General features: G+C 34.3%; 5 protein-coding genes across 15 annotated transcripts; 2 read left to right on the top strand and 3 right to left on the bottom strand.

Annotated features, from left to right (window-relative positions):
* Positions 1–11,419: 11,419 nt before the first annotated feature.
* LOC112285427 (endochitinase 4) lies at positions 11,420–12,890 on the bottom strand. Its single transcript, XM_024526249.3, has 2 exons — positions 12,415–12,890; positions 11,420–12,231 (listed from the first exon to the last, which is right to left on the bottom strand). The coding sequence occupies exons 1-2, from the start codon at positions 12,863–12,865 to the stop codon at positions 11,816–11,818; spliced, it is 867 nt and encodes a 288-aa protein (XP_024382017.1). The 5' UTR covers positions 12,866–12,890; the 3' UTR covers positions 11,420–11,815.
* A 4,669-nt stretch (positions 12,891–17,559) lies between these two features.
* On the top strand, positions 17,560–21,277 carry LOC112285328 (protein CONSERVED ONLY IN THE GREEN LINEAGE 160, chloroplastic). 8 transcript variants are annotated; one of them, XR_002970665.3, is made up of 12 exons: positions 17,560–17,675; positions 17,836–18,267; positions 18,560–18,615; positions 18,749–18,854; positions 19,081–19,176; positions 19,297–19,377; positions 19,633–19,724; positions 20,036–20,131; positions 20,291–20,359; positions 20,464–20,657; positions 20,829–20,907; positions 21,117–21,277. XR_002970665.3 is itself a non-coding variant. In XM_024526039.3 (11 exons), exons 2-10 carry the CDS (start codon positions 17,893–17,895, stop codon positions 20,603–20,605), a joined length of 1,113 nt encoding a protein of 370 aa, XP_024381807.1. In that variant the 5' UTR covers positions 17,560–17,675; positions 17,836–17,892; the 3' UTR covers positions 20,606–20,651; positions 20,829–21,277. The 8 variants fall into 8 exon arrangements, 2 of the variants coding, with proteins under 2 accessions (XP_024381807.1, XP_024381808.1); XR_002970664.3 differs by having other exon boundaries at positions 20,464–20,651; XR_016504468.1 differs by having other exon boundaries at positions 17,840–18,267.
* A 1,476-nt stretch (positions 21,278–22,753) lies between these two features.
* On the bottom strand, positions 22,754–28,277 carry LOC112285327 (uncharacterized). Of its 4 annotated transcripts, none has more exons than XM_024526037.3 (10): positions 28,051–28,277; positions 26,679–26,787; positions 26,240–26,441; positions 26,025–26,112; positions 25,528–25,697; positions 25,307–25,394; positions 24,859–25,071; positions 24,498–24,568; positions 24,058–24,248; positions 22,754–23,749 (listed from the first exon to the last, which is right to left on the bottom strand). In XM_024526037.3, the coding sequence occupies exons 2-10, from the start codon at positions 26,707–26,709 to the stop codon at positions 23,355–23,357; spliced, it is 1,449 nt and encodes a 482-aa protein (XP_024381805.1). In that variant the 5' UTR covers positions 26,710–26,787; positions 28,051–28,277; the 3' UTR covers positions 22,754–23,354. The 4 variants fall into 4 exon arrangements, with proteins under 4 accessions (XP_024381805.1, XP_024381802.1, XP_024381804.1 ...); XM_024526034.3 differs by having other exon boundaries at positions 27,471–28,272; XM_024526036.3 differs by lacking the exon at positions 28,051–28,277 and adding an exon at positions 27,771–28,042.
* Positions 28,278–29,817: 1,540 nt separating this feature from the next.
* LOC112285938 (putative metallophosphoesterase At3g03305) lies at positions 29,818–33,965 on the bottom strand. The gene is made up of 6 exons (XM_024527344.3): positions 33,825–33,965; positions 33,117–33,463; positions 32,785–33,023; positions 32,300–32,616; positions 30,730–32,080; positions 29,818–30,237 (listed from the first exon to the last, which is right to left on the bottom strand). The coding sequence occupies exons 2-6, from the start codon at positions 33,436–33,438 to the stop codon at positions 30,094–30,096; spliced, it is 2,373 nt and encodes a 790-aa protein (XP_024383112.1). The 5' UTR covers positions 33,439–33,463; positions 33,825–33,965; the 3' UTR covers positions 29,818–30,093.
* A 2,141-nt stretch (positions 33,966–36,106) lies between these two features.
* On the top strand, positions 36,107–39,736 carry LOC112285475 (L-gulonolactone oxidase 2). The gene is made up of 3 exons (XM_073535624.2): positions 36,107–37,694; positions 37,818–37,925; positions 38,012–39,736. Exons 1-3 carry the CDS (start codon positions 36,518–36,520, stop codon positions 38,638–38,640), a joined length of 1,914 nt encoding a protein of 637 aa, XP_073391725.1. The 5' UTR covers positions 36,107–36,517; the 3' UTR covers positions 38,641–39,736.
* The last annotated feature ends 32,353 nt before the right edge of the window (positions 39,737–72,089 follow it).

The following is a 72,089-nucleotide window of genomic DNA, read 5'->3' on the forward strand; positions in this document are numbered from 1 at the left end:
GTCTTATTTCGAGACTTTCTATTCTTCTTATCTTTGGCAATAGCCATTCTAGTTCAATGTTATATCATCTTAGAGAGATTATCTAGTCTTTTCAAGTGACACAAGAGTATCTTGATCTTTTAGTTCTTTGAAATTTATGTCATTGATAAAAGACTATAAAATTTATTCTTTTAGAAAATATTATATAAAATGAGTCTTAAATTGATAGATTTTGGCATGTATCTAAGTAGGCTCATATCTTTGAAGATAAAAACCTTGAAGATGAAAATGTGCATAAAACATTTGGTGAAAATAAGCCATTCATTGGACAAAGATATAACTGCTCAAGACCATCATTTTAAATTATATATGATATCTTTGATGGATATTTTGTTGTTGTTAGACCAATAGATTTAGATATATCACTATTTTGGATTTTTAGGATTTTTTTAATTTTTTTTATTGATCCAATGAATTATCCAAATTCTATTCAAGTTCAATATTAGAATCTCTTATTGTATATTCCAAAAATCAAAGCATTATATATATGATGGAATTCAAGTAAATTGTTTAAAAAGAAAGAAAAAACCATACAAGATCCTAAATAGTTAAATATCAATTTTTCACTTAATTTGATGGATAGCAAATATCCATGCAAAGATTGTAGATCCAAAAATTAAAATCTTAATAAATCAAATATTAATATTTAGGTAAATATCAGCTAAATTTTATAGATTTCAAATAAAATTTATATTATTTTATAACAAAAAAATTTAATTAATACTAAAATTTAATATATTAGATTTATATATATATATTAGATAATAAGGCATTGAATATAAGAGAAATATTTTAGAAGAAAAAATTATAAGCATAGTTACAAATAGTTGGTATGTGATTTTTATTTGAAAGCAATTGATATTTATAATAGAATTTGGAATAGAACTTATTTTAGATTAGTTTTTTACTAAATAATTTTATATTATCTATAATATTTAAATCAATAGAAGTGTAGTTTTTATGTTCTAATTCATAAAAATAATTATTAAGATATATATTTATTACCTTGACTAATGATATTTTAAAGTGGAATTTAATTAAAATTGAGAAATCAATATTTCTCTTTTATTCTTATTTTATTTTATTTTATTTTATTTGTGTTTCCATAAAGCTTATTCAAATTAAATAAATTAATAGTTAATATACATTATTGTATATTTGATGAAAAATTATAGGATTCAAAAGTATACATTAATTTGAGATATTTTTATTTTAATAGTTATTTAGAATTGTCCAAATACTTATAAGGTGAATATAATTTTACTTTTTTATGAAAAATGAAAGGCTTGTAAGATATTTTGTAGATTAATAAAAATTTCAATTTATATGTCATTTTCTTAGAATATGTAAAAGTATTTATATCATAAATCTTGAATTGAATTAATATATATATATATATATATATATATATATATATATATTCATTATATATATTAGTACCAAAAATTTGTGTCATATTATGATTGGTCTCGTTCTATTATATTATACAACATCTATAGTTTCAATTTTTTAAATTTTCTAATTTAATATGTATAATATCTTGCCTAAATATTATATATATTTAATTTGAGATTGCACAAAGTTCCAATTTAATGAATATTTTCTTATAATGATAAATCCATAATTCTATTTAAGTAAATATTTAATATCTTAAATTTTGATTTCATGTCCAAATTACCTAAATAGAATAGAAATAGCAACCAATGGACATTTAAGAGGATATTATGATACATGCATAGTGCAATGTGCAAATGACCATAATAGTAGACAAATTATTTGGTATTCCAACAAGGTATAAATTATAAACTACTTATGTTCAAATTTCTCCACTTGGAGAGTTGAAACCAAGAAAATTTAGAAAATAAAAGTAAAAAATAAAAGTAAATAGTGTATATAACAACTAGAGAACTTATATCATATGAATAGTATATATCACAGTAATTAGGAATATATATTATTTAAATTTACATACTAATTACAGTTATTGGTATATACAAGATAGAAAGGTGCACAGTAGAAATATTGTTCTTTGTGACGAACTTGCGCATTGAAGAAACATAATAAACAAGACAAAATTAAGTAGAAGACAGTAAGGTTAGAGACAAGAGAAGTATGGAATGAGATGCCTCTCACTTCTAATATCCTTTACTTGTAGGTAGAGGTTACATTCATTTTGGCTAGCGTTCATCTTACTTTCATCCAATTAAATCCTAGATTCCTCTTAACCTAGCCGCCACCTATAACCCTAGCTGCCACCTTGATAACTTTCTTTCATCCTTTTGCTGCCCTTTGACCAATAGCAACTTATCTAGGATAATATCTTTTATCTTCTAACTTATCTTCCATTTACTTTAATACTCCCACTTTCCTATTGGTTAAAGGCTAATAAACCTAATTCCTTTGTCAATTTGTAATGTCTATCTTTTACTAATACTTTTGTGAGTAAATCAGCAAGCATGTCTTTCGTTGCACAATACCTCATGTCAATTACTACCATCTCAATCTTCTCCCGTATAAAGTGATGTTGAATGCCAATGTACTTTGTTCTTAAATAATGCTTTGGATTCTTGGCAAAAGAAAAGCATCCTTGATTATCACACCTCATTGGAATTGCTTCCAATTGCACAAGTTCAATGTCTTTTAAAACTTATCTTAGTCATATTGCCTCCATTGCACCATGATTTGCTACCATGTATTCCACCTCTATTGTAGACCTTGCACTTGTTGGTTGTCTCTTGCAATTCCATGAAATTGTTTCCAATGCAACAAAGAATATATATCCCATTGTTGATTTGCTATCATTTGCATCTCCACTCCAATCTGCATCACAATATCCATGCAATGTAATACTATCACCTCCAAGGCACAATTTGAAGTTCAAAGTACCTTTTAAGTACCTCAAGATCCTTTTAATGGTTGCCCAATGAATTGGTCTAGCTTTTAAAATATGTTGACTCACAACACTCATCGCATATGCAAGATCCACCTTTGTACCAACCATTGTATATGTAAGTGAGCCTACTACTGCTTTGTATGGAACATCTTTCATTTCTTCTTCAACTTTAGTAAATTCCTCATCTGTGAGCTTCATCAACTTCAAGTTTGCCTCCAAAGGTGTTCCAATGGACTTGCATTCTTCTATATTGAAATATTTCAACACTTCTTCAATATACTTCTTTTGGCTCAATGTCATGATCTTTTTAGCTCAATTTCTCACAAATTCCACTTTTAAGCAATAGTGAAGCTCTCTCAAATTACTCATTTCAAATTCTTTTGCTAGATTTGCCTTCAACCAATCCATCTTTCTCAAAGTATTGGTCAAGATGATCAAATCATCAACATAAAGAATAACAATCAGCAAGAAGGCTTTTGATTGCATCACATACATGGAATGATCAGCCTCACTCCTCACAAATCCTTCATTCACAAAGAAGGTGTCAATACATTGGTACCATGCCTTTGATGATTGCTTGAGCCCATATAAAGTTTTCTTCAACTTACACACAAGTTGTTGTTTGCCTTCTTCAACAAATCCTTGAGATTGATCCATGTAGATGTCTTCTTCCAATTCTCCATTCAAGAAAGCCGTCTTTACATCCATTTTGTGCATCTCTAAGTCCATTGTTGCCCCAATTGCCACAATGATTCTAATGGTGGTGAATTTGGCCACTATAGCAAATATCTCATTGAAATCAACACGAGAAACTTGTAAATAGCTTTTGACAATCAATCTTATCTTATACCTCACAACATTATCGATTGCATCTTTTTTTGTTCTAAACACCCACTTACAACCAATTGAAGCTCGATTTAGTGGAAGTTGAGTCAATTCCCATTTTTCATTGTCCATGAGTGATTTGTACTCTTCTTCCATAGTATTCTCCTACTTCATAGCATCTGTGGACTTCATTGTATCACATAAACTCAATAGATCAGGAAGAAGTGCAACATTGACATGTTCTTTATTTGCTTGAGAAAAAATGTGGTCCTTCCACCATTCACCACGTTGTTTTTCATCTTTCAAAGGATATCTCCTTTCATTTGAAGAAGACTCAACTTGTTGCACTCCATGATCACATCCAACCTTCTTTTCTTTTGAAGATAGTCTTTTCTCACTCAAAGATTCATAATCCTCATCGCCATCATCATCAACATCTTCATGCTCTTCATTGTTGGTCTTAGCAATTGTAGAGGCCTTCTTGACCACCTTCTTTGCCTCTTCATCTTCATTTCCACCTTTACAATCATCATTATCTTTGTCTTCTTCTTTCTTTGCTGAATTTGAAGATGTGTCTACAAACACACCATTACTCCTACTTGGACACATCTCCAAGTGCTCACAAGTACTCTTGTACTCCAAAAATTCAATATCATGACTTTTGATGATCTTTTTAGTCTCTAAACACATGAGCCTACAAGCCTTTGTACCTTCACAATATCCAAGAAACACACATTTTGTATCTTTTGCATCAAATTTTGTTCTCATACAATCTGGTATCTTTGCATATGCTATGCATCCAAAGATCTTTATGTGAGAAACACAAGGTTTTCTTCTACTCCAAGCTTCTTCCGGTGTCATTGATGTAAGTGCACTTAAAGGACACCTATTTCTTGTGTACACTCCATTCACCACTGCTTCTATCTAAAACTCATGTCCAAGGTGTTGTGCATGAAGCATACTCCTTGCCATCCCTACAATGGTCTGATTTGCTCTTTCAGTAACTTCATTTTGTTGTGGAGTATAAGGAGTGGAGGTTTGTCTTGCAATACCATACATCTTTAAGAAATCATTGAATTACTTTGGCAAATACTCACCTCCATTGTCCGTATGCAATACCTTGATTTTGCATTCACATTGCTTCTCTACAAGTACCTTTAACTCTTTAAACCTTGTCAAACACTCACTCTTTGCTTTAAGGATGAAAATCCAAACCTTCCTTGAAAAATCATCAATGAATGTGAAAAAATACCTTGCACCTCCTATTGATAGCATCCTCATAGATCCACAAACATCAGAATGGACAATCTCCAACTTGGTTGTACATTGTCATGTTATAATATGACTATATGGTGAAAGATGATAATATGGATCTTATTATAGAAGAGCCAAGTTAAAAGAAAAAGTAAAAAAATATGGATAAAAGATAGGAAGGTATTAAAACTTTTAGTAGTAATGTTATCTTTTTAGAAAAAAAATAGCTTCTATTTACTTTGTAGGGCCAAAAATAAAGAAAAATAAAGTAGATTGAAAAAATAAATGATATAGACATCTTTAAGAGGAAGTTAAAAAAAATTCTAATAAAAAATACTTAAAAAAACTAGATGTTGATACCGAGAGAGGGTCGGTTATGAACCAGGATCGAAATCAGACCCTAAGGCACAAAACTGAGTCTCGACGACGACTATGAGACTCTTTGGAAAATCGGAGAGTGGGATTTGATAGAAGATTAGGTAGGGTTTATATGAGCATTAATTTTGGATGATTTGGATATGTATTGACTTTGTAAGAGCTTTGCAAAGTCAAGGTTTTGTTTTGGATGACTTGGATTTTGTGAAATAAAATAGGGTTTATATTTAGGGTGGTTTCAAGAATTTTGAAATAGATCTATAAGTAAAATTTTGTGGGTTAATGGTTATAGTTTTTTTCAATATGTGTTGTGAATTTGAGCTCGATCTAATGGTTGAATTGAGGATTATTGAGGTATATGTGAGTCAAGGTCTCAAAAAGTAGAATTTTAGATCCAATGAGGGTATTTAAGATTTCTTGCAATGTACTAGTTGGATTCGAGTGAAATTTATGTGAGAAGATATTAGACTTATTTTTTTATGTGTATAATAATTTTGAGATCAATCGAACAGTGAAAAGGAGAGATATTGGCTCTAGAAGATTGGCATGAAGGTTGAAGAAAGAGGCCAGCCAATACCCGAGCACATTTTTGAGGTTATCATCTATTTGATAATTTCGATCCTTTTAAAACTTTTTTACTTATTTTCAACTTAGTTTTTAAGAAGTATTCAAAATTTGAATAAAGATCAATGGTTCATTCAGTAGTTATTGAGCTTTAAATCTGTTGTAGGAATTACTAGGGTTTGATTTAGGATTTGGTTAGGATTTGGTTTAGGATTTGTTTAGGGTTTGGTTTAGGATTTGGTTGGGATTTGGTTTAGGATTTAGGATTTGATTAGGGTTTGGTGCAGGTTTAAACTTTGATTTAGGATTTAAGATTTGGTTAGGATTTGGTTAGGATTTGGTTTAGGATTTAGGATTTTATTAGGGTTTATTTAGGATTTAAGATTTAATTAGTTTTGGCATAAAGTTTGAATAAAGTCCAATAGGATTTTAATTAGGATTAAATTAAGATTGAATTGAGATGTATTTGAGAGATATTTGTGATCATTCTAATATTTCTTTAAGATTTCTTATTATTTCTTTGAAATTTCTTCAAGGTTTCTTTGAATTTGATTAAAGTTTACTTAGCATTATTATGGTCTAATTAAAGCATTTTTAGTAATATATTAGAATTGATATTTTGTCGTTGTAATTTCCATTCTACCTTCCACAGTCAGGTGCTCGGAGCATTCTCAAGCAAGACTTCATGTATTACGACAACGTATTGCAACTCCACTTAGAAATGAGGCCCTTTGTTGTTTGCCTTGAATACAACCTTCACAAGCAAGTATCATAGCATTGTGGCTTATATGACCAAGATTTAAGCCACACACCATGGATTGAAGCTCCTTCATGTTCTTGGCATTCAAATGATGAAGGCATCAATGCCAAATACCACACTTGTCTTGATCTTGAGGAAATTCAGCAAATGCCGCCACTTCAACTCTATTCACCTTCTTACACTTGATGAAGTAGAGGTTGCCATCTCTAAAGCCTTTTGTAATATGATCTCTCTCCAATGTCTTCACAAAACACCCATTCTTATCAAATTGTACTTTATAACCATATGAAACAAGTTTACTCACCAAGAGGAGGTTTTTCTTCATCTTTAGTACATATAAGACGTCCTTCAATCTGATCCTCTTGATTTGGCCTTTCACAATAATCTCTATAACAATGGAGCCCATTCCAATAGCTTGTACTATACTATTGTCTCCCATGAAGATATTTGCTATTGAAATCTCTTCATAAGTGTCAAATGAATACTTATATGGAGTTATGTGCTTGGTGGCACCAGAATCAATGATCCAATTAGACATGGCAGCCATGGAAGTGCCTTCACTTGCCATGAATGCATAATCATCACCTCCATATTCATCACAAGCACTATTTGTACTTTCTTTATCTTCTTTCTTAGCCTTGTAGCAATTTCGAGCAAAGTGACCTAGTTTTTCACAAATGAAGCAAGTTCTCACATTGCCACGTTGGTTAGAATGACTTTCCTTGCCTTTTCTTGAAAAGAAAGCCGAATCCTTACTTCGGGGCTCTTTTTCTTTCCTCTTAGTCACTTCATGGGCAAATCTTGTCGTCACGTAATCCATTGTGAGTTCTTTTATCTTGATGGACTCCAATGCCACAATGAAGTAGTTGTAGGACTCGAGAAGGCTCATAAGTAAGGTCATGACAATATTACTCTCTTCTAAAGGCTTATCGACAATTACAAGTTGATTAGCAATCGCCTTTACCTTATTGACATGAGCCATGAGGTCTTCACCTTCTTCCATCTTGCAAATGAAGAATTTCCTCCTTGTGAAGATGATATTGAACAAGTTCTTGCTCTCATATATGTTGCAAAGAGTCTTCCATGCTTCTGCTCGTTTTTTGCAAGAGATGATGTGAAAAAAGTTGGCTTCATCCAAATTCATGGCAATCATGTCAAAAGCCTTCTTTTCACATCTTATAAAGTCCTTCCTCTCTTTAGCATCAGCATGCATGCTTGGAGGCTCTTCACTTTCATCTACAATATCCCAAAGGTCCAAAGATGCCAACAAAAGCTCCATTTTGACCTTCCAATGGTAGAAATTGTCACCTCTAAACTTCTCAATCACTCTCAAACTTTCATCCTCACTTGAAGCCATGTCTTAGAAGAGGTCTATCAAAAAATATCAAAAAAAGGAGTCTCTATGTGTTTAAAATCACCAAAATAATTTTACACTAGCAAAATCTCAAAATGCCTTCTTGTGAACAAATGAATGTTTCTTCACTCCAAACACTCCCAAATCAACTTTTGAAACTTCTAACAAGTATGTGAACTCCAATCAATCTCACCATTAAGTTCTTCTACTCATAAAACTCACTTTCTCACCACAAATTTAAAAGACACTATCAAGGTCTTTATATAAGCTCTTAATCACTCAATCCTAGGAGTTAAGAACCTTCAAACTGATGTTAGAGATCTATAAGGCCCAAATTAGAACCTCCACAAGTCAAAACACAAGATTATACCATACAATCTCTAACATCAACAAACACCATAAGATCTATTCCACACAAGAAGAATAACCAATAAATGACTTCAACTTACTTGAATAGCACAACAAAGTATGTGTGGGACCATAACCTATTGAAGAAACACAATAAGCAAGACACAAGTAAATAGAAGACATTAAGGTTAGAGACAAGAGAAGTGTAGAATGAGATGCCTCTCACTTCCAACACCCTTTATTTATAGGTAGAGGTTACATCTATTTTGGCTAGCATTCATCTTACTTTCATCCAACTAAACCTTAGATTCATCTTAACTTAGCCGCCACCTATAACCCTAGCCGCCACCTTGATAACTTTCTTTCATCCTTTTGCTGCCCTTTGACCATTAGAAACTTATCTAAGATAATATCTTTTATCTTTTAACTTATCCGCCATTTACTTTAACATTGCAAAGCAAAAAGCATTAATTGTGGGCAAGAGCACTTAGAATAGAAGAATGGATTGCCAAGAAGAAATAAATTCAAAAAGAAAGATTAATATACAAAAAGAGTTCCGGAAAAAGAAGTTAGTCAATGTCGTGTTGTAACACGACTATATGGTAAAAGATGATAATATGGATCTTATTATAGAAGAGCCAAGTTAAAAGAAAAAATAGAAAAATATGGATAAAAGATAGGAAGATAATAAAACTTTTAGTAGTAATGCTGCTTTTTTTAAAAAAATAGCTTCTACTTATTTTGTAGGGCCAAAAATAAGGCAAAATAAAGTAGATTGAAAAAATAAATGATATAGACATCTTTAAGAGGAAGTTAAGAGTAAATTCTAGTAAAAAATACTTAGAAAAACTAGATGTTGATACCGAGAGAGGGCCGGTTATGAACCAGGATCGAAATCAGACCTTGAGGCACAAAACTAAGTCTCGACGACGACTATGAGACTCTTTGGCAAATCGGAGAGTGGGATTCGATAGAAGATTAGGTAGGGTTTCTATGAGCATTAATTTTGGGTGATTTGGATCTATATTGACTTTGTAAGAGCTTTGCAAAGTCAAGGTTTTGTTTTGGATGACTTGGATTTTGTGAAATAAAATAGGGTTTATATTTAGGGTGGTTTCAAGAGTTTTGAAATAGATCTACAAGTGAAATTTTTTGGATCAATGGTTATAGTTGTTTTCAATATGTATTGTGAATTTGAGCTCGATGTAACAATTGAATTGAGGATTATTGAGGTTTAAGTGAGTCAATATCTCAGAAAGTTGAATTTAAGATCTAGTGAGGATTTTTAAGATTTCTTGCAATGTACTAGTTGGATTGGAGTGAAATTTGTGTGAGAGGATATTAGACTTATTTTTCTATATATATGACAATTTTGAGATCAATCAAATGGTGAAAAGGAGAGATATTGGCTTAGGGAGATTGGCATCAAGGTTGGAGGAGGAGGCCAGCCAATACCCGAGTACGTTTTTGAAGTTATCATCTATTCGGTAATTTCGATCCCTTTCAAAAATTGTGTGCTTGTTTTCAACTTAGTTTTTAAGAAGTGTGCAGAATTTGAATTAAGATCAACGGTTCATTCATTAGTTATTGAGGTTTAATTTTGTTATAGAAATTACTAGGGTTTTTTTAGGGTTTGGTTTAGGGCTTAGGATTTGTTTTAGGATTTAGGATTTGATTTAGGATTTAGGGTTTGTTTAGGGTTTGGTTAGGATTTGGTTAGAGTTTGGTTAGGATTTGGTTTAGGATTTAAGATTTGATTTAGGATATAGGGTTTGATTTAGGAATTAAGATTTTATTAGGGTTTGTTTAAGATTTAAGATTTAATTAGTTTTGGCCTAAAGTTTGAATGAAGTCCAATAGGATTTTAACTAAGATTAAATTAAGATTGAATTGAGATGTATTTGAGAGATATTTGTGATCATTCTAATATTTTTTTTAAGATTTCTTATTGTTTCTTTGAAATTTCTTTAAGGTTTCTTTGAATTTGATTAAAGCTTGCTTAGCATTTTTAAGGTCTAATTAAAGCATTTTTAGTATTCTATTAGAATTAGGATTTTGTTGTTGCAATTTCCATTCTACCTTCCACAATCAGGTGCCCGGAGCATTCTCAAGCAAGACTTCACGTATTATGATACGACACCAAAAGTTAAATGCAATGAAAGAAGAGAGGTGTTGTAATACACACCTAATGTGTAATTGATCCCTGCATGTGTGCAAGCAATACCAATATATTCATGTTCTCTAGAGGCCAAGTTTTCGAAACAAAAGGGAGCACTTCTTTGGGAGTCTCAAAAGATATTCCTACAATTATTGCACAACTAGGCATCCAACTTGCAACTTGCACTCTTAACCATAGGGAGCACTTCCTTGGAAGCCTCAAAAGATATTCCTACAATTATTGCACAGCGAGGCATCCAACTTGCACTCTTAACCTTATAACTGCAAAGAATGAAGTTATGTTGCTCGATTTTCTAGTCCCATCTATTGTCGGCTATGAGAAGGTGGAACACTCTTTTGCGATCGAAGAGAACTTCAGGTCAGGGCTGTTATTCAAGATTAAAGCCTCTCTGTCTCATGTTGAAAAAACAAATAAATGCTAGTGGGTGCAGTGTGGCAGAGGGATGAGTGTTGAGGTATGAGACCAGCCAAGTCACAAGGAGCTATTGTGTTCACGTTTGGAGCGCTGTACCAGGAAGATTGGATGTGTTCGCATCCTCTGCAAGTCATTCTCTACGTAGGATTATTTGGGTGCTCTCAGGATCAGAATATGATTTGCTGGCTAGCCAAGAGCTCTTCAGACAGTTTTCAGTACTGACAGAAGATTAGATATATTCACCAATAGCAGGTAGTTGCCATCTTCTAGTGATCATTCCCATTCCATTCTTCTCCAATTTCAGATCACTTTGACTTGTTAACTAGGTGACTGGAATCTCCCATTGATCTGGACCACAACAGGATTTGAGATACTATTTCAGCGTTTTCATTACCATCCAACAATTCCATGAAGAAATTTGAATTCTTTTTTTTATTGCCACATTGTTTTGCACAATCACCACAATGCCTGACAACAGCAGCAATCTGACTCACAACATTCCTCAATCTGAACCCTTCCATTGTTGCTCGCAAACGAAGGTAGTCTTATTCTGACTATGGGGTACCCAAAACGGCAGATCTATCAACGACAAGCCGTGGCACCGAACTCCTCACTCAACACATATCCGTCTTTCTTACTTATTGAAAGCTTTGGAATAGCATCACTATTCGCTCATGTCGCTCACATTTCAAAAACCTCGCAGCACTGTGGGCGGTGCTGAGTTTGCAGCCTGTGATTTTGGGCAAAAATGGTGTTTGACTGAAACCCACCATTTTTGCCCACAACATTTTGCATCCTGCCATTCAGTTATCAGCACCGTAGGTCGGTGCCAGGGTCGACGCCCAATGAATTGCAGAAGTTGGTGTAGTACGTAACTCGATTCGTTACTCTCTCGTCGTTTACAAGGCCGCACTCTTTCGCTCCATTGATTATCCGAATGGTTTTTCCGAAACTGGGAGGAGGACCGATGATTGCTTGGTGGCACTGATTGGCCATCCAAAACCAGAGGGCCGTCTTGAACGCCACATCGGCATCAGTCTCTACCAACTCTGGAGTGGCGAGGAGTGGCAAGTTCAGAGCAGCTCCACATGCACCGTAGTTGTAGTTCCATGACAGCTGAATGGGACCACGCCCATAATAGGACTTACCAGCGGCGCAAGGGTATTGGGTGTTGGTCGTGTCGCAGTATATTTCAGTAGGGTTAGTCTCTCTGACGAATTTCAAGCCTGCACCCAAGTATACTATGATTTAGATGCTAAGTTACGAAGAAAAAAAAAGAGGTGCCCGAAAACCCTGCTGTAGCAAGCGACCACAAAATGTAAGCATTCTCTATATATTCGGTCATTTCTCGAGCTACGTGAGAAAACTACTGTGCTGAGAAAACACCAATAGCCAACAGGATATATCACCTCCAGATTCTTGGTTGACGTTTCCGAAAAAGGCAGCGATCTCTCGCTTCTGGTCATCCACAGATCCTTCGTTACCGAACGTCGGGTAAGCGGACGCTGCAGCCTTGAAACGCTCAAAGGTGTAAAAATCAGCATTGCGGGAAGGGAACCACCCGTCGAAAACTTCTTCGGTGAAGAAGCTCGACCAACCTGAACCTGAGGTTGGAGGTTCAGGCGCAGGAGGTGTACCACCAGCGTTGCAGGGACCATTCTTGCAACCTTCACCACAATAGGCGTCGCCAGTTCCACAATAATTATACTGGCTACAGCACATGGTATTGTCGGGACAGGCTGTGGATTCCGAACACTCCCCTTGAGACGCAACAAATCGGACCAATGCTACCAGAGCTACAACCACAAACGCGGCAACATGGTGCTGGTGCCCCACACTAGTCCCTGTAGTTCTTCCCATTGTTGCAAAAATACCACGCGCTGGAGCTGGAGAGTGTGAACAAGAGTGTTGAAGAGTTATGATTATATAGCGAAAGCCGCCGCGATTTGTGTGCGATAAAGCCTACCCCATGGAATTGGTAAGTTTGAATTTGCAGTTGCTGATGTATGCTGAGGGTTGTCCGTAATGGATGACGTATGGACTGAAAAGTCCGCGCACGTTCTTACAAGTGAATCAGGGACATGTTCCATGTTCCATGGGCGACTGGTTACACCCAGAGAATATCTTGCAGGACAAAAACGGTGATGGCAATTCCAGATGACGAGTCAAATTGCCCAATCGGTTTCATCCGCACCGATTCAGTGTTAACGAAGTGAGGACAGTGGAGCCAGGATCCTTCTGCTTGCATTTTTCTCGAAGTACATTCTCCAGGTGGACTCAGTCGAGATCAGGCTTTCGGTAACGTGAATGAACATCTGCTGAGGTTCAAAAGTTTGAAGTGGAACTGCAACCCTGTATTTTTCGGGTGGTACAGAATGGAATTTGAAGAGCATTCAATTAGATCGATGGAAAGCAGTCCAGCTAGTTGTCCAGATAATTGCATATTGCTTAAATTTCTAAACTGTCATCTTAAACCCTCAACGCCTAAACCTCAAATTCTAACCCTTAAAAATTCAACTCCTTCATCTAAACTCCTGCCCTTAAACCTTAATCACAAATACAATATGTAAAATAAAAATAAAATAAAAAATGTGTATTTATTTTTTCCTGGACAGTAGACAGTAATTAATAGTCTGTCGAAAACAGATGAAAGTCCAGGAGACGTCAATCCCTTGGTATGTCCAACTGGTACTTTTTCAGGAAGAGTGGCATGTGATCTTTTCAGGAATACTACGCTCCTCCCTAAGTGCAGCCTGTTTCAATCCAGTTGCCTCGTCATCAGAGTGTGCAATTAACTTTCTTTTATGTATGTAGCAGGTGGAGCCTATGATCACAACAACAAGTAGTTCTTGGTGTTGAGATCATTAAATGTAGCTGGCGCTCTCCATAAATTTACTGTAGCTACAGTATTTAGAGTCTAGTGGAGTACTGTTTATCCTCTCCCCTTTTCTCTTCTTGTATAAGAGACACAACCAGATCAATAGATTTTTATGTGTGAATCCTCTCTCTCCTTAGAAACCCTTCCGCTTTTCTCTTCTTGTATACCAGACACAATCAGATCAATAGATTTTTATGTGTGATTCTCTCTCCTTAGAAACCCTTTTGTGTGTATGACTTACTACTACTCTTGTGTGTGTGTATTACTTACTATTACTCTTACTCTTGTGTCTTTCTAAACATTCTCAACACTTGGGAAGGCAATCTGATGTATCCAGTTATGGACAAGAAAAAATCTCGACAGCCTCATCTATTTTCTGCTTTTTCCCTCTATCATTTAATTTTTTCAAAAATAACAGATGAAGACTTGTGTCGAATTCGTTCCTTGATGTGTGGGTCAGAGCTGACCTATTGACCGCCACAAAATTGACTACATACACAGTGTTTATCTATATATATATGTCCTCATAAATACTACGACATGGGCAGCCAGTACGCTTACGAATTGATGGTTTAGAGGAGGCCTTCTCTCATTAAACCATCGCAGCTCTTCGTTAAATATCACGACACAGTCAGCTGAACATTCCGATGCAGTTCGTGAGGTGAAAGAAACATCTGCACCCATAGAAGTCTTTTATCGACAGACCCACGTTTACCGACTAAGGAGTCTAGGCGCCAATCGTCCTCCCTATTATTGAACCTTACGTAAAGCTGTCCAAGATATCCAACAAACACTCATTACTTTGGGGTTGCGCGTGTGTCTAGACAGAGACCACCACACACGAGACAACAATCTTACCATATTACCCAGTTGTGGATTTGGCGAAATAAATCTGGTACTGATTTGCAGACTCTCTGGTAGCCTGAGGACCCATCTTCGAATAGCATATTCCAGGCATAAACTGAGCTTACTGGCATGTATATAAAGAATGAAGCATGCAATTTTAAATTTAAAAAACAAAACAATAAGAAATAATTAATTAACACATACGAAGTAAACTCATTGTATTGATAAGGGGAACGAGAAGCAACCGTCATAAAAACAGTACCCAACTTACTGGGCAAGCATAAGATGCAGAAATTTGAAGGATATTAGTACAAGTTATCCATCTTGACAAGTTGCCTTTGGCACATAGTCAACACTATTTTGCATAACATCATAGTTTTATCTTTTATTTTTATTTTTATTCTTTTTTTATTTAGAATGTTGTTAGTTATTTACAATTTATTATATTAATTAAAAAATCTTGGTTTCTAGTCAAGTTTTTTTATTTCTTTTTTCTTTTTTCTTTTCTTTTCTTCACATAATGTTCTTATATTAAATTAATTATTTTCAAAAGAATCTTTATGATTTTTTTATCAAAACATATTTAAGCTTTAAAGTTCTTAGTATCCTATTCAATTTTTATGTTTTATAAACATTTATCTCTAAATAATGTCCATGTAACTTTAAGTTGTTTAAACCTTGATGGAAGGTTTATTGGAAAAACAATTTGTTTCTAGAGTAATATATCATATGATCTCATACTTTTTGGATTAAAAAAAAATATTGCATATAAGTAAGGTTGCTTAGTATTATAAATTTTTAACTCAGAAATACTTCCAAAACTAATTTAAGATGGAATTTTTTATATTTTGTATAATAAAGTTAGAACCAATTTAATAAACTTCTATCAATTGTAGATTTTTATGCATTTATTTTTATACTCTTATGCCAAATGAGCCACATCAATATGTCTTTTTTTTTGTGCCTTGAACTTAAACCATATATCTTTCTAAGCAAATTTAAAGTCTTGATTTAAAATCTCATTCTATTTCAAGATAGATAGATTCTATACAATTTTTGATGATTTTAAGAGATTTTTACAAAAAGAATTCTATAAGTTATTATTTTGTTATTAAAATTTATTCATTCAAAGTTAGAATATTCTTTCAAAGTAAAAAATTAGTCCTAGTTGAGATTTCCTTTATTTTGATTTTTTAATGATTATTTTTTGCTAATTACTATTTAAAATTAAGTATCTATCTAAAAAATATTTATTTTATTTTTAACCAATTCTTATAATCTAGCATATTAAATAGACCAATCTAATTTTTTTATAAGGAGATGAAATTTCTTAATATAAAACAGTTATCTAATTGGTCAAATAAAAAAGATAAGTAGTTTTAGAACCTCATGTAATTAGAAAGTATGAAAACTATTTCACCATTTATCTATCTTATTTAAGTTCTTTAATTTAAAAAACCATTTCTGTTATAGTAACAAAGCCTAGGTCACGTTATAACTCTTTCTATGTCTATAATTTCTACATCTTTATTTTTTTTCTTTGTAATTAATTTTTTAAGCCATCTTGGTTTATAGTAAATTATATAAATCTTTGTATTAGAAATTGAAAATTTAGGACTTAATTTTTATAATAATTTTTTTGATATTAATTAAATAGCAATTTAAAAATACAATGTAATAATAATATTTGTATAAATTTTTTTCTTCCTTGCAACATCCAGATTTATACAAAATTTGTATACATATATATATATATATATATATGAAATAAAAGGTATTTATTATTTATTTTTAATAAAATTTTAAATAAAATATTATTTGATAGACCATTATATCTATAGCTGTTTTTCTAATGTAGCCTATATTTTATACTTTTTTATAAAAGAGCCAAAAACATAGTCTATATGATTTTTAATTTAATATCTATTTTTTTTAATAATATTATTAATATTAGAAACATATTCTTTTTGTCCTTATATTTTAAGATTTAAAGATAATCTCATCACTTGAAGTAAATATCATATATTATTTGATTTTTTTACAATCTTTTTATTTATAATTCTAAATATTTTCTTTATATATATATAATTTTATTATATTTTAAACATATTCCATATTTTCTCTTTATTTTAGCTAATATGTTGCCAAAAAATAAAGATTTATCCATTGGATACTTTGTCATATTTTAATTGCAACCAAACATCTATCGAAATTTATCTTAAAAATATACTATATTAATGTATAGTATGCTCTACTTGTAATAGCTATTATAAGTCAATATATGGTATGACGAATCTTAACCTACTTTTCAATAACATTGTTCTCCATTGAAGATTAAGTGAAAAAGTAATCACAACTACTCAAAAAGATATATTATGATCTCAGAAAAGAACTCAAAGTATGATAACAAACAAACAATCGATAAAACATCGAGTCTATACACACACCACGTAACTATGTTCCACCGAACAATACTACTACATAAAAACGTATTTTCACTACTCAAAACACACAACTTCACAAATAGGAATACTACACACGCTTGTCTTCGCCAAGAGAGATATTGATTCAACAAAAACGAAGATCATCATACCATACCCTAAGATTTTTAAAAAACAAAAAAATCATCGACTTTCGTCCGAGATATTTTTTTCGCAAAAAGAGAAGGAAGACCGCGTCGAAAAAAAGCGACGATGGGGGCTTCGGAGCCCCAGACGAGGCGCAGTCGACGCCCACAACACGGAAGAGCAATGGCCACTCAAATGGTGATGCTCGACGATTTGTGGATAAAGCCTCCGTCACCGCCATCGCCACACCGGGGGGGGGGGGGGGGACGATTGCCCCAGGACGTCGACGACCCCCCCTTCCTGCCTTCCTGGGTTCACCTCCACTGCATTCGTTGCCGCTTCTGCATTTGCTCCCAATTCCAGCGGCGATTCTCTCAAGGTTCGAGAACGATCGCTGTGTTTATGCTTTGTGTTTGGATTCACGGATTTGTGTGTGAATTGTGTGAGAATTGAGGTTGCTCTGATTGTTCAGGGTGAGTACATTGTTGGATTTTGTTCCAAAGCTGGGTTTTCAGCTTGTGGTGGGTTGTGGTTTGAAGGCAGTGAGCAGGTTTGCGATAGAGGCGCAGGGTTCTTAGGGGGGATTCGGGGGAGAAATGTATCTCACTGTGGGCCCGAGGTTTAAGCCAGGATGTAGCTGCACGGGTTTATCACCCCAGGGGAGGTCCTCGCCCTTGTTGGTGCGCAATTCTACCATTTCGGAAGAAGGGGTGGGCGAGCCTAGCGGTGCGGGGAACGAGCAGCTGCAGACAGCGCGGTTGATTCCCAAGGTGAAGCCGAGGGAGAAGTGGATGAGAGGTGATGGACCAGGGGAGTACGGCGGCCCGCCCATCAACTGGAGAATGCCACCAGCTGGGGGCGTGAAACCCAAAAAAGATCCCTTGACGTCCACAGACGACTACATATGGAAGCAGGCTTGGCAGCCCTATGTAGAGGCTGCTCCAGGGGATATCAAGCCCCCTTCACCTCCGGTGAGCACTTCTCACCTCTTTCGTTTCTCATTACATTTTGCAAATACGAAGGCAGATTATTGCTCTTAAAAGTTTGAGTCGAGGCAGTCGTGGTTGGTACTACATTATTTGTTGATTTAGATTCTACTTTTCTTGGTTTGTGAAGGTTTCTTGTCGCTTAGTATCATGATTTTTTAGGTTTTTTAATTAATCCATATTCAACTTCAAAATTATGTGTATGGGGGTGCGGAACTGGTGATTAAGTAGAGCCACACCACAATGTGCTTTTGATTTGCAAATTTGGCTTCCGCAGGAAGCTGAGCCAGAATCCGGTTTTCTTAGTCTGAATCGCGCAATCGCCCTGGACAGGTAAATTATCGGCATCGTAGTTTTGGTGAGCGGACATTAAGATCAAAAAGTTCCAAACTATCTTGGAATCGCTACGTGTGTGTGTCTCTTGCATGGAATTATGACGGAAATCATGAGTAATTTTTATTTGCAGCTTGGATGTAGACCTGAGTAAGGAGCTTATGCAACCATCGAAGGCCACACTAGAACGTCAAGTTGCAGCCGCTCGCCGGGCTTCTTTATTGGAATCTGAAGCTAAGGTACCGGATGTTTTGTAGTTTTGAATTTTACGATCGTCTCTTTTTGCTGGAGATACTCTTGATCAGCTTATTTTCGAAGAAAGTTGATGTGAAATTGGTAGCCATGTTTTTTTATAGCTCAGATATTTGCCTGAAGTTTTACATTATGATGGAGTCCTTCAGGACTAATATTACTCCTTGGTTTTAAAATTTGCCATTTACTGAATGTTGCTCAATATTTTTGTAGAGGAAAGAGGAGAGCAAAATTAAGTGGCGGTTTGCCCCAACTAAGCGTGAAGAGGAGCAATGGGCTCGTGCCACTAAGGCCGTGTCTGGTGGCTCGGTAAGTTTGACCGAGAAATTTTCTTCCTAGCTGTTTTCTATTTCAAAACGAAGTAAATGACTGCGGCGTGAGGTGATTTCGTTTGCTGTCTCATGTTACTGTCACATTGTTGGTTTGCAGGAAAAACTGATGAGAGACTCAGAGAAAAAGGTAGTAGACCCTGTTAAATCTGCAGCTATAGCAAGAAAAAAGTATCAAAAGGTGTGTATTCCTCAGTTATCTCTATCACTGAGGCTCGTGCTGTGTGGTTAGCTGGTTATGCAAGTAATAGATTGAATTGAATTACAGGCATGTAGTTATTGTCCATGGTTTCTTCACAGGATTTACAGCAAAGCATCTTGCACGTAAAATCAATTTAAGTTGATCTCCCTGGACCATGTTGTAGAAGTCAATCTCAATGTGATGTTTTTGGAGTGTGTGTGCGTGTTTGTGATAATGTGTTTTGGGTGATTGCAGCTCAAACAAGATCTTCAAATCACTACACTTGCTATTGGAGGTGCCAGTTTAGTGGGGACCTACTTTTCCTATTCTGCAGAAGCTGCTATCAGGTGCACAGCTTATTGACTATTCAAAACGCTGAAATTCTAATCATTAGATAAATGGATCGATTTTACGTCTTCTTGTTCGGTTTCGCTGTCTTGAATGACTGTTCAAATTGTAGCAAGTTTGTTCGTCCCTTCCTGAACTTTTCAAGAAATACTTGGTTTCAGGCTTTTGTCCATGTTGTCTAGCGACATGAGTATATTTCAACTTTCATTTGTACTTCTTTCCAGTAGCTCCTTCGTTCTTAGATGTCAAATGTAGTCAATGACAAACGCTTACGTGAGTTGCTCATTACGAAGGGTGGATTTTGCTGCAGCTATGGAACTGGGCTGGTTGGAGCACTCGTATATATTCGCATGCTTGGAAACAGTGTTGACAGCGTTGGAGCGAGTAACGCTGGAGGAGCTATGAAGTAGGCACATTCTCATCTTTTTAGTATTTAATGAAGTAGCTTACACTTCTAATGTGTTGCGTTGGATCAAATGGTCCACTTTTTTCTTCAGAATACCTTGTATTTTTACAATTATAGCAACAAACGGAATCGTCCTCTAACTTAGAATCGTCCCTGCAGGGGTGCGATGGGACAGCCTCGTACTTTGGTGCCAGTATTATTGGTAATGCTCTTCAACAGATGGAATGCGTAAGTCATCCTCCCTCAGCAAACTCCATAAGCTTGTGTTGATGGTCATTCTGTAGACACATCATTCCTTGGATTTCACACAGCTTGAGGTTGTGGAAGTGCAGATTGGTAGTCCCCAAGTTTGATGTGATTCCATTGGAGCTTATTCCAATGCTGGTGGGCTTCTTTACGTATAAAGCAGCCACATTTGTCGAAACGTTTAAGGAAATTCTTCCAAAATCTGAAGAAGACGACAGTGACATTTGAGACCGTTTTGGACCCATACATCACTTCTTCTCTCTGCATATACATTGTGAGGGTAAACTCAACGCGTCTTTGTCACCACTTTACAATTCGTTCTGTTGTGTGCTTTCATGTCATGGTCCAGTGGTTGCTGAGTCATCTTTTCGTCTCCTATTTGGTTATTGAAGGACATGAGGTTCGGCATATACAAAAGTTTTTAACTTGTGTTCCTCATTTGAATGCACAGATTTGCCACGTCTCATTCTCCACACTGAGTGTAATACATAATATGATAAGGTTCTGGATCTCCAAATCCAGAAGAAAACGTATGTACATTTGTTTTTCTGTAGCATGCAACAAGGGCAGAAGCCATGATTCTTAGAGTTGCATTTGGTCTAGATTAGGGGTGATGAAACTTTACAAGGTTCAATACAGTATATACCCAGTTAAGTGTATTGCTCTGAAAGCGTTTGTCTACGTCAGATGTATTCTTGGTGTTCCTTTGATGACATCCTCCTTGTCCTGTATTTTACAGTGATAGGTAAAGAATGGATAACCCATCTTGACACTGACGAAGTGATATATGAGCACCACATTCACCTATTCCTGTGTGAAAGTGGTGATTGGCGCGATTTTGCCACACGTCTTCGAAATTCAGTTCTGTGGGATTTCCTATGAATAAACTGATCTTCGTAACTGTGGTCTGATTGATAAGGCGTCTGTCGACCAAGCACATGAGGTATCCCTGCAAGAGTAAGAATGTTTTTGGCTTCACCGGTTTGTGAGCTTACCATAGCACCTTAACAACTAAGACCGTACTCACGATACAAAAAAAGCTCCCAGAAATTCTACTTCAAAAATCTCAACTTTTGTGCTATCATTGCCACGAACATTGTAAGTCAGAAGCACCGCTTTCGTCACAGTCCGTAATAGACTTGCAAACAATCTCATCACAGTCTCGTGATCAACACCACCAACACCAACGAAAATCACATATCTATATTCCTCTGCTGTCCTTGAAAGACGAATGAAAATCCGTTATGTCCAGGTGGGGGTTACTTCTTTAAAAAAAAATGTAATAGAAACGAAATAACCACCTGAGGTCCTGCAATCATACTATGTGCGACCTTTTCATGCAGGGGAAAATTTCATGAAACAGGGAAGAGGAGCCCAATGACAGCTTCTTCCATCTTCATTAGATGAAATCTAGAAGGCATTTCTTCTCTCAAGAGTACATCCATTTTCAATGTAATGTGTGTGGGGGATTCTTTTTTCCAAGAAAACCTTAAGCTTTTTGTCAGCAAATTTATTAATTCCAATTTTTTTTTAAGTACCAATGATTGTGTATTGTTGTTGTGAGTGGACAATAAGTGCATAATGTGCATCATGAAGTCAATCAAAAAATTGTGCAATCATAAATTTGTACAAAAATTTGTACTCAAGTGACTTTGATGTTACATGTACTGGTGTATTTATCATTATTGCCGTTATTTAATGTAACGATTTTACATAAGATGATGAAGTAATTGTGCAAATTTTTCGGTTTTAAATATAAATAAAATTACATGCTGGTGTCCGATGATAAGCGTATCAAAAAAACATACGTGTATATGTTAATATTTGAATTGTATAATAAACCTCTATCCTCTACAAAGAATAAAATCATTAAAAAAGAATATAAACAAGTGAGCTTGTAAGCTGATTACATTGTTTTTGGAGTTGAATGCCTTTGGTAAGATAAAACAGTTAATCCGATGACAGAAGAGTAAATTAAAAACGAAAAATTAACCAATTTCAAATGTAGTGTTGGTGGGAATCATCAAGTAATATTTCTCAATCAATGTGTAATACACCACTAAACCTCAAATTGTACTCCAAAAATAGATAGCTCTTCTACAACATCGCAAATAAGTAAAGAGAATCTAGAGTTTTAGACAAATCCACCACGAATCTTACTGCTCGATGAAGTGTCTTGAATATTTGTCTTTCAGTGAGTCACATCGTCTATTCACGAAAGACTTTTAATATCATATAGAAGATATGTCATTGACTACTTGATCCTTCCACATGCAAAACTTTCAAAGCAACAAGGACGTTGACGACCAACAAAAATTCAAGCTCTGGTTTTTAATGCATCCTTTCGGCACATACTTTTGCGATGGTAGTAAAAGCTGGATACAAATTCACTTACATTAAAAAAAACATAATGAAGTTGATCGAGTTAATCCATACAAATTTCCCGATAGAAGTCTTCACCGAATTGAGAGACTAGAATAGTTTCGTTCAATTCCCTTTCACATCACACCCTGCACGTCATCATTGTGAAGAAACTGATTCCACAGAATACTTCTGTAGAAAATTTAGCAGCTAGTTTATGCAAAAGGTTCCATGAGTAGAAGATAGCATGACTGATTTGGTCAATGCGACCATAAAACCGCAGATAGACGACAACTATGGTACAAATAAGAACTATCGCGGCGTTTTCGATCCACGTAATCTTGATGGAGACAACTTTCTTTTTACAAATAGACTATCTGCTCATTGCTCGATTCACTTGACATTTCTGAATATGGCAATTTAAGTTAAGCTCCATCAAAATTGTGCGCGAAAACTAGAACCTAGGTAGCTATTAGAGAATTACAAGATTAGTACGAGATTATACCTTCCTCGCTGCCCGGGTAGCTCAGCAAGCAATCTTCACCTGTATAAGCTATTATCACCCACTTGGCTCCCGATTTCCAGTCCAAATACCTCGTCTGACTAGTGCACAAATTCAACTACAAGATTTCAAAGCATCCAGTATACTATCCCGAATATTGTAGCAGCTGTGATCAGAGATCAAGTTCTTGGAGATGATGATTCTACTAAACCTAGCGGAAGGGTCTGTCCCACAGATAACACGGTACTTGTACTTCGAACCTCTAGGAGCTTCTTGACCAGCAATGAATGGCCTTGCAGGAATTGGAAGTGCAGTCATACGCTCTTCTCTCTTGATTTTTTGTCGTCTGATGTGATAGAGGACGCCTGGAACAAAAAGACGGCGTTTCTCGAGCTCTTGTCGACTAGCTCCTGGCTCATTTGCCACTGCTACAATGGCCTTGGCAGCTATTTCTGGACTGGTGTCTGAATCATACATTTTGACGTTGGGAAGGGAGCTCCCTTCTATCCCTGATAAAGCAAAAATAAATAAATAAATAAATAAATAAATAAAAGTATCAATCTCATTTGTAATTGTTCTACTCTCGAAAGCCATCACCAAAGCAGCAACTTATTGAGAACAAGATGGAGAATTGAATGGCCAGAGAATAGGAACAGATTTCAAAGCTTATGCATTGCAGCTACATTTGCCTTCTCACCAAATATCCACTTCAAAGCATTCAGATGAAAAATTGAGTTGCCTACACGCGTAATGCTAAGTTTTGGTAGTTATCCATATCAATTAGAGCAAAGAGTGTAGTGGGCGTAGATGGCCTTACTCATATTTGAGTTACTACTATCTGAGCTGGAGCAGCCCAGTGAAGGAAGTCCATGTTCCACATATGCCTCGTGGAGTTTTTGATACACGGAGACACCTATTTCGTTTGTGGATTTTATGATGTTACCGACATGGATCCGCTCCATTGTACCCGCCACAAACTTTAATTTCTCTCCCTTCACGCTTTCCGAGCTGAATTGGATGCCATAAACAGACTATCAAACTTCTAAGTACGGGCTAAACTTACGCATAACTGAAAAAACTGGAAGCCAGGTCTGGTCAAAGGGCTAAACCCTCACTCATCTAAAATATGCACAACAATTTCCAATCCCAAGAGCCAGAATTTGAGCGTCAAAAACACAAATCGCATGTCAATTTATCGGGATGCAAAACCTATTTTAAGGCACAATTCAATAAAAAAAGACTTGAGGAAAAGCTTACAAGGATGTGTCTTGAATCTCTTCACGCAAAACTTCGATGGCTGCTGGATTGACTCGTGGCACCACATCATCCTGTGGAATGGCGATTCTTAATCAGAAAATTTAAACCCAATGGTCAGAAAACCCCACAAGTTTCTGCAAAAGGTCCTTCTGCTGCTTGTCTGCAATCAATGAAATCAGTAACCAACGAGACACCTTTAAACGTGAGTCAAAATCTAAATCTAACTAACAAAAAATTCCAGTCGTTTCAGTAATGCAAAAGTATGGATACAGATACTGTCGCAAAACAGAACCGGTCCAAAAACGAAGGCATGAGTGTGTTCAATTTTGATGTTTTGAACGCGTACGGATTGTAAGAATACCTGTAGAACAACGTTGCGTATGAAAGTTTCCCTTTCAGCTAATGTTCGGTCCACGCAGGGAGCACACCCGTAACCCCAACATTTAATGTTGTGTCTAAAGATTCCAAGTGATGTTGGGATAAACCAGGACCACGAGGTTGAATAAATCATCATCGTCAAAAGAGCGGCAACACCACCTCCTAGAGAATGCCCTGTTAGGACTAGTTTGTAACCCTGTTGAAGCACCAATGCATAAGCTTCAGAAAATAATCCCGTGATGGGATAAGAACCCTGCAAGGAACAGATTAAGACGCGGTAGCAAAGTTGGTAATACACGGAGGTTCACATCTCCAAGCGTCACATTGATGTAGACGTCCTTATCATTGGGTTCGATCATGCATTGTTGTAATCAAAACCTTCGTAAAACTGAATGGTAAAGAAGTTCCAAAGTCTCATAATATGCACACACCGAATTTTCTGCGAGAAGCCTCTTAAGTACAGGCCCTTCATTTTCCAAAAGCCACTTCGCTGCTCCAAGCATTCCCGAGTGGGCAGTCCTGCAGACAGATAAATTGATCAAAAACCACATCCCTGGAGAAGTTAAATGTAATCACTGTAAAGTACAAGAACGTGAATAGAGAACTCTTTGCCTTCCTCTGAAAACCTGGCTTGTTGAACAAACTCACTCACCCTTTTTGAAAAGGCTCGTTGTGAGGACAAAGATCTGTCAAGATGTCTGTAGTGTTATATGTCCCACGAATACCAATGACTACATATTTTTTAGCATGGTAAACAACAATGAAGTAGGCAGGTTTGTTGACTGCTGACTTTGACAGCCTCACTAAGTCTCGATCACGCAACTGCATCTCGAGGTAAGAGAAAGCAGAGAAAAATTCATTAAATACACGTGATACAACTGGTCTGCATTTTTCCATCAAATGACGTATTTACCTTCCACAAAATCAGCAAGCTGAATACAAACATCTCATCTAAATCTTCTAGTATTAAGTAGATTGACGAGGTACTCAATCGTTGGAATCTATCAGTTGATGTTTCAGTGAAAGCCGTGATGACAGTTACCAAAGTTGATAGATGCATGAGCATACTCAATAGCAATACCGTTTTTAAGAAATGACTATGAAACAGGAAATTAAGTATTACAAAGAACCAAAGATATTTTTTTGCACCTGCATCGAGGTTAAAAAAGTATGTCTATCTTTCTCGTATGCAGCTGTTGACCATCGAAGCCATTCTAGCATCTCCTCCAATTCAGCTCTGCATTTCAGAATCAACTATTTGAAAACTTCATATGTTCAAATTAAAGAAGACGGTGACAATAGTGATTAATTATTAATTTTTTAATGACCGTATGAAATTGATCATTGCATGTTCATGTGTGTACCGGTCCCTGATTTCAACACCCTTGATAGTGTCCACGGCACCCTCCTTAGCATGACGATTGTAGAGCTTGAGAAGGCCTGCTGTTGTATCCGAGACGCTCCATCTTGTTGCCCCTTGGAAGCCCTGGCTTAGATACACCGACAATGCTGCAAAAATCCTTTCAATACTACATTTTCCTGCGTGCTTCCCTCCGCATTCCTGACCTGCATCCTCAGAATCATAACAAAGACCATCAATACTTTTACAGTTCTAAATTACACACAATCGACAGGATCCCCGTGCAACTAATTTGAAATCTTCATGTCCAATGTGACAGCACCAAATTGCCATATCAGCCTATTATAGATTTAAAATATACGGTAAACTAAAATAAAATATCAAGAACAGCTCCAAAAAAGTAATCTTCAATCACTGGGATACAACGAACTATTTACACTTACAAAGGACTTCCTCGGTCAATCCTGATCCCATGTGTGTGAGTCTGCCGTGTCTGCTGTGTACAAGCTCTTCACTTTAACAATTGAGGTTGACAAATATCAATTAAAACACCTGCACAATGCTCACAAGCATTTCTTAAGGATGAGGATTTTAATGTTGAGCTTATCTAATCAATCATCAAACCTTCAGTGTAAGATACAACAAAGTGTTGATCATCGTTCCAGAATTCATCCTAAAAGTTCAATATAAACATGAGGTTCATTGGTGATGATGGAAAAGACCTGTGAGAGAACAAAACTACATTGGTGGTGGATAAGAGTTATCAATCATGAACTTGTGGTCGTCGTAGACAATTCAACACAAAGAAGTGCTGGATTTGTCCGACTCAACCTTTTTGCAAACTGCGATAAAATTTCCCTTCGTCCCTCGCCTTAAACTACTATGATCAACAGAGCTATCTTTTAAAAGGAAACAAAAGAGAACAACTTCTATGAACATGTACCTATCCATGAGTTTCCATGCTGTGGCATTAACATGTAGACCATAATTCATCAAAAGGAATTCCTAGACTATTCATCACTGAGAAATCTTGGTTGAGAAGAAGGAATGTCGTCGCAATAGAGGAGAATTTAAGAACTTTGAAAAAGAGAAAAAAATATATTAAAAGAACCCTTTACGAGGAAAACACGCGCACAATTGTGGGGCAGGTCCAATGCTTGGCAACAGATCTTAGGACAAATGCTTCGACAGAATCAACTCTCCACTCCTATCAGACGCGGAATACATAATATCACCTTCCTAGCATTATCATCTCTGCTCACAAGCCTCCGTCGGATTGCTCAACATCAAGAGCAGAGAAAGGTTGGCTTCCTTGCTTCTGAACTGAAACAGACGCACGAGAAAACGAGACTGGTGGAAGAACAAGCGTTTCAATCACTCGACGAAATCCTACGACACCTTATCAAGAGATGAGAGGGAAATTAGGATCAAACACAGAAGGAAAGACCATTCAAATTTTCTTTCGTTCTTCTCTTCACGCCAAAACACCACTAATTCAAGAAACATCCACCAGCATAGCCCCAGAAGTTGCTCACCGCTTTCTGGATCAAACCTAAACCCCACCTCACCACCCCAATCAAAAAATAAAGCTAAAACCAACAGCCTCAGTTGCTTCTGCCAAAACCGTGTAGTTTTCCTACAAACGCCAAGCCCATCAAAACCACGACACCACAGAATGATGCATCGGCAACTCCACGCAAATTATACTAATCAGCAACATGCCAAAAGTTGACCAGGTTGTGGGATTCACAGCACTCAGCTTAGGTTTCGGTGAAAGGAGGGAGGAAATGGCTGAGAGATGGACAAGTGACACACTTAGGGAAGCGAAGTTTTTCCGCAGTCTGTGCCAAACTTAACACTCGGTTCCTGCGGTGTGGCAGCCACGAAGGATTCTGCATTCCCTCTTTATTTACCAAACAATAGGAATCCCTCGCAACGCGCCGACACTGCCACCGGAAGCATTGTTTTTTTGCTTTATCCGGAACATCCCAAGGCCCTCGAAACTCCATCTCCGAAGAACAATCTCTCCCCAAGTGCCTGCAGAAAGATGTCTCCCCTGAAAAGCTCTACAATTCACATTTAATGAATTTCCCATTCGTGGGTAGAAAAATGGTCCAACATTTCCTGTTGTGACACGGCAGATGGAATGCACTTTGTTTACTTGTCCAAGTTTCAATGAGGGTTAAATTTGAAGGAGATTGCAATCTGGGTGCTGTTAATGTGGCCATGGAGCAGGACTATACAACATTCGGTTTTTTTTTGTCAATAAGCGATTGTGAAGTGGGAGAATAGCTTGGGAAATTATAATAAAAAAATGACAATCAAGATGAAGTCTCCACATGCACATTCATCAAAACACACAACTTGCATGAGAGAGGGAAGAGGGAGTTGCTTTCTGGTCCCGTTTTTTTTGGAGAATGTTGGCTGAGACCTGTGTTGTAGGGCGGAGAAGCTACGCCATGCCAAGTTTGCACCACTTTTATTATTATTTTAACAGATTGAGGATCTAGTGGTTGACAAAGGAACTCTTTTATTTTAAGAAATAAACATTGTGCTGTATGTAGAGTGACACAAGGATATTTAGTGGAGAAAGTATTGTACTAGGGAGGGCTTTATAACATTCCTCTATAACAAACTATTAGTATGGAAGTATGTCATGAAGTGTGATAATCCATAGTCAAATTCACACCTTTGTCATTTTTCACTAAAGGCAATGAGATTTATTTCTCCATTATAGTTGTAGCAACATAAGTTGCAAAACATAGTGATAAGAATAGGGATAAGGATGTGATAAGAACAATGCAATGAATATCATTATGATGCATTTTTTCCTCTTTTTTTTTGTCTTTTTCTTTCTTCTAATTACCTGTACATGTTTTTCTATTCATAATATTACAATTATAAATCTAAGATTTATTTAATTCTAATCTCAAATGTTTAATAAGCTTAAGTAATTCAAACACATTGATTCTAAAACCAAAGACTTCTTAAATAACATTGGTGCTAGATTGAATTTTAATGAAAAGAAGTGTGGAAATTGGACCCACATTAGACAAAATACTAATAATATTTTATTGGTTCTAGACTTTAATATATTTTGTACTAAACATGATATATGCTCATTTATTTTTATTTATTAATTCTTAAATGTAATGGACAAAAGTTGTTTCTTTTTTTTAATAAATCAAACAAAAAAAATTAAATGTGATAATTAATGACACAAATGCTCTTATAAAAACTCTAACTTCAAAATCTTATACTTTAGATCAAAATTATACACTAATTCTATCTTGAAATATAAAGCAATTTTCTAATACAAATAAATGGTATAATAACCAATTTATACATATATTCAAAATGATTCACTATGTTTTTGCTACCTCAAATAAAAAATTACATTATATTAAATATAAATTAAAAGACATATTACAAAAAACAAATTATCATCAAGTACAAAAAGATTGCTTATTAAAAAGTTTAAGGTTAAAAAGTTTAAGGTTAAAAAGTAAATAATAAAATTGAAAAAATTGAAAGTAGAATGTTAGACAATAGAAACAAAGCTAGAGATAGAAAGGATAATAGTTTTAGAAAAATATTGTTTGATTAATTGATTAAACAAAAACATTACAAGGAAGGAACTTCAGCCTTTTTGGTTAGCAAGAACATGCAATCTAGTCCTTCCAACATGAAAAGATCAAGCTGAACTGCAATAAATCTAAGGAAAAAATTAGCAACTTCTCTGTACAAAGTGGTCGGAAGTGACCAATGCTGAGATTTATCCTACTTAGAATGCGAGAATGGAGGCTCTCAGTTGCAGCAATCTCATGACATGGAATTCAAAGGAATGTGTGCCTACTTCTACGGTTCGTGGCCAAGGGGTCTACACCTGACACCGGAAGTATGGTAAAGAGATAGAATCAGTAGAATAGGAGCGCCCCATGAGAAGACGAGACCAGACACCAGTGGCATAGGCCCGTACGCCCTCACAATCACCAAGCACAGCTGCATCAAAAAAGAGGAAAATCAGTCAATTGTTTTCGGCATTTCACGTTCCTCGTAAGACGGTCTTTGTGCACTCAAAAAGAAAAACCACACAGCTACATTAGTTTTCTGATATCGTTGGTTTTTTGCATACAGCTCTGATCATAGCAAGACAGTAAGTTCACCAAAAGCCAATTTTCTTAGGCGCAACTAAGAAACTGTGTGCAGAGAGAAATGAGTGACACACGCATGACTAAAGATAATAAATACATATAGAACTGTAACTATTAGCTTGCATAATCGGCGTGTCATGTGATGCTCGCATCACAGAAGCACTCCCAAACCCAAAGTCTACCGATTAGAAGCTAATGATGTACAAAGTATTGTTCTTCTAATTGTGCAAGATTCATTGATTTTTTTTAAGCCATCAGATGTGAACGTAAGCACTAGATTGGAGATGAGCATCTTGCAAATGAACACAAGCCAAAAGAAAGGAACTACATTGTTGCTTACCCGCCAATGGATGAATACGACTGCCAAACACCCCACAAATAGGCCTTTTCGAACTCGCCGACTACAAAGTTTGCAGTGGTGATCTTTACTGTCTGCTTCAGTTTTAGTGAGCAGAGGATCTGATTCACCATGTCTCCGTGAGGTGGAATCTTTTGTGAAAGACCCTTGCACAATCGCTTCCGAGGATGCTGTATTCCCTTGAGCACCAACATCTACTGTATTTCTTTCAGTTTCAGACTCTCCTCTATCAGAGTATTCCTTCGGTTTCCGAGACTTCCCAAAACTTTTCAGATGAAATTCACAAGCAGCTCTTTCAGCTGAAAGAGTTGATATCATCAAGAGTAGAGGTAGCACCACCCCGTACAGATACGGCAATACAACAGTCATTATGTCTGGTATTCCTAAGCCTGACATTGTCTGGACAGAATCCGCATTCGATGGGTTAACGGTTACACCACGCAGAGACATATGCCCAGTGGGAAAATCACTTGCAAGAACTCGACCTGAGTACCATGGAAAGAAGGTTAAATATAACACACACACCACTAGACCAATCCACAGGAAGTTGTTTCGGGAACACTCCAGAAAGGCCCAAAATGGCACCTTGACGACTTTACCAAGCGCACCACTTGTAGTCGAGAAAGGTTCAAAAACCGAGGCCGTCCACACTTCATACTGGCCATTTTTCTCAAGTAAGAAATGAAATACCTTCGAGGCCACCAGAAGTGAGAGCAATAAGAATACAATGCTCCAAAGGAAGACAGGAAACGCAGTTTCCCACTTGAAGCCCATGACTATGAAAGCCAAAGCCGAAAGGTGAAATTTCCCAGGATCATCGATAGCAGAAACGATCCTCATCTCGCTGTAAGACAAACTTCCGTTTGAGCTTTCAGCAACGATTTGGATGGCATACTTGAGTCCACTGTTGTATATGTACCTCTCACGTTCCCAAAAAGTAGTGTAGTATTGCGCCCCATGGTCACTCCTCTCTTCACTCAGATTCATAGAACTTTCATGTACCAATATTAGTGAGTGTGAACTGAGGTCGTAAATTCTTGCTTTGACCGAAGCTGGAGTTGCCTCAGAGAAAACTAGAGCTCGAATCGAATTTAGCAGTGAATACGAACCTCCAGAATCTTTCACAAAAGTTCTTAACATAAACGTTGAGTCAAGAGGATAAGTTTGCAAAATGATTGTAGGCATGGTAAACATCCCCTCCGCAGTGTCTCCCGGAGGTATCAACTCAACATCCACAAAAGAAGTATGACCATGGTCTATAGCCATGACTCGCATCATGCGACTAACACGCCAATCACCCATCTCCCATTCCCAGAAGTTCCCATCCTCCCGCCTGCGTTCGAAATGGGTTTAGTAGTCAGAAATGCTTCTACATAAAAGTGGTATGTTATCTCTATCACGAACCTCACAAGATTGTTGCAAAGCGTGAAAGAATACTCATGGATAGATAAGAACGAATGCCTTCTCACCATGATCAGCAAAGAGAAATGCTGAATTTGCAAATAAGAGTAGATAGTAAACTATATTGATCTTCTCAAGGAGAAATGCATACTTGTGGTGCTTGTAAAGCCGGCGACCAAATGTTGTGTGCAGATGCCCACATATATAAGCAGCCACTCCATTTCTTGCCATAATATCTTCAGGACGCTTTCCTGTCTCCGTTGATGTAGTAAACGACATTGGATAGTGCCCATAGACAATCTTCGTTACAGGATCCGGAATGCTCAAGTTGTCCCAGCGCTGGAGTTCCTCATCAAGTTGCACAAGGATATCGTCGGTAGGGTGGCCGAAAAGATTTGTGGGAGCCCGCAATCCAACATGCATGGAGTCGTCAAACCCTACAAATAAGTGTTTGCGACCATCACGACCCTGAAATTAAAGCACGAAATTATGAGTTCGCAGAGAAACATAGTACTGAATCCGTCTGGATCGATTAAGCCATCCCAAGGTACTCAACAAATAAAAGACAAGTTAAACTCACAGAATAATACACAACAAGGTTTTAGAGTAGGTATACGTCCGTCACAAGCTTTGTACCTTGACTGTTACACTTTGCAAAAGGCTGGTGCGGTTCATGGCAGCACTGATGCTATACTTTGGAAAATAATCAAGTGAAGACAAAGGGGGAACTCCATACTTATCATGATTTCCTCTTATATCATAAAAATACTTCAGTGGGATCCCACTTTCATCCGCCACCTTGTGTAAGGAATCACGATACTCGATCCATTCTACTTCCTCCTGCTGTGTCGATTTCCCGTCCTCACTTTTCGCATCTGCTCCGACACAACAACCAGTTACACAAACTGATCATCATCAAAAAAATCAAGGAACTCGAGAACAATCTTTAATTTGGTGCAAAATCGCACCTATGAGGTCCCCTGTCACCAGAACAATGGCAGGCTTGATCAACTTTAACGCGTGACCAAGTGATTTCCTCAAAGCTCTTCCGCGAGCTGGAATCCATTTACTAGTATGGATGTCAGACATTTGCACGATCCATACGACTCCTAGCGGGGCAGTGCCTTCCATTTGCACCACTCCCAGCTCATCGTCCCCCGTCCCTGAGAAATTCTCTGCACGCTGAGTTGCAGTGCCATCTATAGTTGATGACGAGAGGGAATTCACACTAAAGCATGAGAATAGTGCGAGAACCAGAAACAATCGAAACCTCGACCACGTCCTCTCCATCGAATTTCGTAATCAGAATGCGGTTCTGCACTTGCAAAGCCAAAAGACTCATTTCATTGAGACAGCAGGTGTACTATATATCAAACCTCAAATCACTATAAATTCCCGAATCTAAAATGAATTCCTCATCTCCGAAATCAACGAACCGCCACGATAGAAACCCTATTCCTCAAAATCAAGTCATAAAGTCAAGCTTTGGACTACAATCCCACGGTTCGCATCTCCTCAAATGCAACGGAGGTTCCGCAACCAGCAACGAGACCCAATTTCCAATCACGCACACTCTCCGAAAACCTGAACCTGCATGCTTTCAAAGAAAACTTTCACAATCCCATTCTCACAAACCAAACAGAACCCATCAATATTTCGGCAAAAGGCCAAAAAACCTCTAAGTTTCACAGATTAGCCATGACGATTTTGGCACCGCAAACCGCCCACTGTAGTCGCATCAGCGTCAAGCCCAATGCAACAACATGCGAGGGGGGCGACAATTTCGTCAGCACCAGTTGGTATCCAAAGATTCGAAATGCTGATGCGGGCAATTCAAGGAGCAGCGACTTCGGTGTCAAGCAACGGAAGCATCCAGGTGCGATCTATGTCTCAGAAAACTCAAGGTCATCCCACTGAGATGGGTCGCTTTTGCAGGCCGGGCTTGCCTATGAAGGGTCGAAAGTATCTCCACCAATACACGGTATATTGGCCTCGGAAATCCACCCAATATTCCTCCACTCGGTTCTTATAATTGTGTATAAATGTAGATGGACATCGGAATTTCAAAATATATACATATATATATATATATATGTATATATATATATACATATTTTTATATATTATTATAAAAATTCGTGTAAAAATATATAGATTTAAAAAATATAGAAATTAATGGTTTGTGCTTTAGGTGGTTTATCAAATTATGATAGGCATCAACAATATATATATTTTTTTAAATAGTTGAGGATTTAAAATTTATGAATGGATAACTTATGAGATTACATTTGGATGTATGTATGTATAATTGAAGTTTTAAAGATAATTTATGCTCTATATATGTATATTTATATTTATTGTATTAGATGATCTTACAGCAACCACCATATTAATATAAATTTGTCTACCATTCAATGTATGAATAATTAAGATATTGCATCAGATATTTTTTACATATAAAAAAATTGGTTAGTTTATTTCCTGAAATTTTAAGGACACACTTAAAATCCAATCTTGAGAAAAATGATGTTGTATTTTAAACAATAACTACAACAAATGGGAGACATAATGTTTTATTTTTAATCAAACGTGTAATTCTAAGTTTTATCAAACATGTTCCAAATGTCTGTTTGGTTAATTTATGATTTTTTACAATATTAATATGGAAAATAAAAATAGATTTAATGTGGGTCTTGTTAAGCCAATTGTTACACAATTTATCCTTATTAATCCATGTTTCACATGTCACTATAATTTTTGCTACTTCCACCACAACTTGCCACCCACTCAATATATATATTTTTTGGATATTTTTAATTCCAATAAATATATATATTTTTATATTCAAGTTTTTTTATCAATTTTTTTTAATTTTAGTAAAAACATTTAATAAAAATAAGTTGTGATGAGTTGTAGTAGATGGCAAATTGTGGCAACAATAGCAAAAATTATTGTGGCACAAGCAACACCAAAAAATAATATGTATAAGTTTATCCTATTTTAAAGATTATGTTGTAACAAAAAAAATTGAATTTTAATAATATATTATTCAAATTCTAATATTCTTTTTTAATTTTGTAATCTAATAATGGAGTGTTTTGTGATTATAAGAGAGTTTATGAAAAGACCTTTAGACAATAATCAATATTAGATTTTAAAATTATATATATATATATATATATATATAACACAACCTTGGAGATAAACAAGAAGAGATAAAAACCCTCTATGATTGGTTGCATGCCTCCCTCAAAGAAAACACAAGTTATTGTTATTTATATCAACATCTCTCTTGATCATGCCAATTCTGTAACTTCATACTTTTCTTGTGCTAAGGTACAACCATTCTTGTATGTAATTATTATTTGTTAGTATATTTGTTTCAAAAAACTATTTTTTTGTATATAGATATTATGTATTATATATTTTTTGGTAATATTTTTTCCTTTAAATCCATTCTTATTTAATAGAGAAGTGAATGGATAATTTATACTTCAAAAAATAAAATATAATATAATGATGCCACATTGAAGCAAGTTTGTTTGCTTGCATTTGTATATATATATCTATCTATCTATGGCATTGTTAATACTACCACAATTTTTGCTACTATCACCACAAACCTCCATCTATGAAATATCATCTTTGTTTAATATTTTTTAAACAAATCAAATTTTCTTTGTATAATACCTTGCAAACCATCCAATTAAACAAATTTCTTGATTAGAAAATAAACTAAGAAAAAAGGAAACTAAAAATTCCAGATATATATATATATATATATATATATATGTATATTACTTTTTTTAACAAATTACTCAAAAAAAAAATTTACTCCATTTTCTGTCATTTTTCTGTTCAATAAATAAATAAATATTACTTTCAATTTAATTATAAAGTGCGATGTTAAAAAAATAAAAAACACAAAAAAAATAAAAAAAAAATAAATGTAAAACTCGGAGAAATATCTTCAGTAAATTACTGAGAAGCAATAATCCACATATGCTTTGTCGTTTCCTCATAGGTTATTTCAATCTTCAATAATAATTTGAAGCTAACTAATGTAATCCTAACATTAGTAACAATCAATCTTGGGATCGAACCCCGGAGACCTCTCTCACACGCTCTCTAGTGGCTCCTCACCGTCGAAGTGTTGCATTGCCCTCTCGGAGCTCAGACTTTCGACTTGAGCTTTGCCTCGCTCTCGACAGCGTCGCACCGCAAGCTTGTGATCCACATGCACATATACATGCGGGATGAACCATTATATTGCGGCGACACGAGCGCTCCAGGCATGGCTGTGAGTTTTTCTACAGCTCGCGATACTGGTGTCTGGTGAAATCGGAATCGCCGTGTGCGAACGGTCGCAATGAGATTTATTGCAACGAAGAGATGTTCGCCGTCTGTGTGCGCCAGGCATTTTGCGCATCTTCGACATGGAGCGCAGACGACGTGGTTGTTCGTAGTTTTTGTGCTGCTCGTTTGTGAGTTCTCGGCGCAGCTTGGTGATAGATTAGCTATAATCACGAACGTGGACGCAGTTAGGGTTGGTGTGAGCGAAGCGTTTTCGCAGGGAGATTGTGAAACCACACTCTACTCTAGCGACAACTACCTTAAATGTACTTTCGACCTCCAGCTCGTCCCAAACACGACGCAGGATGTGAGCGACCTGATCAAGCTGCACACGAATTCCAGCAACAGCCGTATAAAAATCCGTGCCACTCGTCGGGGCTTTCACAGCTCTGCCGGGTTCGTCTGCTCTGGCCGAAGGAGTAGCAGTAAGAAGGAACGCGTGGAATTTGGGGATGACCATGGCCGGCGCAGTTTACGTGTCACGTCGTACACAATGCTGCTTCACGTCATGAATCATGTAGTATCGGTTGACGCGGAGCAGCATAAGCTTACGGTTGAGGCTGGGATGACTCTCCTGGAGCTTGCGCGTGTGGCCGAAGCGAATGGCATGGCGGTGCCCGCGGGGGCATTGTCCATGTACGGGAACCTGACCGTAGGCGGGGTGATTATGGCATCGGCGCATGGCTCTGGATTAGGTACTGTGAGCAGCCTAGGCGACCTGGTGACGAAGATCAAATGGGTGAATGCAAAGGGGGAAATAATTGTAAGTGACTTGCAAACGGAGCGTGGAGCGAAGGAGGTGAGGGCCTTAGTGGGAGGACTAGGCTTGTTGGGAGTTGTCACGGAGTTCACCCTTAAGCTGCAACCCAACTCTCGAACGATCGTGGATACCCGGAAGGGCTTAGATGATACAAACCTAGTTCTTGACCTGAAGAAAACATTAGCGCTTGAAACGCCACACATAATCGTGCACTGGAGGCCTGATTTCGAATCGTATAAAGCACTGTTGTTTACGCAGGTGGACGATGTGAACCAAAGTGCTGCTGCTGTCATACCGAAATACTATCCGAATGCAAGAAGAGCATCCGACATTCCAGTTAGTGATAAAATGGCCAGTGCATGGAGCGAGCTCATGGCCACTTGGGAGGATGATGCAGCGGAGGAGCTACCTTCTGCCGACGTGCTGAATACAGGTTAGTCATATTCGGAAATCGATGAAAACCGTCCTGGCCATTCTTGTATGTCGATCTCAGTTACATCAAACTTCTAGAGTTCCTTCTGCTGACGAATATTAAGATTTGATACGGGCACGACAGAGATCTGCAGCTGGGGAGAGAGCACGCACAGAATGTCGATGTTTCTGGACATCGATGGGACTCCGATCGATCATGGAATGTTTCGAACCAATTCTGCGATTTTAACAGGTGACTGTAGTCCGAAGTGCTTGTATGCAGTGCATCACATGGGCACATTTACGGAGGATACAGAGTTCACGATCAAATTCTCCCAGTTGGAAGCGTGGGTGCAGATGTGAAAAGCATAGTGAAGACGGAGCTGGACGAGGTTGAAGCTCGCTTGCGCATGCGCCATGGTGTAGGCAGGGTCAAGCGGTGCCTACCTCCTGGATACTTCTGGCTTCGGTTCGGACAAGGCAACAGGAACTTGCTTTCAACAGCCGTGGGTTCCGAGGACGTAGTCTACGTGCAATGGACATTCTTGCATTCTGCATTGATACCAAACAAGCTTGCCAAGCAATCCACAATTGCTGAAACGCTAGAACAGCTGACTTTGTGCAAATATCAAGGTCGGCCGCACTGGGGAAAGAACCACGAGAGGGTTTTCCGACACCCTGATTGCAAAGTTGTGGACAATTTCCCGGCCGCGAACATTGCACAGCTGCTAGAGATGCAAAGGCAACATGACCCAGAGAAAATTTTCGAGCCTGAGCTTTTCAACGATCTTTTGCAGAGAACAGGCCCAGAATACTCCCCGCTCTGTACTGCACATTTCTGGTGCTATTGCCGAGATGACTCTCATTGTCCTCACGGCCACAAATGTCGGCCCTCTCCGCTTTTCCTCGAGTACAAGATTTGCAAATTGGTGCAAACCACGAATCACCAGCAACATGCAGAACTCTGAAAGGTGCAACGTATGGTAAACTCTACAAATCCATGTCACGAATCTTACCGCAACAAAGACTAGAAATAGGAATTGAGGTTCAAAACAGTGACTTCCATAACCAGTGACACCATGGCCTTCTCAGATTGAAGTAAGCTCATCATTTACAGAATACAAACACGCTTTTAATTAGAAGATTACCTTCCGTCCTCATCGTCTCGCTATCAAAGTTGGGCTGGCTACTCATATGTGTCAGGTGGACGCTTCAGACGTCCAGACCTCATCCGACGAATGGCTGGAGCTCTTATCCATAGTCGCAGTCCGAATCAAACTAGACCATGGGCCGTACATTTAGTCGAAGTGCTCTTTCTGAATACCTGGCAAGGCACAAAATCAATCAGATGCAGGTGGTGTGAGTAAACTACACATTCTTGGGAAGGTTACACTGCCAGCCTGATATTACGAGCAACAGCAAAGGCCATGTGTGACCGTTGATCTAACAAGATAATTGCACCGACCTCATTGCTGCTACTGTGCACTGTTCAAGAATGTTCACAAGGAATGAACAATTCCAACTTAAAGTTTGTACGATGGAATCAATCTTTCCTTCCTTCAAGATTCGTCGACACTTGTGATTCTGCACCTCTCAAGCTCCAACTCCCCTGCAACCCCCCATGTGCTGTGACCAGCATTGCACAGAGAGGCTTAAACATGTATTTTCACCTACGTCTCAGACCTCCCTCAAGTCTTATGCAAGTCGAGCATGAGCAGGGACAGATGGGGTTGAGTAGGAATTTTCTGCTGATAAGCAGCACTGTCAGATTGGTCATGATCCAAGGAATTTTGAAATAATCAAAGTGTGAGTGAAAAACGACATAGTTGGTAATGTTTTTACCGAGAATTGAATTTACATGATATATTGGTGTTACCCAATGGAGACGTAGTCACTAAGTGATACTCTCTCTAAAAGTGATATAATACCTGGAAGTGATACTGTGCTTAGAAGTGATGCTGCCAAGAAGAAGTTGCGCCTAGCCTTATCTTGAGTAGACAAGATGAATGAAAAAGGGACGTGAATTGCATTGAAAAATATAAAGTGGTTATTCGTGTCTTTCAACACCATGTAGTCATGACTAATTTTATTGCTCACTAGTTGTTACACTTAAGATACAGATTATATATTATAGAGTTGGATGAATTTGACAAGTTTTTATGAATGTTGATATTTTTTACTAAAATTAGATTTTATTTAGAAGAAAAAACTTGCAACTCCAACAAATGGTGTTTGATATATATATATATATATATATATATGGCTTCTTTTGTTTCTTTCAATAGTTCTTTATACTAAGTTTTAGTAGTATTCTTTGACATTGTTGCTTGTTGTTTGCTAGACCATGAAATTGGTCCTGATGCTAAGTTGAATAAATAAGCACCAAACAATCTACTATTTTCATTACATCTAAGATAATTAAAATTGCTGAAGCTTTTTAATGTAAATTATCTTTTGGATAAAGAAATATTGTAATTTCAAAGGTCAATTATCTCTATTACTAACAAATCATTAATAAATGACAAGAAAATAGTTAGAATATTTAATTTTTGGAAGAAGTATATGTTTAAATTAATGATACTACAAATCTAGCCAAAATTACAAAAATAAGTATCAATTTCTTGGTATTATATTTGAAAAGATTGTTTTAGTATGTAGATAGATCTTTTTAATTTATATATTAAATATTTTTATTTTTTTATTGTAAAATTAAGAATTTTTTTTATAAAGATAATTTTTTATAATACATCATTTTGAAAATACCATCACTACAACTATATGATCAAGAATTTATTCAATAACTACTACAAAGCTATGATTGCATATAAGAATGTCCATTTTACTACCAATGCAAATGTTTTGTTACAATTGATTCTTTCTTTTATTCCAATCCACTTAAAACTATTAAAATTTGAGTTGTATTTGATTAGAATTTAATTTTGACTTTACTTTGTAGATCCATTTTGATGTGAGCTTTTTTGCTCTCTAGTAGAAGTAATAATTCTTAAGTTTTATTTTTTCTTAATAAATCCATTTCTTCTTATATAAATTGCCTCCATTCTTAATAGCTTATAGTTTCTAGGAATGTAATTTTGTCACTCATTAGATCTTTTGTATTTACCAAAAAGACATTGCTATCTTCTACTGCACTAAGATTGTAATCTTGTAATTTGGTAGAAATTTCCTTGGTGTGTACCAATTTCTTCAAGGATGCAACAACTACTAAATTCTAAAGTGACTCTTGGAATAGTGAGTTTTTTTGTATTAATTTCAGTACTATCCAATCTAATTTATTACATGTTTTGTTTTCTTTCATATCTTGATTCAAATTGTAATGTAGATTTTTATTTATTAAGTTGTAAGTAGCTAGTTGTGGATTTGTTTATATGTTATTTTCAACTTTTTTTCTATTTTTGATTTTATCTTCTTTCTAGAAAAAAAGTGTTCTATTCAAGTCCAATATTATTGAAAAGTTTTTCATTTTTTTATTTTTAAAAGCTCCAAATTTACATAGGTTTTCATCAACAATAGTATCATCTTAGAAAATAAGAATGAATTGCTTATTGAGGTGTTATTAAAAATAATCTTTGATTTTTCTTTTTAAATTCTATTTTATTGAAATAGTATAAAGAAAATTTTCTTAAAGTTTTAATTAAAAATCTAAGTAGATAAGGATATAGGATGTAAAACAAAGAATTTAAAGATAGATGATAGAAAATATATTATTGTATAAGGCTTGATAAGATATAGAAAAGTAGAAGGCAAAGGTCTTACAATGGTTTAACATACAAGTAAAAAAATAAATACTTTTATATAAAAAGGTGAATAAAAAAGTTGTTAATAATAAATTTATTTTTTATTATTATATAAAAGTAAATACTTTTATACTTTGCTATATTATTTTGATTTAAAGTACATGTAGCTATAAGCTATTAATAGATTTCTTTCGAAATATAAAATTCTAAAAAGGTGGAATGTACATATTTACTTCTTTTGTCAAAACAAATTCAAGCCACAAAAATAATAAAATATTTTATGATAGAATGGATAATTTTTTTAAAAAATAAATAAAAAATTAATTAAATTATAATATATTACAAAAAATTATTAATAATAGTAAAAATATATTTATTTGAGATTGAAAAGGTAATTAGAGTATAAATATTTGTACGCATTTGTTGAAGTGGTTTGGTGGCTTGAATTGTTAATTTCTTTGGAATTTAATCTTAGTAGTAATTAACTAAGATACATGTATTGCATTTATACTTCTTACAAAAAAGTTACAAAATATCACGTGTCAATGTTTTAGAAAACATGTGATATACCATTTGATGATTGATATGGTACAAGAACTTATGTCAAAGATCTAAAAGTGTAAATTTCTTATTGATAGTAGTAATAAAATATTTTTCTTGTAAAGAACTATATGATCTAGAACAAATTTTATAAAGACTTTAAAAACTTGTATGGTTGGAAAACATAATTATATATAAGGATTTTTCTTTGTTATATACATTTTTTTTTTTTGTTGTTAAACAAAACTATACAACCATTATCAATGCTTTTTTTGAACAAGAAACAAATATCTTTGTCATACCTAATATGTATAAAATATCATTTATAACTTTTTTTTTTATGAAGGTTGACAATGTTATTTCCAATAATTATAAGAGATACTTTATTTATTATAGATAAAAAGGAATAAGATCCACAAAGGGTATATTAGATGAACTTAGACTTATCACCAATGATATAATTTGTAGTAATTAAAGTCTACATATTAGTCTTATTTATTTTTTAAAATTTAGTAATATCTAATTTTATTCAATTTTTTAATATTTATAAATTAAATTTATCTTTTTATTCATTTTTTTTGCAATAGATTTTAGTAAAGAGAATTTAAAATTTTTTTGTACAAACATTGAAAGGTTACAATTGAATTTATGCAATGCCTTCATTAATTTGTTTTAAATAATGATCATTTTTGCAATAATTGATTCTCTTATAGTACTTGTATTTTAATTTTAGACATCTACATTATATATTAATACTTTTATTATATGTTTGTGATAAATAAATAATTTAAAAAATATATTTAGATTCTAAATATAAATAAAAATTATAAAATATATTTTATTTATATATGTTCAAGTGCTTGCTTTAACAAAAAAATACCACATCTAAAAAAACATATTATTATCAAAATGATCTTTATTTTATTTTATGATTTTATTCTTCTTTTGACAATCCTTTGGCTTGCATTTAGAGAAAAATATTGGCATACATTATTGTATTATGTTTCATATTATTTAAAAATATACTAGGTACTTGATTATTAAAGGTAAATTTATATTTTGCAACTTAGTAAGAATCTAACAACCTATCACAAACTTACATATTTATTTAGATAAAAAATATTAGATAGAAAATAAATTTTGGCAGATTTGATATCATCTTAAGGCAAAGCTTTTTAGAAGCTTCATAGATGCATATTTGACATATGATGTGTTTATAATTGATAGATAGGTTAGAAGCTTGGCCAACAAATTAGCCACAAGTTGGTTGTGCAAGTAGCTTGTAAAACAAGCTAATAACATGGGACACATATAAGAAACTTGTCTTGTAAGTTAAAGACATTTTTATGTGGTAATATAACTATATGGCAAAAAATAAAATATAGATGTTATTGTAGAAGAGCCTAATAGAAAGATATAATAAAAAAATAAGGATAAATGATAAGAAGGTAGTAAAATATTTAGTCTTAATGCTGTTTTTTTATAGACAAGACTTCTATTTACTTTGTAGAGGTATAAATGTCTCAAATCAAAGTAAGTGAGATAAATAAATAATATATACATCTTTAAAAGAAAACTAAAAATTTATTTAAGCAAAAATTATTTCAAATTATCAAAAATTGATATTCAAAGAAGAGCAATTGTGAACTTGGATCAAAATCAGATCTTGAGGCTCAAAACTTCACATTTATAGTGATTTGAGATTCTTTTGTAAATACAAGCATAGAATTTGAAAGAAAACTTAAGAAGAAATATTTAAAATTTGATATTATGTCATTTGGGTTAATACTAAGGTTTTAAAGGATTTTCAAAGTTAGTGATGTACTCAATAGATTTAAATTTTGAGAAATAAAAATAAGTTTATAAATTTGGAGATTTTGTGAATTTTATAGCATATTTATAGATAAAATTTTTAAAGTTTTTCAATTTGATTATTTTAAATATTTAAAAAATATTTGAAGTCAATTGAGCAATTAGATTGAAATATATGAGAGTTTTTATAGTTAATAGTTTTAGATAATTAAAATTTAGGATCTGTGAGGGATTTTGTAAAAACAAAAGATGCCTCAAAAAATGTTATTGAAAATTATAGCTACAATATGTAGTGTAATATATTGGAACAATCTTGTAGAGGCTCTTTTAGTTCATGCATGTATTCCTAAGAGCCAACATAAAGCCTTAATGGAAGAAAAGAGATAAAAAAATTTTGATGATATAAAATAAGAAAATTCTTTAAAGAGGCAAACTAAGAGAAGCAAGTAAATCAATTTTATAGCTAAATCCTAGAAAACTTACTATTAAAAGTATGAGAAAAGTGATAATAAATATACTAAAAAATTTCAATAAAATAAGATCAAAGTTTTAAGAATTTTTATATGTAAAGTTCTATCTAAAGTTGCATCATTCTCAATATCTCAATAGATTTATTTACTTTGGATTCATAGATGCACTTCTTTTTAGTAATGCCTTATCTTGATTTATACCTTTGATGGAAAAAAGATTCATGTCTATTCTATAATTTAAGTTTATTCTTGAAAGCTTTTATGACTACATTTTGAAAAAATAATTAAAAAAGTGTCATAGAAAAAAAACTCATATCTTCATAATAAAGATTACGTTTAGTCACCATATATATTGTTGAATTCCAAAACCTCTCTTTTGATATAGATTGGAATGATAAGACCCTTATCAATAAATTTTGATATGAATTAAAAGATAATATCAAAGATTTATTATTGACAATGCCAAGAATAAATTCATTAGAGTAATTTATTATTTAAGCAATTGTATGAAACAATCAACATTTCTAAAGATGCCAAGAATAAAGATTTGATTGAAGAGATAAAAGTTAAGTCTTAGTAACAACTTTTAAGTTCTCAAAAGTATTTTTATCAAGATTGGATCCTATACAAATTGATATGGTATGTTTCAAATTTCTTATTGAGCAAAAAAAGACTTGATGTCATTAAGAAGGGTTATACCTATATTGTGGAGAATCTAAATATACTACTCAATATTATCCAATAAAATAATGCAACTACAAAATAAAGAGCTTGGTTGCCAAAGAAGAAAACCACTTTTTTCAACTACAATAAGAATTATATGGTGTCATTTTGTAATACAACTATATGATAAAAGATAATAATATGGATCTTATTATAGAAAAGCCAAGTTAAAAGATAAAATAAAAAATATGGATAAAAGATAGGAAGGTATTAAAACTTTTAATAGTAATGCTATTTTTTTAGAAAAGTAACTTCTACTTACTTTGTAGGACCATAAATAAGGAAAAATAAGATAAATTAGGAAATTAAAAGTTATAAGCATATGAAAAAAGGAGTTAGGAATTGGTTTTAGCAAAATTTACTTCAAATAGGACAAAATTTGATACCTAGAGAAGACTAGTTATCAACCAGGGTTGAAATCAGCTTCCAAGGCACAAAACTAAGTCTTGATGATGACTTGAGGGTTCTTTTGTTGATTGGACAGTGGGATTTGAGAGAAGAATTGATAGAATTTCTATAGGCATTAATTTTTGGAGATTTGAATACATGATGTTCTTACAAGAGCTTAGCAAAGTTGATATTGTTTTCAATGACTGTGGTTTTTAGAAATTAAAATAGGGTTGATGTTTTGGACAATTTCAAGAGTTTGGTAACATATCTGCAAGTGAAATGTTTTAGGTTTGTGGATGTAGTTGTGCTAAATGTATTTTATAAATTTGGATTTGATCAACTGGTTAGAATGAAAAGCATAAAGATTTTTGTGGATTATGGTCTCAAAATTTAGGGTTTTGAGGACTAGTAAGATTTTTTTAGATATCTATCAATCTACTAGTTAAATTGAGATAATTATTTTTATAGAAGTAGTCAGCTTAATTTCTAATAAATATATAAAGTTTGAAAAGAAAATAATAGTTTAATCAAGAGTAATTGGCTTTGGAAGATTGGTATGAAGCTCAAAAAAGGAGGCTAGCTAATATCCTAGCACATTTTTGAAGTTAACATCCATTTGATAATTTTGATCATTTTTAATTTTTTTTGTATTTATTTTTAATTTAATTAGTAAAAAATGCACAAAATTTGAGATAAAATCAATGGTTCAAGCATTAGTTATTGAATTTCAAAATCTATTGTAAGATTTTTAGAAATTTATTTGAGATCTAAGAAACAATTAGAATCTTTTGCAATACTTAATAAACATCATATCTTCTCATTAAATCCTTCACCTTATTTTATAATAGAAATTTATTAAAGATAAAAAAATCACAAAGTCTTAGCCTTTTTAGATTCAAGAGACTCAACTTGTTTTATAGATAAAGACTTTTTCAAAAAACAAGAAACATCCTTAATTAAAAAATCCAAATTTATGCACGTAAAAGTAATAGATGCTCATTTGTTGATTTCTTAAGATGTCACCTATGAAATTATTCTTTTAGATATAACAACTAGTAGTCATAATACCTTAGTAATATTATATCTCTTTTTAATTTAGTTATTTTAGGATTATTGTGGCTAAAAAAATATGATCTTTAAAAAAATTAGACTTCTTATAACCTTAATTTTTTTCAAAGTTTAATTTAAGATTTTGCTAGTAAAATAAAAATTCATTGTTTTAATATGTCCAAATTCTTATTAATAGATGTAAAAGCTTTTATGCATGTTATAAAAAAATAATAAATTTTTGCTATATATGCCATACCTATTTTTGATGGAAAAAATATTTCAAGTAATATTTAAAGCCAATACCAAGATTATTAAGAAATTTTTGACAAGAAGAATGTAGATATTCTTCCAAAGCATTATTCCTATGATTGTTCTATTGACTTTTAAAATAGAGTTCAACCACCATTCAAATCAATCTATAATTTACTGTAAAATAAGTTGGCTGCATTCAATGAATACATTAACAAGAATTTAGATAACAACTTCATAAATCACTTTAAATTTTCAATAGGAGCTTCTATCTTATTTGTGAAAAAAAAGACGAATCTCTACAGATATGTGTAGACTATCAAGGACTCAATAAAATCACCATTAAGAATAGGTACCATCTATCTTTGATTTCAAGACTTTTTAATTAACTCAATTAAGCAAAGATCTAAAAAAACATAGATGTATAAAAAATACATATGTATTAAAGAAGAAGATGGATGAAAAATTATATTTTGAATCAAGTATGAATATTTTGAATATAATATTATGCCTTTTAGACTCATGAATGCACCAATAACTTATTAATATTTAATAAATGATATATTTTATAAATTTTTTGATGACTTTGTCATCTGTTATCTGAATAATATCTTAATCTATTCTAAGAATATAAAAAAATATAAACTTCATATTTGTTATATGTTACAAAAACTAAAAGATATAAAATTATATTCCAAGATAAAAAAGTATATATTTCATCCTACTCAAGTTGACTTCTTAAAATACATTATTTCAAATCATGGGCTTATATTAAATCTTAAGAAGCTTAAGTTATCATAAATTGGAAGATTCCAAAAACAATCAAAGATGTGTAATATTTTGGAGGATTTGCCAATTATTATTGGATCTTTATAAAGAACTTATATGTCTGATATGTAATAAAAAACTTGAATGGCAAAAAAGAAGTTGAAGTATCTTTTAAAGCTATGAAGACATCATTTATTTCAATACCAATTTTATATTTTGTCAACTTTTTTAAGGCATTATTTTTTAAAATAGATGCATTAAGCTTTGCTATAGATATAGTTTTGTTATAAACAGAAGTAGATGATAAGCTCTATCTAATAGCTTTTTATTTTAATTTATTTTAAAAATCTAGATTAATTATATTTTTATGTTTTGATTTGGCTATCATGTATTAGCTTTAAAGATGAAGATGCTTTAGCTTCAAGAGAATTATTTGTTATTGATAAAAAGTAGCATTTTTTTCCTTTGGTATAAGATAAGATTATTTAAAAATTAAGATTAATAAACCTTATTGTTTTTTTGGTTGATAAGTAATCTTAAATCCAAATTTTAATAAGAACATGCTTCAATAGGCTTGGCAAAAATTCAAAATGTGTGTTGATATAAAATACTTCAATTTTTTGTGATTTGTATATATAATAACTAGATTAAGAGCACCTTCTAGCTAATGGTGCCATTCTTAAAATAAATCAATGATTACAAGAAGTTTTTTATCGTGGATTTTATAGTTAATCTTGGCTATTAAAATTTTTTTAAAATAAAAAGCTATTCAATGAAGTTTATCATCTATTTCTATTTTTAAAAATACAAAATCTAAAGAAAATTTTGATATGTATATATATATTTTTTTATAAAAAATGGTTTAGAAAAGTTGACATGATATAAGATTAGTGTAAAAAAAAGGCTTTCTTTAAAGCTTCAAATATGGCTTCTGCTTCTTGATTCTATTGAAGTTTATTTTTATAAGTCAAATGTATAAGTGGATTTGTAACTTAAAAAAAAATCTTGGATGAAGATCGAATGGTAGTTGAAAAATTCCAAAAAGCATTGAATATCTTTTACTATTTTTGAAATCTTCTAATCTATAATAGTTTAAACTTTCTTAGAATCCACCATAAGTCCATCATTTGAAATAATGTATCATAAGAAGTCAACTTAAGTAGTGAAAAATATGTACTTTTTTATCTTAGTATAGAATCTTACATCTTTTAGTTTTTATAGCATATAACAAACATGAAGTTCATGTTCTTTTATGTTCTTAGAATAGATTAAGATGTTTTTTAAATAAAAAATAATAAAATCATCCAAAAATTCTTAAAAAAATCATTTATGTTTTAAAAATTCTTCAAAACATAGTCTTCTATTCATTTTTTTTTTTTTTTTTGATGTGTATTAGATTATATGCCTTTTATAGATCTATTTTTATATAAATCTTAGCTTGATTCAATTAATGAAGAAGTCCAAATATCAAAATTAGTAGATACTTATTTTTAATAGTGATCTTGTTGACTCTTCAATAATTAATATACATCCATAGTTATCCATGTTTTTTTTCCACAAATAAATTTTGAATTCTTATTGGAGATTTGGAATGGCATATGAAGTTCTTATTTAGATTTTCTTTAATATATTCTTTAAATTCAGCTAATTAATTTTGTGATAAATTATAGATCGGTCAAAATGGTGATTGAGCTCTTTCTTAAAGGACAATTGAGTAGTCACAGGATCAATGTTCTAGAAGAATATTTGCATTTTTTTTTCAAATACATCTTGAAAATCTTGATATTGGCTAGGAATGTGTAAGGATAATATTCATCCTTTAATCCAAATTATAAGATAGCCTCTATTAAGAGTTACTTGTAATTGGTGGTATAAAGTGTAAGTAGATAGAACAAAGAATAAAAGAAGAACAATACAAAATAAGTAAAAGAAGTGCAATCAAGCAATTGTATATTATAAACTAGTCACAATTTGTTTACTAGATTTTTATCCAATAAAATATAAAAGTTAAAAATATAAAATATTTTTAAATAGATAATTTTTTTAATATTTCCAATAAAAATAAAAAATTTATAAATCTAAGTTATTATAAATAAGTTATAATATATTAAATATAGAATATAAATAATAGACAAGTTAAGTGAATAATTTTTACTTCAAGGATAATTTACTTAAGAGGTCAAGAGTCCAAGCCTCACCAAGGCTCACAAGTAGTGTATATGCAGTGTCTAAAGAGGCCTTGAGGCCTTAGTCTTATCTTCCTACCTATACCTAAGGTTCTACAACCCATGTGGAACTTGTACACCTCCCTTCCTACAAGGACTAGATTAGCTACTGGTCCTCCTATTTTCTACTAGTAAAGCTCATTTTTTTGCAATTTTGACTTCACAATGGTCTTTAAAAACATCCTATTAGTTTAAGAACCATACGCGGCCTTTGAATCTTACTACATTTCATTTAAAATTTACATAATGGCTCCCAAGGTGGTAAAACTCAATTTTACCAAAATCTTAAAATTTTTTATAGAAATTACTAAAATATTCTAAAAAAATTCTAAAAAATCATATAATATTTTTATAATGATAATATCTATTTAAGGCTACATTTTTTTTATCTTGGTGATTTTTTATAGTAATAAAATCAATTTAAATCCATTAAAAATTATATTTTCTAAAGAATTATTAAAAAGACATGAAGTTCTCTTCATGCTTCTTCTAACTACTAATTAATCATTGATAGGATTTTTATAAGTAAAAAATATGGATAAGAAGTCAATGAAGACATAGGTCTCAAAAACTAATCTTTAATACTTAATGATAAGTAGAAATACTAAATTAACTAAAATAATTACTTCTAAGACTTATTAAGACTCTATTTTTATAAATTTTCTTTTAATAAGACTTTTATAACTTATAAATACTTCTAAATTCTAATAAATAATTAAATAGTCAAATAGACTCTTTAATCTTAATATTTATATAATTAAATAATTTAAAATTATATTTTTAACTAATCCACCAATTATGATGTATTGGTGGGACTTACAAAATGTTATTTGAAGTCTTTCCAATATTAAAAATAAATGTGGCATAAATGACTCAAGGTGATACTTCTTTTGTATTTTACAAGAAAGCTCTTACACCTACAAATATAGATTTGATTGTATTAGACTTATGATTTTTTTTTAATTAATTACATTCTTGATTATACTTTCAAAAAAGTCAAGACTACAAGAAATCTAATTTATTTAAAGATTGTATTTTTTTAACTAAATTTTCAAGACTACAATAAATCTAAAATGACTAGATTGAAAAGAGATCTAATGATATTAAATACCGTAAAGCTACTATGACTATCAGTTACTACTTTTAAAAAAAATATTTTATGAATAACGTCTCTACAAGACAATAGACGACTATTTATGACTTCTATATAAATATATATATATTATTAAAAATATGTTATATTTTTTAACAAATTTTCCATCTAAAAAATAAGTTGAGGCTTTAGAATTGAGCAAGATAAAGGCTTTGTCATATTTAGGTTTTAAACTAACATCTATTGTAAAACAAAAAGAAGATTTTGAAGAGAGGATAGGACCTTCATTAGGTGTTGTGTAAGATTTTAGCTACACGGTTCCTATTGTAGCTAGATAAACTTATTTTTTGACATTGTCGTATTACGTGCTATCTAGCTTGAGAACGCACTAAGCATTTGGTTGTAGAAGATAAAACAATATTTTGCAAGTATCTAAGTAGTCTAGTGGATTTCAACTATCTAAATACAAACTATTTTGGATTTTAATGTAAAAGCTTACTCCCAATACAAAGTGCTTAGAAACACTATTTTTAATAACTTCGAGACATTATAAGCATAATTTCTTCTGTTATTTGTTAGTTTTATTTTTATTTATTTATTTTTTTTTAAACCCTAATCCTAGACAACGAGCTTCGACTAGTTGTAATTCTCAATCTGACCATCCGATTGTTGTGAACTTCTACCAGTAGTGTCTTTCTAAGTCTTCTAAATGCTCAAGAAGTTCAATCCAATCCAACTTACAGATTGTAAGAAAACGTTGTAAATCCACAGCGATGTCCCTTGATCGCCGCCTATAAGTTGATGACAAAATGTAACTTACAATTTTTTCTTTTCTAATCGTTAATTCTCATTCAAACTTTGTGTGTAGCTCCACCTTTAAGTCCTCAACTTACTGCATCAAAATTGACCTTATCCTAGCTGATAGATCTCCAGATATTTTAGAAACCCTAAATGACTCCAATATGTCGACTTCGGATACCTCTTTACACTAATGATCAAATATCCTCTATCTGTACCGTTAGATTAGCACAAATTTTTGCAAGCACTTGGCATACTCAACCATCTAGATACCTCTAAAATTTCAACCGTAGATGTTTCTCCAATTTTCACAAAACAGTCAAGAGTACTAGCCTAAACTTTATTACAAAAAAAAACCCAACTCACCAATACAAACATTGACTTTGAGCAATGATTGCAAAATCCTCCTAAATCCTATGAAACTAAGTCTTACACCTTTCAAAGGAGCTTGAAGCTAGCTCTCCCTACCAAAAATCCCTAATCTCCGAATGCCCTCTATTTTTTTCTTTTTTTTTCCTTTAACTCCGTGAGGTCTCCTATTCTTCCACCATAGACTCGGAATTGGAATAGCAGACCGCGCTTCTATGGAATTCATACCTCTAAGAGGATCTTTTCATGGAAAGGAAATTTCCCCCAAAACGGCATAGAGAATGAAACAGCTTGAAAATAGAATTGAAGCCTACGTATTCGGGACCTCAATGGGTTGCCCAACCAAGTCAGATCTCATACTGGGTAAGAGGCCCATAACAGGACCTGAATTGGATGTCCCTGTAATTGGATCAAATTGGCCCTTCATATCAGACTCACCCAAATGTTAAATTGGTCCTTTCTCCTTTCATCAACTCCTGCTAAGCACGGATATTCTATCAAATTTACTGGAGAATCTTGAGGACCTCGATTTATCTCCTCAATTTTTCCTTAGCTTTGGATCTGCTGATTTTGATTATTGAAATTGAACGAAGCATTACATTATTGATAAGTATGTGCCAACTGCTTGTTATTTCCACACACTAGTGCGTAATTGTCACTAACTTTGGGATTGGGACATTCATTAGCATAATGATCAATCTATCTGCAACGGAAACAACGAAGTGGTCTTTTTGTACCTCCATCAGGCATATTGGATGTTTCCACCAGTATATACCTACTAGGCTTATTCCATGTAGGATTAAAAAATGATCTTGGTTGTTCCGTTGGTACAGAATGTACTTGATTCAATGACGTTAGTGGAGTATATTGCTGATATCACATATGGTGGTATAGCTTGCAATGGAGTGACATGAACTGGCCCTTGAATATTGGCACTAGAATTGGCCACTGTTTTTAACATCCAAGATGACTAAATATTAATAAAATCCTTTTCATTTATATTTTCAACATATAGTCATGTTACAACATGACATCCACCCTCTCTAAACTTGTGCATCTTCTAGTATGCACCAAATAACCTAGTTGTTGTTTGATTTATAATATGTTCTCCAAGTCTTTGTCTAAATCTTCTTCATCACTTTTGCTATCCAAGTCAAATTCATCTTTCTCTTGAGGAATATTTATATCTTCACCAAAGTCTTCTATATTTATTTGTGTGTCTCTTTGTTTAAATATTTTTACTGGCTTCTCTACAATTGGTATTTTTAACCTTGTTCCATCTAACTCCCGCAATGAGTAAGTTATATTATCATGAACAGTTGTTACCACATACGGTCTAAACCATCGCTTAAAAAACTTCTTTAAAGTACTATGTTGATTGTCTAAGCTACTATCATAGACCAAAATCCAATCACTTTCTTCAATTGCTTTAGGCCTCAATTAATGTTGCTTATCAAATCATGCCTTGTTTTGTAACCTCACTCTTTTTAACCTTTCTAATGCTATTTGCACATCTTTCGATCTTTGCTCTAATTGTTGAATTCTAATAGCTAGAAGTTCTTCTCTTGTCAATTCATCTTCCTATGGTAACACACTCCAAGTAAGTACTTTTTCTTTAATAGGCATATATCCCATTACTGAGCTATGAGTTGTTTGATCAGCCTATAATACAAATGACAAAAGTCATGGCCATTCTCTAACCTTCCCATTACAAGCTTTAACTAATGCTTTCACAATCGGTAGGTGACCACGTTCACTTTTTATATTTCTTTCAGGAATATAAGTAGTAGTCAGTGATAGTTTAATTCCACATCTTTCAAAGAATTTACGAGCTCCTTGTGCATATAAATTCTCCACAATTTGCAATGATTTTTCCTACACATCCGTAGCAAAAAATAACATCTTCAAGCAAAAATCTACAAAATTCCTTTTGTAGATTTTGTTCACAATGCTCTTCCTTCTACTTGTTTTGATAAATCTTCATGAGCTAAGAACAAATATCTCATTTGCCATAATCCATTGGCATAATAACCAAATCAACAACCCATTTAAAATAAATACCTAGAGGATATATAAGATGAAGACTATCTCGATGTCATATATTAGAATATGTTTGACAAGTTTCACATGATTCTACAAATAAGAGTACATCTTGATACATATTTTTCCACCAATATCGTTCCTTAAGCTTAGCAAAAGTAGTCCAAATTCCTCTATGTCTTGCCTATAAACTATTATGAAACCCCTTTAATAATTTTTATTTTTCTTCCTTATTGCCTATCACTCTTTGTGGTATTCCAATTCCTTTCTTTGGTCTCTTCCATAAGAATCCTTCTTGAAGCAAAAATCCATATTCTTTTTTTCTTATTTATTCAAATTTTTCTATAGATCAATTTTTTTACTTAGTCAAGGTATTCAAGTAATGACCAATATCCAATAATTTTCTTTCATAAAATTCTTCAAGAAATAGCTTATCTTCTTTCTTAAGATTTGATAATAAATAGATTTTTGATCCAACATCATCAATGTCTTCAACCATTTCATCTTCTCTTTCATATCTTGCTTTAGATAGTATGTCTGCTACTAAATTGTCTTTTCTAGCAACATGCTTAAATTCTAGATTTAATGACTTAATATAAGTAATCCATCTTAACATTCCAATATCTGGCGTTGAACAATTAGTAATCATTCCATGTAATGGCAAGCAATCCATTTCAATTACTACTATTGTACCAATCAAATAATCCCTTTCAGCTTTCATAATTGAAACAACTCTCCAAAGTTTTCTTTTGACTTACGAATATGTACGTTGACAAGTACTTAAATCTTTAACTCCAAATCGAACTGCAAATCTATCTCCACTTGAATCATCTTGATCCACAGTCCATCCAATAGCAATAGGACTAGTATCCACAGTAAGAATTACTTATCTATTACAGTCATAATCAATTCTTCTTAAAATTAAAGATGTCATCAATAACACCTTTAACTTCTGCATTGCTTCAGTATGCTTTCTTTTCCATTTAAATTGATAATCCTTAAGTAATAATTCATATAATAGATCTACTACATGAGCACAATGAGGTATCTATATATGATAAAATACACAAGCTCCTAAATACCTGCGTACTTATATTAAAGAATCACATAAATCTTTCAACCTTCCAATTGCATCAACTTTGCTTGGATCTAGCTTTCTCCCATAAAACCCACACAAATGCCCAACAATAAAAACTTCCTACATTCCAAACATAGATTTTACTCTTGAAAGTATAAGATGAACCTCTTGAAGTTGAGTTAAAATCTTTTCATAATCTTGTATATGATCAACAATATATTTGCAATACCCCTTCTTATCTAAAGTTTCATCTTTTTCTCCTTCTTTACATCCCTTGATAAGAACATCATCTAAAAAAGGCATAGTTTTTTCAAGAATGAAGTCTCTTAGTACCTTGTTCATCCTATTCATTATATGTACAATTGAGTTAGTAACACCTTGTGGGAGAGTACACATTTTAAGTAATCCAAGTGGCATTCTCATTGTTGTTAGATCTATACTCCCATGCACAAGTTGAAATTGATCATAACTCGAGTATAATTCACCTATTGAATAAATTGCCCTTCCCACAAATGCTTCCACAAACTCATCTACTAAAAGTCCTATACTTACATTTCTTATAGTTATCGCATTCATTGGCTACATATCATGAATAAAACATAACAATCTATTTTTCTTAGGCACCATAAATCAACAACTAGAATATAGAGCAAAAAAGGTTCCAAAATTTTTATTTACATCTTTTCTTTCAATAATTCCACCAATTTAGGTAAATGTGCCTTCGGGATAATAATTGGCCTTAAATTCCAAGACATATGAGGTACTATAAAGATAACCATAGGAGCAATAATATGTCAAGGACAAGAACTCGATGAAAAAATAATTCAGACAAGTGAGCCTTCACTCAAAGAGAAGTAACAAAATATATATAAACAAGTATATATATTGAAAGAGGAACTGGAATGGCTATTGCCAAAAGATAAGAAAACTAGAGACCCTTGAAACTAGACTAGAAGCAAGAAAGGAGTTGACAAGAGTGAAGAAGCATTCACTCTTGTCTCTATATATACTCTCTAATTAGGGGCTACATGGCGACGTTCTATAGGACCTCCAATATGTGTTGACTTTGTAGGGCACATGCCTTGACTTACAAGGCAAGTTTTTCTATGTGTGGGCCATATAGTTAGCTTGATCTTCAAGCTAACAACATGTGTGGCACATGGCCAACTTGTTGACCACGTTTCTAATCTAAAAAGTCAATTAAAGATACCTATGAAGTCAAAGCAACATCTAAGAAGTTTTTAGGAAGCTTCCATATTAAATATTATAGAATTAACTTACTTTTACCTACTTTTACTTACTTCTACCTATTTCTATATGTAATTATTAGCTTACATGATTATGGCCGTGACATTACCCCCCCTTTTAGGAACGAGTTCCACGAGGAGCAGTCATCATATGTTGAGGAAATCTATGATGCGATGAATTGTATTTGCTACATACTCTAATCTCTGTTCTTTTCGAAGATGATTGATAGGGCCTCTCAACCATCGATAGTGTCCCATACCAGGGCGGAAAGACCACCTAGTTATTTGATCAGTGTTGAGGCCTTCATAACTTCCTTCGAATAGAATATTTGGAATACCATCAAGAGTTGTTCCTACCTCTAGTAAAATCACCTAACATCGGGAGTCCCTTCCCAAATCGTGATACCAAACGCGTTGTATCTCACCATCTATTCGAGGAAGAACATGTCGTTCTTGAAGATCTTCATCTCGATTGTATCGTCTTGAAGGTTGTGACAATCGTAATGTCTCGTCCAACAGGTCAGCAAATAAAGGCTCTTGAGTTAAATCCACTGGTTGTTGGTTCTCCATCTCTTGAGCGCCACTACTACAACGAAGCTATAAACAAGAATTGAAAGTAGAATGTTATCTTGTCTAGATATTGTTTCTTTTATAAAGAAGGTTTTCATCTTGATTTTGATAGATGTCGTCGATGAAAAACCTCCACCGCCTTTGCTGCATTTGCAAGATTCTTTATTGGCTCCCATGTGCGTTCACTAATATCGTATCCGCGCCAATGGACAAGATATTCTAATTTATTTCGGCCCCACCTTGAATGTAAGACTTCTTCTACTTCAAACTCTTCATTATTGTCCACTTCTATAGGATGAGGTGGAGCTTGTCATCTTCTTGGTATGTCCACTGTCTTGTATGGTTCAAGAAGAGATACGTGGAATACTGGATGGATTTTCATTGACTTTGGTAGATCTAAACAATATGCAACTGAATTGATTTGTGCAGAAATAGAAAATGGTCCTAGCCTTCGATAGTCCAATTTGTCACAAGGACGAGTGGTCTTGATATTGCAATGAAGTAGCCATATCTTATCACCCAAGACGAATGATGGTTGTTCCTTTCGATAGACATCCGCATTGGTCTTTTGTTGTTCTTGAGCCTCTTTTAACTGCGCCTTCATCGTTGCATGTAGCTCTGATAAATGAATTGCCAAATCTTTCGTAGCAGGATTATCAACTTTTGAAAAGTTAAAAGTATCAAGTCGTGGATGATAACCATAATTAGCAAAGAAAGGTGTTTGTTTTGTAGAAGAGTGTACCGTGTTATTGTAAGCAAACTCTGCCAATGGCAAAAGAGTTGTCCAATCATCTTGTTGGTAATTAATGGTACATCTTAAATATTGCTCCAAAAATTGATTAACACGCTCCGTTTGTCCATCAGTTTGAGGATGGAATGCCGAAGTTAGTTTTTATATCCACTTTAAAAATCTTAAAAAGAGTCCGCCAAAATCTTGATACAAATTGAGTTCCCCTATCTGATAAAATATCCTTGGGTAATCCATGATAGTGATGGATATTGTCAAGAAAGAGCTTAGTTATTTCTTCACCTGTGATAGATTTTATATATGGTACAAAATGTGTCATCTTGGTAAACCGATCTACTATCACGAATATAGAGTCATAAGAACCTGAGATTGGAAGATCCGTGATGAAGTCCATAGAAACAGAAGACCATGGTTGTTCTGAAATGGGTAATGGCTAAAGAAGTCCAAAAGGTCGATGACGAGGAGTTTTCGATCTTGAGGAAACATCACATGATTATACAAAATCTTTAACTGCCTTCCATATTTGAGGCCACCAAAAATCCTTAGATATCAACTCCAGAGTCTTATTATATCTGAAATGTCCTGCTGCTGGGAAGTCGTGACGAGCTTGAAGAACACGTAAACGTGCTTCTCCTTCTGGAACATATAGGCATCCTTCGAAATAGAGTAGGTTGTTCTTGAATTCAAATTTAGATAGATCATGAGATTTAAAAGAATTGTTCTTGATATCATGAATAAGAGGGTCTGAAGACATACTTAACTGGACTTGCTTAAAGAAAGTTAAATCGACAGTCAATGTTGATTTTATTGCTCGAAGATGAAATTATTCCGGCTTCAAGAGAACCGTTCTTTGTTGCTCAAAAGCTGCATCTCTTTCTTTTGGTACAAGATAAGAACGTCTAGACAAGGCATCAGATAAACCTTGTTGTTTTTCTGGCCGATAAGTGATGATGAACTCGAATCTTGATAAAGACATGCTCCAACGAGCTTGGCGATGATTAAATACGTGTGCTGACATAAAATATTTGAGGTTCTTGTGATCCGTATACATGGTGACTGGACTAGAAGCGCCTTCTAGATAATGATGCCATTTTTGAAAAGAATCCAGAATTGCAAAAAGTTCTTTGCCATGGATCTCATAATTAATTTCTGCTGCTGAGAATTTTCTTGAATGAAAGGCTACTGGATGAAGTTTGTCATCTGTTCCCATTTGTGATAAAACTGTACCCAGAGCAAAGTCTGATGCATCTGTTTCCATAAAGAATGCTTTGGAAAAATCAACACGATACAAGATTGGTGCAGAAACAAACGCTGTCTTCAAAGATTCAAAAACAACTTCCGTTTCTTGATTCCATTGGAATTTGTCTTTACAAGTCAAACGTGTAAGTGGAGCTGCAACTCAAGAGAAGTCTTTGATGAAGATCCGATAGTAGTTGGCAAATCCCAAAAAACATTGAACATCTCTTACCATTTTTGAGATCTTCCAGTCTATAATAGTTTGAACTTTCTTAAGATCCATCATAAGTCCATCATTTGAAATGATGTGATCTAAGAAATCGACTTGAGTAGTGTGGAATAAATACTTTTCTATCTTGGCATAGAGTCCTGCATCTCTTAATTTTTGTAACACACGACGAACATGAAGTTCATGTTCTTTTGGATTCTTAGAATAGATCAAGATGTCGTCTAGATAACATACCACAAAATCATCCAAAAACTCTCAAAAAACATCATTCATTAGATGTTGAAAAGCTGTTGGTGCATTTGTAAGTCCAAAAGGCATGACGTTGTATTCAAAATGTCCATACCTAGTTCGAAACGCAGTCTTCCATTCATCTCCTTCTTTGATGCGTACTAGATTGTATGCTCCCCGAAGATCTATTTTTGTATAGATCTTAGCTTGATTCAGCTGATCAAGAAGTCTGGATATTAAAAATAGTGGATACCTGTTTTTGATGGTAATCTTATTGAGTCCTCGATAATCAACACACATCTACAATGATCCATCTTTTTTCTTTACAAATAGAATTGGAGCTCCTACCGGAGATTTAGAATGGCGTATGAATTTCTTGGCTAGATTTTCTTTAATATACTCCTTGAGTTCAGCCAACTCATTTTGTTATAAACTATAGATTGGTCTGAATGGCGGTTGTGCTCCTTCTTGATGGTCAATTGAGCAATCATAGGGACGATATTTTGGGAGTGTATCTGCATTCTTTTTTTCAAATACATCTTAAAATTCTTGATATTGGCTTGGAATGCCACTTGAAGTCTTTTCACTAGTAGAAACGGGTGTAGCATAAATAATATATGGTGATTCTTTCATAGCAGTATACAAGAAAGCTTTTGTACCTATAAATACGGGTTTAATTGAACTGGACTTATGACTCTCTACTTGCTTAACTACACTGTTAGTTATACTTTTAGAAAAAGTAAGAGTTTGGAAAATCCAGTCTATTTGACAGTTGTATTTTTCTAACCATGATAAACCTAAAATGACTGGATTAGAGGGAGATCTAATGATATTAAATACTACAAAACTATTATGACTATTGATTATTACTTCTATAGGAAGGGTTTTGTGAGTAATATCTCTAGAAGATAATGGATGACCATCTATGACTTCTACATGAACAGGTTTGGTTTTCTTTACTAAAGCTATGCTATGTCTTTTAGTAAATTCTTCATCTAAAAAACACGCTGAGGCTCTTGAATCTAACAAGGCAGAGACTTTGTAATGTTTAGGTCCTAAAATAACATTGAATGTAAAACAAGGAGAGTGCTCTGAGGAGAGAATAGGACCTTTACTAGAAGTTGTGTAAGGTTTTAACCGCACGGTCCCTATTGTAGCTGGACAAACCCGTTTTCTGACATATTATCTTCTTTCACAGCCATACTCCTCATTTTGTAATTGCGTCATTTCTTTGGACAATGTTGAGCAGTGTGCTTTGGTTCTCCACAATATAAACATAATTCTTCTTGTCAACGACGAGTCTTTTCTTGCTCAATAAGAGATTTGAAACGTACTATATCAATTTGCATATCCTCTACTTCCGAATGTATGTGTTGAAGAGGTGTTGGTGTTGCCATTGAATTATACTAACGTTGAGGTCCACTTATACGGTTCTTAGATCGGAATTCAAAAAGGCGATTGTTGTACTTCATAGCAAAGTCAATTGCTTGACTCAATATTTAAGGATCAGGTAAGTTGAGCATTAATTTTTTTACCTCATATTGTAATCCACAGAGAAATTGGCTAATAAGTGCAGCATCATTCCACTTGATATCAATTGCAAGTTGTCAAAATTGTGAAGCATATAACATTACTGATCGATTGCCTTGTTATAAAATACGGATCTTATTGGTTGCAGCATGAATTGCATCATGTTCTCCATACATGGATCAAAAATTTATCAAAAAAGCCTCTAGGTTATCCAATATTGGATCTCGTCGTTCAAAAAAAGATGAAAACCACAATAGTGCCAAATCTGAAAGAAGTGTACTAATGAATCTAACTTGTGATCCTGGAGTTTGATAGCTTTGGGGTTGAAGTTCAATCACAACTTACACTTGATTGATAAATCCTCGAAACTTAGATCTGGTGCCATCAAACTTCTCGGGTAGGGCAATTCTTGGTTCTCTAATATTTGAAGGGCGTTCCACCATAGGAGAAAGGACATGGTTTGGTGTAGATGTTGAAGCAGCTCCAACCATTTCTATATCTTCACTTTCTGTCAATCTTGTTGCTCCTTGTGGTGGTAAATTGAATTGATGCATTGCAAGCATTAACTCCCTCAATTGCTCTTGCATTTGTACCATTGCACTCTTCATTTCAAGAAGTTGTGCCATGATAACACTTAGAAGAGAGAAGATGTCTAATATCGCTCAAGAAAAATAGAAGAGAGGACTTGCGGACAAAGAAAATACTTAGGACAATATCAGTTTAGAAGAGGGTAATCAGCAACTTTTAATATGCTTATATCTTATCAAGAAAAAAGGGTAATCCACTATTAATCAAGATTAGACAAAGCTCTGATATTGTAGGTGTACTCTTGTCAATCTGTCAAGGACAAGAACTTGATGAAAAAACAATTCAGACAAGTGAGCATTCACTCAAAGAGAAGTAACAAAATATATATAAATAAGTATATATATTGAAAGAGGAACTAAAATGGCAATTGCCAAAAGACAAGAAAACTAGAGACCCTTGAAACTAGACTAGAAGCAAGAAAGGAGTTGACAAGAGTGAAGAAGCCTTCACTCTTGTCTCTATGTATACTCTCTAACTAGGGGCTACGTGGTGACGTTCTATAGGACCTCCACTATGTGCTGACTTTGTAGGGCACATGTCTTGACTTACAAGGCAAGTTTTTCTACGTGTGGGCCACATAGTTAGCTTGATCTTCAAGCTAACAACATGTGTGGCACATGGCCAACTTGTTGACCATGTTTCTAATCCAAAAAATCAATTAAAGACACCTATGAAGTCAAAGCAACATCTGGGAAGTTTCTAAGAAGCTTCTATATTAAATATTATAGAATTAACTTACTTTTTACCTACTTTTACTTATTTTTACTTACTTTTACTTACTTTTACCTATTTCTATATATAATTATTAGCTTACATGATTATGGCCGTGACACAATATTAGGATCTACACATCTTATTTCACGAAACCCAAAGGCAAATGATTTACCTCGTTTTGGAAGCATTTTTTTAAAATATTCAATTTTTGTTGGAAATAAAGAACCATCACATCCAATCTTCAATTCTTCAAAAGTCTCTTTTGTAAAGTGATGTCCAATCTTCTTTGGATCTCTTAAACTCTCTTATTTTGATACTTCTTCCATATGTTCCTTAAAATCTTCTGATAAAGGTTCTGCAACAGGTTTTATCTTTTTATCTACTATTTTATATTTTGTCTCTACAATAACTTCTGGTGCTTGAAAAGATTCAAGTATAGAATAAACCTCCCTCGAATGAATTTCCACAATCTTATCATTATTTCTTAATCCAATAGATGTAATTAATTTCAAAGAATCCTCCAATCTATTTTCTTCATAAACACCTAAAATCTTCTCATCAACTTCTAATGTCCCTAACTTGCATAATTCCCTTTCAATACTATATAATTTTTTTTTTTTTTTTTTTTTTTTTTTTTGTTAAAATCATCAACTTTCGTATTCATAATATTTCCATTCTCAAAAATATCAATAAAACTTGAATCAAAGGTATCTTCATGTCGGGAGAGTACCTCCTCTTTTGTACCTCTATAATCTCGCTTTATAGTGGTACTTCTCCAAAATCCTTAAATTCTTCAACAATCCTTGACAATGGTTTCTCCCTCAACCTATCTCGATTTCGTCCATGATTAGGAAGTATTGTTAGAAATTGTACAACTTTCCTTCCATCTTCACTACATACCCTTATGTAAGCTGAACCATCGTAAAATACTTCAGTAATATTGGATAATATGTTGTATCTTGAATAAAGAAATGCTGTTCTATTGCAATATCTCTATAATTATTGTTTAATTATTATATAAATTCTTTTTAGAATAAACGTGTATAGGAAAATTTGAACACAGGAAAGAACTAAGAACATGAGCTTACAAGTTAGGGTCACTCAATTAACTGTAATTCGAATTACTAAAACACCAAGAAACACTATAATACTTCCTTCCAAGAACAATACTCCTTCATCAACTGATAACCACAATGTGTAATCCTGCACTCTCAAAACACTGCTCAAAACACAATAATTTCCATCAAATACCAAGAAAATAGACTTCACTCTGACCAATCTGGATCCACACAATTTCTGTAATCACAGACTTCCTCTGTCCAAAATACACACAACTCTCGATAAACAACAATCATAATCTTCCAATCATAATCAATTTTCCAATAACTTCTCATATAATTCAATCACATAATATTTCAATTACATAATCAATAACTTATAAATCAATCTGTGATTTATTCCTCAAATTTACTTCTCAGTATTCAAAAACTATCCATTACTCTTCAACAACAAAGAAAACAAAGAGGTAGTACCAAGCTTAACCTCGGCTCATGACTATTTAAGTCTAGAAACTCTGACAAACTTCTATAACTCCTATATAATTCCTCCTCATTTCCAGATCCTAACCGTAATCCTGTAATTAATCGCTTTTAATAACTAAATCAACCATTTGTCCTCTTGAATTGACTATTCTATAGACTATTGATCTATTTTATCAATACCTTACAGAAACGAACTAATATCTATTCTACATAGCCCCTTTCCTATTTTTGCAGTGTCTTTGTAAACACACAATTGATTCCTATCTAAAAACTACTTAACAAATCTTCACAAAGTTACTAGTTCCTCTGGCCCACCTAATTAATCATTTGCTGCAGTATCGAATGTAGGTTAAACCAAATGTGGTTCTAATTGCAAATCTTCTTCTTCTTCCTCCAGTCCATCGACTCCTTCATCAACTGGTTTGATAGATCTTCATTATACTCACCCAGTACATGGACTTGAGCATCCAGTTTCAAGATCTGGACATCTCGAAGTTCCAATTGTTGTTGTTGTTAACTCATCCATTCTGGAATATCTTCAATCGATACTTGTGACTGGCTCCTCAGTGTTAACTCTTAACTGGAACTACTACTCTCAAAAATACAAGAAATACAAGAAAATGGCACTCTAGTCAACCCAAAACAATACCACATAATGACTTTAACTGGTCTCCCATTCCTATTCTTTTACTACTTGGTGATAATGATAACATGTTACCTATACTGTCCGTGAAAGGTAATGGAAAGTAATCTTTCTTCGTGGCCGTATTAAGTTTCAGAAAATCCTGACAAATTCAGATTTTTTTGTTCTTTTTTGGCACCATCACGATTGGAAAAACCCACTCACTATTTGTTATTGGGTAAATAAAATCAATCGCAAGAATCTTGTCCAATTCCTCCACCATGACGAAATATTTAGGATTAAGGCGATGTTATCTTTGCCATACCGGTTTAGTATTCTCTTCTAAAATGATACAATGCTCATAGACTTCAACGGGAATATCTTTTAGATGATCATAAGACCAAACAAAAGCAGATTTATGATGCAAGAAAAATTCTGTCCAGCAGGTCAACTCTTGTTCTTTAATACCTTTGTAGATCTTAATTGTCCGAGGCTCTGCTATGATTGCCAAATTGATAGTTTGACATAAAGGTATAGTAGCGATGTTCTGTTTCAACTCGTGCACGGGTTTCAAATCAGTCGATAAGTTCGACATGTACGAAGTACTGAATCCTATATCTAGGGCACTCACATAGTGTACATTATACTTGATCATCCAATTAATACTAACATAATTAGAGCTTTCCAAATCCATCAGGTATATCAAATACTCCCCCAAACCTCCACATTGGTACACCACTCCAGGATGTTTCGCTACCTCCATAGGGGCCTCTGTAATCGGTGCGACTTCGTCATCATCGGAGCTAAGCTCATTGTTCGATGTCAATTCAGATATTGACAATTGAGATTCTTTATGATAGTATACTGGATACATTTGTAATGCCATTTTATCTCTGTTCTTGCCAATTGTCAAAGTACCTCGACCCTAATCATTCTTAGCCTTCGCCTGATAAAGCCAGGATTGATCCAATAAAATTGGATATGATAAAGTTGAACGTTATAGCCAAAAGATGATATAGTCAATTACATATGCAATATCTGTAATTATAGTTTGAATACTCCGTAAAATATCCATTGGTTTAATCAGGCTATGATCTGCCATCCGTAATACCAATGTCGTGGGTATTAAGTGTTCTAAATCTAAAGCATCCATTGTATCAGCATTCATTAAATTGACACTAGAACCACCATCTACCTGAACGCTCAAGATCATAATACCGTCAATCAAAACATCGATGGTTGGTGCACTTGGGTTAGTGTTCAAATTGACTTCACATACTTCCTTATTATGTTGCCAATGCCATGTTAACGATGTATTTAATGTAGAACGATACTGTGGTGCCACAACTAGAAGTTGCTTTATAGAAATAGAAGGCCAAATAGCATCAAGATCCTTCAAAATGTCATAAGATTCCATATTTAAGGTAATGCCCAATACCCTCTTTCTTTTCATTGGTTGGTGTGATTGCTTGTTTTACTTATTCCAGAAGAAACCTCTCAGAATAAACCCCTATAGGAGAATTCAAACATGAGGAATAACTAGTTGCTTAAGCGTTCATGTTAGGGTCACACAATCAATTACCTCCTGAATGTATCGTTTCTATTTCCAATATCTGAACACATAAGGAAACTATAATCTCCTCCTTCACCTTATCGATCTCTTCCTTACAACAATTCAGTCATACCAATAACTGCTATTTCTACCAATATATTCACCCTCATAATCTCCAACTATAATACTGTGCCCTCATAGCTTTCAGCATACAATTATCCTCGTTTCAATCACTGGAATTCTTCATACAGAACTGCCATTCACATTACAGTGTTTCATACAAATACAGACTCATTCTCTCTACTGAACTACAATCAGATTTCAACATTCAATCTTTCTTCTTCTCAAATAGTACCAATCACATTTCCATTCCATAATTCACTTTACAATATTCAGAAACTCTCAATCCTCTTATTCAAAGAAAATAACAAACAAAAGAAAAGAGGTAGCACCAAGCTTACCTCGACTCACACTATCACAACGATGGCCCTCGGCTCATGATTCTCATAGTCTGGCCCTCGGCTTATGACTTTCACAGTCTGGCTCTCGGCTTATGACTCTCACAGTTTGGCTCTCGGCTTACGACTCTCACAGTCTGGCACCCTAATTAACTTCTACAACTCCTATACACTTTCTTCTGATTCACTAGATTATAACCGTAATTTTGTAATTAACTGCTTTTAATAACTAAATCATTTATCCATCTTCCTAAATTTCTTATTATATGGACTATTAATATATTTTACCAATATCTTTCAAAAATGAATTAATATCTATTCTACATAGCCTTACTCCTATCTGTGCAGCATCCTCACAAACACTCAATTGATACCTATCTAAAAATTATCTAACAAAATTCTACAAAAATTACGATCCTTTTGGCCTATCTAATTAATCAATTGCTATAGTATCTGTTATTGGTTCCACCAATTTCGGTTCCAACTACAAATCTTCGTCCTCCTCCAATCCTTCCATCGACTCCTGCCTCAACTGAGCTGAAAGATCTTCATTGTACTCGCCCAGTTCACGGACTTGAGCTTCCAATTTTAAGATCTGGGCATCTCAAAGTTCCAATTATTGTTGCTGACTCATCCATTCTGGAATATCTTCAATCAACACTTGTGACCGGCTACTCACTGTTAACTCTTATTTGAAACTATTACTCTCAAAAAGACAAAAAATACAAGAAAATGGCACTCCAACCAACCCAAAACAACACCACAAAATGACTTTAACTGGTGCTCCACTCCTATTCTTTTACTACTTGGTGATAATGACAACATGTCACCCATACTATTTGTGAAAGATAATGAGAAGTAATCTTTTTTGGTGGCCACATTTAATTTTTGAAAATCTTGACATATCCTGATTTTTCCATTCTTCTTCCGTACCATCACGATTGGCGACACCCATGCATTATGCGGAACAAGATAAAAAAAATCCATGTCGAGAAGTTTATCCCATTCATCTTTCACTAAAAGAAAATATTTTGAGTTAAGTCGGTGTTGTCTTTGACGAACTAGCATAATTCCCTCCTCCAGAATAATCTGGTGCTCATACATGTCAACTGGAATCCCTTTCAAATCCGCATACGACCATCCAAAGGTAGATTTGTGATGGACAAAAAACTGTTTCTATGCATCCATTTCTGTACCGATAATACTGGCATATATTTTAATTAACTATGGCGTTTCATTGATGCCCAGATTAATAGATTGACACACAGGATCTTCAACAACCTCTGATTTAATTGTCTTCTCCTGATCTGAATATCTTGTATTATTCGATATATGGGAACCACCCAGATCTGGTTCTAATGTGCTGACTTTATTGACTGCGAGATTATTCATCCATTCGGCAATAGCATGATCTGAGTTAGTCGCATCCTCTTGATGCAGTAAATATTCACCGAGACCTCGACATTGGTAGACTCCTGCCTTTGCTGTTAAAGTGTTTTGTCCTATCCCAAATTGCGGTGACCCTATAGCATCATCATCTGCCTCAATTGATTGACTCTCGTTGTTCAATGTAAATTCTTTTCTGGCAATTGAGATTCTCTATGATATTGTACCGGTTACATTTGTAGAACAATCTGGTCCCGGCCTTTTCCAATTGTCAATGTGCATCAGCCCCAATCGTTCTTAGCTTTGGCTTGATAAAGCCAAGGTCTGCCGAATAAAATGAGATACGATAATATAGAACTCTGTAATCGAAATATAATATAATCAATTTTGTATGTCAATCCCACAATTACAATGGCAATATTTTGTAAGATTCTCATTGGCTTTACCCGACTATGATCTGCCATTCGCAAGACCAATGTCGTAGGTAGCAATTGCTTTAGATCCAAGTTCTCCATTATATCCACGTTCATTAAATTCACACTAGAGCCACCATTGACTTGTACCCTTGGAATTAAAATACCATCAATTGATACATCGATTGTTGGTGCTCTTGGATCTGGGTTTAAGCTAACTTCATGAATTTCTTTATTGCAGGATCTTCGTCGTATTAGCACTGAATTCAATGTAGATCGATATTCCGGTCCTACATCCAAAAGTTGCTTCAATGTAATTAAAGGCTGAATAACATCCAAATCCTTCAGAATGTCGTACGATTCCATATTGAGAGTAATTCCCAATATTCTTTTGCATTTCATTGGTTTCGATTTTACTCCGTGAGGTAAGATATTCTTCTGCCCTAGACTCAGAATTGAAACATCAGCCAGGGCTTCCTTGGAATTTCCGCCCCCAAGAGGATCTTTCAACGGATAGGACGTTTCTCGGAACTACATAGAGATCGAAACTGCTTGGAACAGAATCGAAGCCTCCATAATTGGGACCTCATTGGATTTTGTGACCAATTCAGGTCTCATACTGGATACAAAGTCCATAACAGGACCTGGATTGGATGGTCCCTTAATTGGATCAAATTGGTCTTTTGCATCAGGATTACCCAAATGTTGAATTGGTCCTTTTTCCTTTTGCTAACTTCGGGTAAGATCGGCTTACACACATTCTACCCGATTTACTGGAGAATCTTGAGGACCTCGATTTATCTCCTCAAATTTTCCTTGGCTTTGGATTTGCTGATCCTGATTATTGATATTGAATGGAGCATTACATTGCTGATACGTATGCCCTGACTACTTGCAATTTCCACAAACTGGCGCATAATTGTCATTGGCTCTAGGATTAGGACATTTGTTGGCATAATGATCAATCTGTCTGCAACAAAAATAATGAAGTGGTCTTCTTGCACCTTGGCACGGCCATAATCATGTAAGCTAATAATTACATATAGAAATAAGTAGAAGTAAGTAAAAATAGATAAAAGTAAGTTAATTCTATAATATTTAATATAGAAGCTTCCTAGAAACTTCCTAGATGCTGCTTTGACTTCATAGGTGTCTTTAATTGACTTTTTGGATTAGAAACGTGGTCAACAAGTTGGCCATGTGCCACACATGTTGTTAGCTTGAAGATCAAGCTAACTATATGGCCTACACGTAGAAAAACTTGCCTTGTAAGTCAAGGCATGTGTCCTACAAAGTCAACACATATTGGAGGTCCTATAGAACGTCGCCACGTAGCCCCTAGTTAGATAGTATATATAGAGACAAGAGTGAAGGCTTCTTCACTCTTGTCAACTCCTTTCTTGCTTTTAGTCTAGTTTCAAGGGTCTCTAGTTTTCTTGTCTTTTGGTAATAGCCATTCTAGTTTCTCTTTTCAATATACATACTTATTATTCATATTTTGTTACTTTTCTTTGAGTGAAGGCTTATTTGTCTGAACTATTTTTTCATCGAGTTCTTGTCCTTGACAGATTGACAAGAGTGTACTTACAATATCAGAGCTTTGTTTTTCTTGAGTAAGAGTGGATTACCCCTTTCTCTTGACAAGGCATAAGTGTATTAGAAGTTTGCGGATTATCCACTTCTAAACTGATATTGTTCTTAGTATCTTCTTTGTTATCAAGTCTTTCTTTTCTTTTGTCTTGAGCAGTATCAAACAAATTTTTCTTCTTAGTGTCATTATGGCAGAGCTTGTTGAAATGAAGAGTGCAATGGCACAAATGCAAGAGTAAATGAGGGAGTTAATGCTTGCGATGCATCAACTCAATTCACCAACACAGGAAAGAACAAGAATAGCAGAAAGTGGGGATATAGAGATGATCGGAGCTGCTTCAACATCTACAACAAATCATGTTCCTTCTCCAATTGTACAACACCCTATAAGCACTAGAGAACCAAGAATTACCTTACCCGAGAAATTTGATGGTACGAGATCAAAGTTTCGAGGGTTCATCAATCAAGTACAATTGGCAATTGAACTTCAACCGCAAAGCTATCCAACTCCAGGATCACAAGTCAGGTTTATTGGCACTCTACTTTCTGGTTCTGCATTATCGTGGTTTTCGTCTTTTCTTGAACAACGAAATCCAATATTAGATAATTTGGAAGTTTTTTTGGCAGAATTTTGATCTATGTATGGTGAACACGATACAACTCGTGTTGCAACAAATAAGATCCGAATTCTGCGATAAGAAAATCGCTCAGTAACAGTGTATGCTTCACAATTTTGACAACTTGCAATTGACATCAAGTGGGATGATGCTGCACTCATCAGTCAATTTCTTTATGGATTGCAATACGAAGTAAAGAAAATGATGCTCAACTTACCTGATCCTCAAACTTTGAGTCAAGCAATCGATTTTGCAGTAAAATGTGATAATCGACTTTTCGAATTTTGATCCGAGAATCATTCACGGGAACCTCAACGTTATTACTCATTGGCAACATCAACATCTTTGCCAAACGTACATTCGGAAGTAGAAGACATGCAAATTGACGCGGTACGTTTTAAACCCCTAACTGAGCAAGAAAAGATTTGTCGTCGTCAAAAAGGATTATGTTTATATTGCGGAGAACCTAAGCACACTGCTCAACATTGTCCAAAGAAACGACGCAACTATAAAATGAGGGGTACGACGGTCAAAGAAGACAACATGTCAGAAAACGGATTCGTCCAGCTACAATAGGGACCGTGCAGCTGGAACCTTGTACAATTCTTAATGAAGATCCTATCCTCTCTTCAGAACCCTCTCCTTATTTTATAATAGACTTATATTTAGGACCTAAGAATTACAATGCCTCTGCTTTATTAGATTCGGGAGCCTCAGCATGTTTTTTAGATGAACAATTTGTTAAAAGTCGTAAAATACCCTTTGTACAGAAACCTAAACCAGTACATGTAGAAGTCATAGATGGTCGTCCCTTGTCTTCTGGAGATGTCACTCATGAAACTCATCCTATAAAAGTAACAATAGACGGTCATGATAGTTACATAGCTTTTAACATAATAAAATCCCCGTCCAATCCAGTTATTCTAGGTTTATCATGGCTAGAAAAATATAACCCTCAAATAGATTGGAATTCGCATAAACTTGACTTTTCCCAGAGCGTTATTAATAGTTCTACCAACCAAGTAAAAAATTATAAGTCTAGTATAGTAAAACCCGTACTGATAGGTGCAAAAGCATTTATACATGCAGCAAAAGAAGGATCAACTTTTGCTATTTATGCTGCACCTATTTCTGAAAACGTAAAGACTTCAAGTGGCATTCCAAGTCAATATCAGGAGTATCAAGACGTTTTTGAGAAAAAGAATGCAGATATTCTTCCTGAGCATCGCCCATATGATTGTTCAATCGATCTCAAGGAAGGAACTCAGCCACCATTTGGACCAATTTACAGTTTATCGCAAGATGAGATGGCTGAACTCAAGACATATATTGACGAGAATTTAACGAAGAATTTCATATGCCATTCAAAATCTCTAGCAGGAGCTCCAATTCTATTCGTAAAGAAAAAAGATGGATCTTTACGAATGTGTGTTGATTATCGAGGACTCAACAAGATCACAATCAAGAACAGGTATCCATTACGTTTGATATCAAGACTCCTTGACTAGTTGAATCAAGCTAAGATCTATACAAAAATAGATCTAAGAGGAGCATATAATCTAGTACGGATCAAAGAAGGAGATGAATGGAAGACTGCGTTTCGAACCAGCTATGGACATTTCGAATATAATGTCATGCCCTTTGGACTCATGAATGCACCAGCTGCTTTTCAACATCTCATGAATGATGTATTTCATGAATTCTTAGACAATTTTGTTGTCTGCTATCTAGACGATATCTTGATCTATTCTAAGAACGTCGAAGAACATGAAATACATGTTCGTCAAG

Source organism: Physcomitrium patens, chromosome 8 (genome assembly GCF_059467195.1).
Source record: "Physcomitrium patens ecotype Gransden chromosome 8, ASM5946719v1, whole genome shotgun sequence".
NCBI classification, from domain to species: Eukaryota; Viridiplantae; Streptophyta; class Bryopsida; order Funariales; family Funariaceae; genus Physcomitrium; species Physcomitrium patens.

Excerpts from the sequence above, each read along its gene's own strand:
- LOC112285427 (XM_024526249.3), bottom strand. The coding sequence starts at position 12,865 with ATGGGAAGAACTACAGGGACTAGTGTGGGGCACCAGCACCATGTTGCC. Across the intron at positions 12,232-12,414 it reads CGTCAACCAAGAATCTGGAG|GCTTGAAATTCGTCAGAGAG; the intron begins GTGATATATCCT and ends ACTTGGGTGCAG.
- LOC112285328 (XM_024526039.3), top strand. The coding sequence starts at position 17,893 with ATGTATCTCACTGTGGGCCCGAGGTTTAAGCCAGGATGTAGCTGCACG. Across the intron at positions 18,855-19,080 it reads TATTGGAATCTGAAGCTAAG|AGGAAAGAGGAGAGCAAAAT; the intron begins GTACCGGATGTT and ends ATATTTTTGTAG. Across the intron at positions 19,725-20,035 it reads TCTGCAGAAGCTGCTATCAG|CTATGGAACTGGGCTGGTTG; the intron begins GTGCACAGCTTA and ends ATTTTGCTGCAG.
- LOC112285327 (XM_024526037.3), bottom strand. The coding sequence starts at position 26,709 with ATGGGATCAGGATTGACCGAGGAAGTCCTTT. Across the intron at positions 26,113-26,239 it reads GGTGTTGAAATCAGGGACCG|AGCTGAATTGGAGGAGATGC; the intron begins GTACACACATGA and ends TCTGAAATGCAG. Across the intron at positions 24,249-24,497 it reads GAGATTCAAGACACATCCTT|CTCGGAAAGCGTGAAGGGAG; the intron begins GTAAGCTTTTCC and ends CATCCAATTCAG.
- LOC112285938 (XM_024527344.3), bottom strand. The coding sequence starts at position 33,438 with ATGGAGAGGACGTGGTCGAGGTTTCGATTGTTTCTGGTTCTCGCACTA. Across the intron at positions 33,024-33,116 it reads GGTGACAGGGGACCTCATAG|ATGCGAAAAGTGAGGACGGG; the intron begins GTGCGATTTTGC and ends GTGTCGGAGCAG. Across the intron at positions 32,617-32,784 it reads TGCAAAGTGTAACAGTCAAG|GGTCGTGATGGTCGCAAACA; the intron begins GTACAAAGCTTG and ends CTTTAATTTCAG.
- LOC112285475 (XM_073535624.2), top strand. The coding sequence starts at position 36,518 with ATGAGATTTATTGCAACGAAGAGATGTTCGCCGTCTGTGTGCGCCAGG. Across the intron at positions 37,695-37,817 it reads TGCCGACGTGCTGAATACAG|AGATCTGCAGCTGGGGAGAG; the intron begins GTTAGTCATATT and ends CGGGCACGACAG. Across the intron at positions 37,926-38,011 it reads CAATTCTGCGATTTTAACAG|TTGGAAGCGTGGGTGCAGAT; the intron begins GTGACTGTAGTC and ends AAATTCTCCCAG.